Genomic DNA, 72,089 nt, shown 5'->3' on the forward strand with positions numbered 1-72,089 from the left:
ATCGACAGCAGCATCAGCCGCCACCTGGACATCATGAGGAGCATCATCGCCAAGGCCGGCCTGGAGGTCCTGGCTGTTGAGAAGCAAGAAGGCTTCCCTGAGATCATCATGCCCGTCTGGATGATTGCTATGAAATAGAAGTGACATTATTAGTGTAAAAAAGATTCTGATTGTCGTTGCTCCGTTTCACAAAAACTAAAGTAAAATCCAACCTAAAGCTGATTTCACATGTTGTTCCACTTTTGTTTAAGTCTAGATTTGTGATCAAGTCTACAGCAACACAGAAAGAAATCAACGTCATCAGGAGATAAATCCTGAAACGGCGTGATGGCAATTTTATGTTTCTGCTCAACACAGAAATGAAATAAAGCTTTTACGTGGACATCAAACTTCTACAGAAGCACTCTGTATGTCCACAAAGCCAGACGGTAATTTATCAGCCAACCACCTCCGGGCTTTGAATCTTGATGACATCAAAGTTAGAGCCTCAGTTCTCCCGAGTGCCACTGTGGGAGAAGCTTGTTCCTGTCGGAGCCACGAGGATCATTGGAATAACATGTGCATTCAGATTTACTGTTTGGTTTCTCCCCTGAGTGAATGATTTGAGTCAGTTTTTGACTAAATCCAACATGTTCCAGCACAGATGCAACATGTCAACAACAATCACGTATCATGTTAGATTTGTTTTAAAAACTATACTGCTTCATGTTTTTGAATATGATTAACATGCGATCTGTATCTGGACACGCTGTATGAATAATGACAATTACAGTTCAATGCAGCTTTATTTATAAAGTGCCCTGAGATGACAGAGGTTCACCATGAGCAAGCACTTGGCGACAGTAGCAGAGAAAAACTCCCTTCTATTAATAATAATAGGCCTTCTTGTTCAGGTCACGGGGTCACGTGACAGACGAAGACAGCTGGAGACATCCATTAGCTACTTTTCAGCAGCCTTGCTAACTAGGCTAATGCTACTAGCACAACACACCCCAGTCTCTGACTAAACTGTGTGCCTGAGTTGCATTGTAATGTAGGCATCAGGTTTTGACCATGAAGAAGAACGCATGAGTTTGCTTAGACATTGTTCAGCCCACAGAGACTTGAAATCACTTTTCTAGGCCGGGGAAGGTTTTACAAACATAAAACCTCCAAGTCTCTTTTATAATGGGGGTCGATCTAAGATTTGTTTTTGTTGCAATGCTGCGAGTGGCCACTGGGACAAATTGGCTGTAAGGGTAAGTGGCAAGGCTGCATCCAGCTCCCTTAATACATTCGCTGTATGTGCTCGTCTGCAGCTTTTTGACAGGCAGCTCGAGCAGGAAAGAGGGGGGGGGGGTCTGGTGACCTTTCAACTTGTTTCGGCCTCAAATTGCATTTACGCTAGACCGCCTCCAGATGGGGTCTGGCCGAACTGGTCACTGGTCTGACCGTATTCCAACTGCAATGCATACTTTGTGCTTGTCCATCCACATGAACCTGTGCTCGTGGGGAAGATGTCCAGATACAGATCACATGTTGGTGCCAGGTCTTAATGTCACCTTTCAGCACAGCATGCAGTTCACTATGGCACACTTAGTACAGGTTGGTCAGGTGTAAATATTGATTTTGTTTTTATGAAAGTATGTGTTTTATACTTTTGCTTGTAATATTGCAGATGAATAATTATGTCATTTTATATGGATTTCTCCCGTGCTCACGTTTAGACTGTAGTTATTAAAGTTGCTTTACATGCTTAAATATCACTTTCCAGAACGGCATCAATACATTTTAGTGCTTCTTACTGTATATTTGCTTAAAGGCATTGCTTTTCCAAAATAAAAAGCATATGGACGTAGTTTTATGATTTTTGAATGCTCTTTTCATATATAATGTTTTTCATCTCATGTTCCAAACAAAGGCTAATAGGATTAGAGATGGCTAATCACTGTTGGCTATTATAATCAAGGCTGGAACATAAATGCTGAGCAATTTTCTCTAAATATTCCTACAGTGCAGCCCGTCCACACCCCTGACAGTGACCGCGCTGCAATCTTCCAGAGTGGGCTCAAAACACACGAGATAATTGAGATCCTCTCAAATCGTTATGGTAATTCTCCTAAGTATTATTACTATTATTATTTTTTTCAGACTAACAGTAGAAGCAGCACATTGTTTTGGCGTAATGACTTTCAGCTGGGCCCCTGAGGTGGATGGTGGGGTTGATTATTTCCTGGTTTTGACAGACAGTGCCTGCTTTCATATCTGCCCTGGCTTCATTTCAAGCCTGTCAGATGTTGTCTGCATAAAACACATCCAGGAGTCGCCTCAAATATTCAGCATTTGCGTGCGTAAGCGCTCGACGGGAGTGGTGCGGAGTTGTTCCTCCCTGAGCTTTTTATGAAAGGATAGTTTGTCAATGAGTAGACTGGCACTGAGAAAGTACAAAATCATCAAAGCGTTGAAGGCGCGATGGCGTGAGATGATCTCCACGGCATGTTTCTCTCGTCAGAATGGCTCTTTTGAGATGTGAGTATACCAAACACATTTTCCACATCCCGTATGAATTACAGATGAAAATGCCCTAAAGTTAAACTTGTAGGTTTTCTCTCCCCCAGCAAATAGCAGCCAAATGTGCTGTCACCTTTTCAGGAGTGGTTAGCGTCGCTGACAGTCAAGGCTATCATTTCTAATACTTCTCAATGTCTTCTGCAGCCGCTCGGCAGCAGTTCGAATATATTAGCTGCAGTAACACTAATTTGTCCAGTCACGTCAGCAGAGCAGAGCTTTGGGCCTGAATCCAGACAGAATGTAACTCAGACAGCAGAGACAGGAGGAAGACAGAGACCACAACGCGATGGAGGGACCAGCACTGTATTCTGAGCAAGTGTCATCGCAGAAACATGCAAAACACTGCTGGGAACAGTTCAACTTCAACCACAGCTCTAACTATAGAAGATAATGATCAAAATAAATACATAATTTGGCTGCTTGGAATCCCCAGACCCATTTCACACATGCTGTGTACGCCAACAACATCGTCAACTCGTCAGTTTTCACTCAATGTTTCACAACGCAGAACAACTCAAACTTCTGTATTCTTTGAAAGGCCAAGACTGTTGGTACCAATCTGTAACTCTTCCAAAGGTAACTACAAGACACAACTGCTCCCAGTGGACAGACATTTAGCATTCAGCAGGACATGAAATCTGCTGAGTGACGCTGAGAGTTTTTTCAGTATGTTTTCAAATGGAAAATTAGAGGACGACGATGATGCCTGAACCAGAAACATGTGACTTGTGAACAGGCAAGAAAACCACAAACAGACTCCATCTTTAAACGTGCACTTTGCCTACTGATGGCCTGAGGAGGATCATTCTGCAACAAATGTTTGTATAATGTTTTAATCTGTTCACTTTCAGATCCTAGCTTCTCAGTTACGAGGCTCGTGGGTATCCTGGTGTTTAGAGCCTTCCACCATCCCGAACTGACCGTGGAGTCCACCCACTCCGCTGAGTTGACTGCTTCTGGTTCCGGCATCAGGACATGAAATTAAAAAACATTTCTCGTTCGAAAGAACAGATCTTTTGGGTGACGGCAGTGAACTCAGTCACTGATTCCAGTCACTTGTTCTCAGGAGGAATGTGTGTTCAATGTGCTGCAGTGATTCAACAACATTGGTCTTGGAATGCAATCCAGATATATGACATTATCTACTGTAGATTGATATTATATGCAAGGCTAACGTTTAACAGTGTGCACTTCTATATAACAGCTCCTTGTCTTCTTGAGTTAGTTTCATGGTCCTGGACCTGGTCCCGGGACCATTATTAGGGTCCTCAGTTGGCGGGAGTCGGCGGTAAGAGATGAACTTTCTCAGCTGAACAGTTTCATGCAGTTGGATCTTTTGAACAAATCTTTTTAATGAACTGATTCTAATGATTCAGTACACTGAATCACTAACATACAGTGGGGATCACTACAACTTTATACCTGTGCTGTGGTTCAGAACTCATGACCAAGGAGGTACAACAGCCAGGTCCTGAACCCCGGTCTTCGTGGTTGTTGGTGGGACTTTTGCTGCTGCACTATGTGCCACAACCCTTTAAATCAAAACCCTCATTTTAACGTGAAGCCTCATTACTAGTAAAACAACCAACACGTCACGTCATTGTTTTCAGTACTTTCTTCTTGTGGGGTGTAATGAACACTGCAGCCTCTATGGGGTGCTACCAGCGCTTTAGCCTTTCAGTCTTTGCTCTCGTTGTAAAGATGCGATGGTCACACTACAGCTTCCACCCTCATGTGAAGATAGTAAACACCCCCAGGAAGCAGCAGAGCAGAGCCATCAGCTCAGGCTGAGCTTTCATCCTGAACAGAGTCTTTGTGGAGTCTGCAGTTGAGAGAAACCTCAGTCAGTCTCTGGAGCCGGGATGGCTTCATGGAGACAGAGAGGAGTAAGCCTAACCTCCATTCCCTGTGAGAATCCATACCAGAGGAATGTGCTTTCTCTTCATCTCCAGTTCTCATAGTAAATCATGTCACTGAAAAAAAACAACTAGACCTGATGATTTTTGGGCTGCTTTTTCTTTGGCTGCCCATTCGAGGTTTTAACTCTCCCAGCGTGTCGTCGAGGGTCTGAGGGAGGTTTCTTTTTTGCCACACTCAGCTCTCCTCAGCTCAGAGGGCAGGGATTAGTTACACAGACTTTCTATAGGCCCGGCCCTGAACGTGTAATATTTCATCCAGCAATGTGGGTTTGGAGCCGGGATCAGGTGCCGCCGACTGTAAGGGTTTAATCTCTGAGCCAAACAAAGGATGACAAATGACGACATCCACGTACAGTGGGTCCTACTTTCAGCTTCGTATTCGCTAAGATTTCTAAAGCTGTGTTCATTGGAAAAGAAACCAAGAGGAGGAATCATTTCTCTTCCCAAAAATGACCTTCCTGCTGAGCAACGTTTGACGGAAAGCATTGCTCACAACAACAAAAAAAACGAGGAATTTCTTCCCATCTGGAGCTGGCATGAAAGTCCTGGACTGAGTGTGTGTGTGTGTGTGTGTGATTCACCGAGACTATGATGGAGCAATGCAGGGCCAGTGTGTGGGCTATATGTGCAGACACTGAGGCATTCACACTGGTGTAACATCTCTGCAATCTGTGTGTGTGTGTGTGTGTGTGTGCATGTCTGTCTTCTGAATACATTACACAACACAAAACAACAATTCTTTTGTTGGAATATCCTAATGTTTGTTTGTTTGTTTGTTTGTAATATGTTTTATTGAACAGAAGGGCGTATTGTCTTTCCTTTCTGCCTCATTACTTTCCTTCCCAGTACAAATACAGGAAGTTCCTTCCTTCTTCTTCTTCTTCTTCTTCTTCTTCTTCTTCTTCCCTCCTGACTTTTCTTCTTTCCATATTTCTGTCCATCTTTCTTTTCTTCTTCAACTGATCCTAAAGCCAAAGTGAAGAATTTTAACTGAACTGGAGAAGTAAATTCCACCAACAACTCAACACCAAGGCCGACACTGTGCAGACGCTCCTGTCCACGTGCTTATCGTCCTTCTTGCTTTGTTTTCATACGGTGTGGCTAACGTTAGGGAAAGATCGTGTTTAGAGTAAATAATAATAATTCATTAAGGTATAGTAGTAGTAGTATAATAGTTTTGTATTATTAAAAGGAAGAAAAAGGGGTTGCCGGGGTTACACCGTAGGGAACGAGAGACAAAGTAAACAGATGCTGTAGCTACATGTCACGGACAGACAGCAGCATCTTCATGGAACCAAGTGACGTTTCCAGGTGTGTTTCCATGCAGTTTAAGGTGCTGCTCACCCTTAATTTCAACCTTGCTACGTATAATGTATATGTACATTATTTCCTGCATTGTTGGTACTGGTTGTAAATCGCGAGGTGTGTAATCAACATAACAACGGCACAAAGCAGCTCCATAAAGAAATGGTTTTCCCAGTTTGGGATGGAAGAACTTGACTGAGTCCTGACCTCAACCACATCCAACACCTTTGGGATGAACTAGAACCGTCGGTGCCGATCGATCATTAACCTAAACCACCTAATTATTATTGCAACGATGATGATGGAGCTCCCCTTACTTTAAAGATGCATTTATTTTAACCTAAACTATGATCTTTCCCTGAACCTAACCAAACCTTAACACTGTGTTGTCACATGGTAAAACAGATGTGTTTGTCAGCACTGATGTGTAATGGCTGTGGAAGGCACAGACGTCATCCTGCTGATGTGGCGTCAGGTCAGAAAACACTTCTGTGTGTTGTTGCGCGTACAAACGACGAATGTTCTTCTGTAAACAAATACGTACCCTGATGACAAACAACACACAGGTTTGAATAACACACAGCTGGAAACAAACACCACAGATGATGGCATCCGTGTGTGTGTGTGTGTGTGTGGTAAGTGCAAGTGTGTACATTAATTCAGTGTAATTTGGTACAACAAACACCTCATTTCATTGCTCTGAGTGAGGTTTGAGAGCAGAGCCACCCAATTAGATTTACCCACAGTTCAAGCCGCCGCCCCCCTCAGTGTTGCCGTGGTAGCGTGTTTTCTGACAACATGTGGAGCCGCTCTCGGGGCCCGGCGCTCTCGGTGCCCTTGGAAGCTCCGTCCCACGTGCTGGTTTCAATTCCATAACCTTTCAGATCACGGCGTAATGAGTCGAAATGGCTCGCACATGCACATTATGCCCCGACGAATCATTTTTCCACCGAGCCAATTTACTCCAATGATTAAATCTTTTTTTCCTACGTGAGTCAGAGCAGAGGGCCAGGCGAGGCAGAGGTTTGGAGCGTGTTGTGTGTCTTCAGGGAGTCGAGAGTGTGTGCACATGTGACTGAGAGTAACGCAGTACATTTACTCAAGTTCTGTAGGTCTGTGCAGTTTTGAGGTTCTGGTACTTTACTCGAATATTTCCAGAAATTCTACTTTTCTTTCTTTAGATTTTCACTTTCTTCTGCATTACATTTGTCTGATGACCCTTATGTTTCCTTCCTTCCTTCTTTCCTTTCTTCTTTTTCATCTGTCCTCCCGTTTGTCCCGCCTTCCATCCGTCCTTATTTATTTTCTTCTCTTTCCATTTTCCAGTCTTTCCTGGTCTTTTCTTCTTTTCCTCTCTGAAGAAACAGATCTGAGAGAAACTATAGATGTGGTTCTAATCTGACAGTTAACACCATGTTGGCACAGTGGTTAGCACTGTGGCACGGGGGGGGGTTGAGCGGGTTGGGGGTTTGATCCCCTGCTCCAAGTGTCCTTGAGCAAGACACTGAACCCTAAGTAGCTCTGGACACTGCCATCGATGTGTGAGTGAGTGAGTGAATGAGACATTTACCAACTAAAACCAACGTTTTTTATTACATTTTGAATATTTTACATGAATGCAGCACCCTCAGTTATTTCAATCAGACCACAGTGTTGGCAAAGCGGGGGCCACAGAGGGGTCTCACTAAAAAACGCAGGGTCGTCCAGCAAAAAAGTTGAATCTGGCCCAGAAGAAGGCAAACGTAAACTTCCTGGTAGATCACTTTGTGATGTGAACAGCGTATTTCTACTGTTTACTTCAAGATAAAATACTTGCCACCGTGTAGTAAAGTCCATCTCGGAGTATTACAAACTGCCTCGCAGTGTTTTGGCGTCTGATAAACCTTCAAACGCACAGACCTGTTACTCACACTGACTTCCTGGATCAAATTTCATTGGTCATTGGTACCTTAAACAACACGCCCCCACCGGTGCAGCCCCTTGCATATTTATTATGTGCTTTTTGGTCTGAAAGCTGTTAACACTTGTTTACTTTTTGTAGTCATTGTGGTATTGATAATATAAATACCTTGCAAGCATAAAATACCTGTGTGTGTGTGTGTGTGTGTTGGCTTGTGTGTGAGTGTGATGTGATGTATTCATGAGAAGGAGGGCAGAGAAACAGGCCCCCGCTGCTGGAGCCATTAGCTGCTCCAGTAAATCTGCTGGGACCTGAGAGAGTCGGCCCTTCAGCGGCAGGTATTTCCTGTCTCTTGATCTTGGGAGGCAGAGCTCATTTCTGCCGGTGGGGGTTCGGCCTTCATAATAAGTTGCGGTTTGATGCCAACAGTTTATTATTCAATTTCATTTTGTGGAGCCTGGTGTGTGTGTTTGTGTGTGTGCAGTGAGAACACGCAGCCAACTGTTGTAATTGGACAATTCTGTAAAACTCCACTTCACATTCACTGGCAACGTTTTTGAATGTTTACTGCCAATTTTTTAAAAAATCAGTTATTCCCACAATAATTCTGTATTAAATCTGCAGCACGATTCAGGTGTTTTCATCATAAAGCGAAACACTTTATTAAAGCTCCACTAATCAAATGTTTTCTGTTAACAATGAATGAAACGTCCTGCGTGTGATGAAGCCACTGAACTCCAGCTGCAGACAGACTCCGTCAGAGACCAGCTGCTGAAGAGACAGATGTTGTCCTCGGGAGGTGGAGGAGACCAAACACAGAGCTGACTGGACGATCATGCTGGTCATCGTTGGCTCACGCGTTTGTCATAGCTGCTTTATAAGGTGATACCATGTCAGAGGTTTGCGAAGTTTCAATTAAAACGGCTCACAGCAAAGTGTGTGCAACATCCACATGAGTAACTCGGACATGGTGGCGTTTCTGGAAAGACAGATGTCTTAAAACTTGGTCAAGTGTAATTTGGGTGATTTGACCTTTTATGGGTGTAGCTGAGGTCAAGCATGAAAATCCCTTCTTGACTACAACAACGTCATTTCCTCTTTTCCTTGTGAAGCACAAAAGTCAAAATCAATTCGATCACGAGAAGTCGCTCGTCAGATAAACATAAATAAAGGTTGCTTTAGGAATTTGAACAAACAACCAATGTTTTTCTGGTGAGGACAGTCGCCATGTTCCTAATGCATCAATTACACAAACAGCGAGACAGAAGAAGAGACAGTGAACGCCTCTCTCAGTCTGAAATGACTCCTTATGCTCTTCCTCCCTCAACTCCCACACAGGAAAGGGCAGCAGCATCTCCAAGCTTCTTGTGTGTTTTCTTTTCCTCTCCTGGTTTTAAGCCACTCGCAGATCCTCAACCTCAAGCAGGGTGTTTGCATTTGGAGGAAAACAGGATGTGAACTTTTAAGACCACACTAAAGGAGTTTATGATGGAGGGAGACATTGTTCAGTCGTGTTCCTGGGCTTGTATACAAGGGGAACATTGAAACACCCGGTGGTTAAGATGTGAGGGGGGAATTTATTGGGCTCACATGGGCGACATTTTTAGTCAAACCTAATAGTAATTTGTGCCTCATATTGGACGACTGTTTCAAAGGAAGGAGGACAGTTCAAGTCGTCTGGGTAGGACTGAGATGATAAGTGACGCTAATTGTTGAAGTTAATGATCGAGTGAAAACACGCATTAAAGTGTTTCACAGTTGACATCAAATATTTAGATTGATGTGGATAGGAAATACCTTTCTTCCTTTAGAGCATTTTACTGCTGTTTACTCCTTCAAACAGTCACAAAATGTTTATTTGTTTGTTTGTTTAGTCACGCATATGAGAGAGTTAAAGGAAAAATCCAGTGATGCTCAAAAAAAGAATGTGAGGGAGAATCATAAAAACCCACTGGGTTTAGAAAGTAAGTGAAAGTTCGTTCACGTTGCACCTCTGAAGACATGGTGGTGTGCTTCACAACCAAAGTGCATAACAAGTCAAACATTATACAAAACATAGAAACTCTAACCCCGAAACCTATAATTAAAAACATCACAAGACAAAGTCAGACACTGATTTGACTGATAGCACATTTTGTTCTGCAGCTGCAGGCAGTTTAAAGGGCTGTTTCACTGCTGGTGAAGGTGGTCTTAAAACTGATAAAGCTGTCTATGCAGCAGAAAGATGCAAATATTTTTGATACAGGTGCTGCATGACGAGACGTGGTCATCCCATCGGAGTCGTGTTCGTGTCCACATCATGAATGTAAGTCCAATATTCACTCTCCTCTCTCCGGTTTGGTCTCCACCAACTATTTAGCTGCTAGATGTCTTTAACTGTGTCTGTCTGTCACTTTATCACTATTTTCTGTGAGACTTTATCAGATCAACAGCTGTCTGCTGAGTGAACCACAATCCCGGAAGCCATAAAACCAAAACGATTAGCTGAAAGATGCTAAAATAGCTGCAGAGCTAGTGACAGTTCTTTGCGAGTTTGTCACAGCGAGCGACCGCTCATAGCACGAAAGCTTTAAACATATTGTTATGCATATTAAATTGAATGGATTGTCTCTCTTTTCCTCTCAAACTAAACATGGACTTTTTTATGAGTGTTGATGTTATCGTAGCAGATACTCTTTGTACTAATCTAACGAACTCGTCCTCAAACGTTTGTCAGTCTTCTTAATATATTTACTAAAAATGATGAAGTCAACCTCAAGCCTGCAGCAGGTTGGTTAACGCCTCAGCAGTGAGTCTGTATCTGCAGGCAGAGACTCCTACAGCCTCAATCATCACAGTATTTATGGTGTGAGGAAATTTGCTGCCATGTGTACAGGAGCCAAGACTCAAACCTGAACCTGATGTGAGCCCAGTGATCCTGACCTGAGATGGCAGCTCGCAGCTCGACGGCAGAAACTGTGTGGAATCCACCGCTAACCCATCATTCTCTCTGATGCTCTGCAGGGGGAGCCAACAGGGGACGGAGGAGGAGGGGGTGGGGTGGGCGGTTAGAGCAATCCTACTAATTTGAAGCAAGTTGAGTGATTTTATGAACTAAGCTGTGAAATATGACTTTAATAATGGTTGCAAATGGCAGCGCCGGCGTCTGGGAGCATGGGAGGGAGAGGAATATGGCGGGAATAAAAGTGTGGAAAATAAAGAAGTCAGAATTCCAACGCTGGGATCAACACCAGCTCACCGCCGCCTCCCTCTGTGTTCGCCGCCACCCTGGCAAAGCCTGCAGGCTAATGAAATGTGAAAATACTTGTGGGCGCGGCGACTATGGGCTCAGCGAAATCCAGCTCCATAAACTGATGATTAAATCGATGTCCCTGCGGCGGGGGCTTAATTCTGTATAGACGCTCCACTTTGCTTTTGGACTCTGAAGAAGAGGAGCAGACTGAGACAACCGACGTCTGACTGGAGGTTTAACGGGTACCGCGGTACGGTTTAATGGGGCACCGTGGCACCACCCTGGCTTCACCCCTGCCCTGTGGTTGGACTGTTAAAAGCATGATGCTGATGTTTGGATTCTCTTTTTATAGCTTTGAAGTCTATATTTAGAAAGTGTGAAACAAACTGAAATAATAATCCTGCAAAGTTGTACTAACAAGCATTTAATCAACTCAGCCGGTTTTCTTGTTTTGAGCCTAAATGTTGGAGTAATGTGACGCATTTATCAACATTATGAGAGACACCTCCCTCGCAACATAAAAAGCACATGTTGGGAAAGTCCCTCTTTCAGCTGCAGCCTCATGATCCTCCTCTTCCTGTGGACAGGATCCCTGTCTGTGTACACAAACACACGACGCCTGCCACATTTGGTTCTCGATAGAAAACATGCCCGCTGCTCGCATTTCCTCATGAGAAATGAGAATTTAACGGCCGCGCCACCACGGGCTGCTCCAACCGACGGAGCGATCCTCAGAAAGAGTTAAGGGATGTTGTTCATTGTCACATGACATTAGGAGCACCGACAGAAACTCTCCACCTCCTCCTCTGAACCGCCTCCTCCCTCCATCCCCCGAACCCCCAGCCCCGTACGCACATCTTGCCTGCAGATGTGGCGAAACCGCAAACACTTCAAAGTGCCTCCCCTCAGACCAACAGCGTACCCTGACGCCAACTGTAAATGTCCTGGACACAGTGCACGGAAAATATTAAACCCCCCTAGCTCGCAATGAACAGCCGGGCTGAACCGGGCAGGCGGGGAGGCGGGGAGGGAAGCAGACATCTACAAAGGCCTCCTAAAAACACTTAATGACTCATCATTCTGCTGCGCAACAACAAGGGAGAGTCATCTCGCTGTCTGTCTGTGGGCCAGAAACAGGAACGCTGCGGCTTCTGCTGCTGACGGACGCATCTGCAGCCCCCTCAGCGCCGTGTCAGACGCTTACCTGGCATCACGTGGAGGTGTGTCATCACAACAAACCGGCTCTGAGTCACGTGCAAAAGGAAAGACTGCAAAAAAGGATTCGAAAAGAGGCGTAAAGAGGAAAGAAAAGGGCTTTTGCTGTGATGAATGTTGGTCTGATTGTGTTTGGAGAAAAAGGTCTCAAGGCCTCACCTCAGTCAACTTGGTTAAAATAATGATGTAATTGGCCTGGGCCCCTAAAGAGCTCCATCACGTCCACCCAGAGACTTAAAGCTGGGTCTTTTTTTGTAGTTTTAGCCATTATTCCTATTGGTTATGATAACATTTTACACGGCAGCTTAAGGAACAGCCCACAGTCCAATTTAACGCAATTACATAAACCACTGATATTAATAGTTCAAACGAAGGCGGACTTTTAATTAGAAGTCAAACTGTGTAAACGTCTGTTGGATGTCAACGCGAACACTACCCGACCGTGCGTACCAGTTTTGAAATGCAATGCACGACTATAATGGACAGTTATGTTCCCGATAAGAGCTTTGGATCACAGGGTTAACGCTGACTTTAAAAAAGATCATTATTATAGAACACGTTGCCCTGTGGACGTCTATAACTGATGCAAAGCTAAAACGCCCAGTTTGTAAAAACAGAAAGAAACAGTAAGCATTGAGCAACATCTGAGTGACTGTGTGTGTGTGTGTGCGTGAGAAATCATCTGCAGCAGCCCATGTGCTCGCTCGCATGCTTGCCTACGCATCATACGTGGGATTGCGTGCTCGCACGGACCCTCTGCACGCCGTGCGATCACGCAGCTCCGCCGTGCAGCTCACTGCCGTTTCTCATGGAAGATGAAATGTGCTAGTCGCTATCCCAGAGGGACGACTGGGAAGGGTTGAAAAACGAGGGAGGGGAAACATGGCAACGTCTCCTCTGATTCCACATCCCAGGGAACTTTGACCTCCAGCAGAGAAACCAAAATAAAAATCCCCTTCTCGCTGCCAAGCCAGCACAACAGGAAGATGGGGTCGTGGAGGAGAGGTGGAGGGAGGGAGAACAATGAAGCCTCTCTGTTTGGCTCCAGATGGGTGCTTTTTGACAGCTCAAAGCTTTTGTTCTGCTGAAATAAGGGGGCATTGCTGCGCTTTGCGAGGTTGCCAGACATTGTAGGTTTCTCATGATGATGCACTGCGCCGGGGTTTAATATCACAGAGTGGAGGATCCTCCACCACCGAGGAGATGTGGTGAGGAATAAACTCCAACCAGTGTGATGTATTACCGCTTGGCTGGGTTTTTATTCCAGCTAACACGCAATGCACACACTCGACACACACACACACACACACACCATGCCTTCAGTTCAGGTGCACTGTTTCACATCAACTCATCAAGTGTACAAAGAAATGAAAAATGTGAACTCTTGGTTCAAGTGTGTCCTACCATAGTTAGGATTTGGGACCACTATAAGACATCTTAAAACCAATAAATAACAAATTCAAGGTGTGCTATAACAAATCTGGGGATTTGGAGTCCCCCAAAACAAGTTTAGGAGTATTACAGTGATTTCACATGAATGTGGGTTCGCTGTGACAAATGTGGGGATTAGGAAGTATACAAAAATTAAATTTCAATTTGGGAATTGACTAATTTGAAGTGTGCTCTACAATGTTGTGGGTTTTGGGTGTGTTACAACACATTTTGGGATTATAACAAATCATTTTTTTGGGAGCACAGTGACAATTCTTCAGTGACAACTAACAACTTCTGGTGCTAAACCAGATTTAGGGATTTGAGAACGCTGCAACAAATTTTGAGTTAATTGCAAATAACGCATTTGTGGTAGCTGCGCCACATTTTAGGAACTGGTGACCAAGTAGTTGTAATTTCCTATTTTTCTGCTTTTTGTTCATTTGCTCTTTCTATAAGAACTTCACTGATATTTCTGAAGTTTAATTAGATTCTTTGCTTAGGGACTGAGAAAGGCCCCGCGTGAGCGCACACTCCCAGGAGTCAGTGCGTGGATGCGTGTGTGTGGCGGTCGGCCAGCAGCTGGATGGATGAGGTGTGATGCTGGCTTTATTCTCCCGTGACAGAGGAGCAGCCAAGGTGCAGGGCAGCGACTCGCACGTCTCCGTCTCACATGATTCCTCACTCTGACGGACGGAGTGGAGGAGGCAAAGAGTGACTTAACCTTATTACAGCTCCAAGGAAACTACTATGTGGATTTGTTTTCAATTACAGTCTAATTTGGAAACCTCCCCAAACACACACACACACACACACACACACACTAATCTACACTTTCCTCGTGCTGCGTACGAAATGTCTGTGTGTGCACTATTTTATGGCACAAATGGGATTCAGATCTGATTATGGGTTCACAGAGTGTGTGTGTATGCGTGTGTGTATTTTGTGCATGTGCGTGTCACGACCTTGGACACCGTTAAGCCAACAGATCCTCCAGTTATAAAATCAAAGTGGATCCATGTGTTTTTGTTTTCCCTCGTCCTCATAAAGCATATCACACGTTTGACTCATGGAGGATGCTGTAATCTCCGTTGCAAGTCATTCTTCCTGTGATGGCTTAATGTGTGTGTGTCTGTTTTCGTTAAGCTAAATTCTTGTAATAATCTGCCTTCTGCAGGCCAGAGGTTAGTCAACTTGTTTTACAAAGCTCGGCGGCGGCGGTGGGAAATTGTTTCTTTTCACCATAATTCAGGCCACGCTCATGCACAGTAACAGACGTGAATGTTAACAGGTGTCGGAGTTCGGTGCAATCATTACTTCAATCATGGCAGACCTTGTGTGTCCGTGTGTGTGTGTGTGTGTGTGTGTGTGTGTGTGTGTGTGTGTGTGTTAAGGGGAGCAGTGATCAGAGCACTGCTTGTTTGCCATAAGAGACAAATGGGAAAAGCTAAGGTCATGATATGTCTTTGTCCTATTGGACTAAAGTGCCTCTCTGCTCTGCCCGAGTGGCCTTCTCATCATCCCAAGTTTCTGACTGGCCCAAGAGGCCCCTATGTCCCCCTTGATGGCCCGTGTACTCCTTTGCTCGGCTCCTATGCCTTTAGTTGGTCAGTGCCATTTTGGTCTGCCTGAGTGACCCTCTGTTTGGCTCTTGTACCACTCTGGGCGGTTCAAGCGTCCCATCGGACCGTCTGGTTTGTCCATGTGGCCCTTTGATGCCCTCGATGCCCCTCGGTCCCACTATGTTCGCTCCTTTTGACTCTCGGCCCTCTTGATGACCCAAGTGCCTCAGGTGTTCCCCTGATCAGCCCAAGTACCCCTCACAGGTGCCCCTCTGGTGTGACCTTCTGCTTTCATGCACCTCTTATGCAGACAGGGTGCATAAGAGGTGCCCCTTCTCCAATTTTGCCCCTGGCCCTTAGAGAATCCATACACACCTCTGCACACACACACACACACACACACACGCAGTGATTGTCAGCCATATCTATTACCCACATCATGACCATGGATTTGATTTGCAGCAATAAGACAGTACGTGTAATGACAGCATTAAGGCTTGTTCTGCATATATAGAGTTTCAAGGAAAACGAAGACAGATGCTTCTCCCTCGCTGCTCTTACACGTCAACAGAAATAAGGCAAAAACACATTCCTGGTGGCTACGCTGGCTGTGTTTAGCCCTGTCTGTGTGTGTTCTGCCCCGGCTCTTGAAGGGCCCAAATAGCAGGCGATGCTGGATGTCTTGACTCGAAGCCGAGGCTCCTTGCCATCGTCAGCCGGTAACGTGAGTAATGAGCTCTGTCAGATGCTGGCGGCTGACTGATGTCTTCCACCGCAGACGAACCTCCCTGAGAGCTGACGGCCGCATGCTAACGACAGATCCATGCGTGCAATTGGCAGCGTATCTGTCCGGCCCCTATAGAGAAAGGCGATAAGATGATTGGCGGGATACGCACACTAACTTCTCAGCTCAAGGTCGCGACCCGGTGGAGTATTGAGATTTGGTAGTTTGTGTTCTTTGGTTGAGATTACAACACAAGGGAGACAGTACGCCTTCAGGACAAGCAGCGCACACCATAACTTGCCTAACACTTCTTTTCTTTTTTGCCTGCAAGACGTTTGTGTCTTAAATTCTTCAACAATGTTAACTTTCAACTGTCAAACCCTGTTGTAATATCAATACGTGTTAATGTGACTTGAGTGGTTTGGAATGGCAATTTGGGGGAAACAAGGAACAAGTTAAAAGCTCTGAGGAGCATGGAAGTGTTTCTCAAGATCTGAAGTCAAGAAAATGGGACTTGTTTTTGTCAAATTACTTGACAAGAGCAGGGCCTCGCCTCCATTTGCACAACCCGTTGCGCAAAAATACATCAAGTCTTTACGCCAATATGTTCGGCTTTAAGGTTTTGACTGTCACACAGTGCAAGTTGTTGTCTTTTAGCGGCATTCTTGGCTCTAGACTGGAGTCTGTTAAAAGAGGGTTCTTAAACTTTGCGTGGGGTTTAGCGTGAAGAACCACTTAGTCAGCAACTCTTATAGAAAACTAAATAAACCTCATGGTAACATTGGCAAACAGCTCTCCTGAGTTGCTGCATTATTTCACGGCTTGTCATGCAGCTCACATCCTGCTGGAGCGACAATGTTGTGACAGACTTTTTCCCCTTCAGGGATGAAACTTTCAAATTTCATCTCTCAGCCTGCTCTGACCCAAACTAACGACGGCTCATTTTTATTCTCGTCATGTGGGAAGCCTCTGACACAGACTAATGGCCCATTTCGATGCGCAGTTTAAGAAATAATGACACAGTGGAATGAAAAGCAGATCCTCGACGGGTTCAGCATGAAGGCCGGGCATTGTCTCTGAGAGACAGACAGCTTGGGTTTAGAAAATGAAATAGAAAAAATGCTTCCCTATTTGTTTTACGGTGAGTGATTGTTTCCCTCGTCGGGCTGGTGGAAATTTAAAGAGAAGAAACCAAACAAACAAAAAGAGCATTAAAGACCTCTGCTTTACAGGACACACCCTTTGTGTTTCTAACACATTAAGGAAACCTTGAGGCCACTCGTAAAATAAAACAACATCTTTCTCTCTCGGCCATAAAATAAAACAAGGTTTGGCTGCCTCCGCAGAAAAACACACAGGCAGCACTTTTCTCCCTGTTTTCCTCTGAGAAGAATGATTGTAAATGTGTAATTAAATTAATAAAATAGTCCCGGGTAGTAAATCACTGCCCCCGAGGATGCCTGATTGCACAGCTGTGTGTGTGTGTGTGCATGAATGTGTTCCTGCGTTCAAGCAAGATGCATGCAGAAGTAGGTGCGTGCAGGAGTGTGTGGTTAAGGGTTAGCATATTAAAAACAAAACAGCAACACAGGCTTTAAATGTTCCCCAATCCTGAGGGCAAGGCGCTCACACTGTATTACCTCTGGCGGTTAGTTAGCGAGCTGAGGTGGGGGCGGCGTGGCATTAGGCTTCGGTACATGGTGCCAGTTTCTGCCATAATAAAGGCATTAAAAAGCTCCTCATTAAACTATTTTGGGCACAGGGGTTGGCGTGGCAGGGTGCTGCGGGCTGGGAGGGGGCATACACATTAAGGCAGAGGCACTGGTTGCCAGTGATTGTGTGCCAGGGCACCTCTATGTCACTGGTGGCTGGAGGGATGTAATTACAAACACATGCTTGTTAATGGGGCTCCAGGGGACCTGTGTGATGAGAGAAAGGAGGCTGAAAGAGAGAGAGAGTAATGTTCAAGGGTGTAAAAGAGAAAAAGGTGTAACAGTTCGCAAATGAGGCCACGTCCACTCTAATGCAGATAAATGTATGAAGTAGTGTGACATCCTTATACAAAGTGCACAGCGTGGACACCAGAGACTCCCAGACTTCAAACTGAAAACAGCACTGTTAAAAAACACACAAGGCGCTGCGATGTCTTCAGGTACCAGAGACAAGATGAAACCCCAGAAAGTCCAGTTCCACTTCACACCCATGAGTCTGAGTCCTCTGTGCTGTGACGACCTTCTCGGTTCACACCGTAAACATTAGTTCTTTAACGTTTTAACATGCAGATACTGGTGTTGATGATTCTGGACCTGGTATTATTTGGTATTTAGAAAAGCTCACATGGGTTGTTTTTCTATGCATTTGCAAAAAAAACAAACCCAAAACATTTTGTCAATTAGGTACGAGGACTTTGAAAAAGACCACGAGATCAGACTGAGCGTGCCTTCGTGTCGCAGTGTGGATGGAGAAACTGAGCCGTGGCCGACAGACACATCAGACATTATTGACAACACCTGGGACGTGTGATCGGCTGCATTTAAATAGTAAATAAAAGCTCAGAGAGAGAGTCGGAGGAGGCAGAACAAAGCTTCATCCTGCTGAGAGACCAGGAAGAGGAAGGGACCATGTTTGTACCAGATGCTGGTGGAACTAAAGGAGATTTAGCTGTTTTTCAGTGTGGAAACGACTGTGACACATAAAAGACATCTTTAAATGTATCTACATTAGTGTGGACAAGCACTAATGAGTCGAAGCCTGCGATGGAGTCAGCTCAGGTCAGGAACAGCGACTCCGCCTCTGTGGCACTGAAAGGGACACGATGATACGTTGGGAACTTTGGGAACTTTGGGATCCACTGGATTGGAGGGTCGTTGTATCAGGAGCGTTTGAATGACATAAATAATAAGTAAAGGTTGTGTGGCTCTGGCAGGCGCTGTGGTGGAACGTTTAAGGTGCCTGATGATGATGATGATGATGATGATGATAGGAAAGAAAGTGGGCAGGAATGGGCAGCCCTGCCAGCCTCCCCATGGCAACCCCTCCTGTTTACATTAAATGTGGGACATATAACAGCGCTGGGCTGTGATGTGGTGAGGTGGTGATCATGTCACCCAGAGACAGAGACAGACAGAGAGGGCGAGGGAGAAGCTCTTTGAGACACGATCAACACCAACAAACGCACTGATGAAAGAGCTTCAAACGCCTCCTTTCATGAATACATTTAGACGGGCGTTCAGAGAAACTGCTGTGGTGGCGACAGCACATACATTTATGAGGCTTTAACTCCAATTAGATAAACAAACGGCAGAAATGAAATTACTCGGCTGTCTGTTGTGCTGCTTAAAGCTGTTCACACAAAGGGAGCAGAGTCGGTGTTGGCTTCTTTTCTTCTCCAGTGATAAGTGAACAACATCAGTTCACTTTTCATCACACGCAGCATGTTTCAATTAGAGCTTCTTTTGGCCAATAGTGTTTTCACTTTCACAAACATCTCCCCCTCGGGGGTTATGGGAAGTGTCTTCTCGCCTGATAATCAGACTAACCAGACATTATTCAGTCCGACCAGGTGTTCGTGTTAGCTGTTTTTGTTCATTTTCAGTCAACAGAAGCTGTGGGAGGGATTGTAGGAGCAGTTAGCTTTAGCTTAGCTTAACGTGGCAATCAAAATAATAAGAGTTGCTTTTTCTGCAGGTGCAGCTGCAGAACATCTCATCCACACTCTGGAGAACAACGCCCCCATTCTTCATCCTGGCCTGCAGAGCTCTGATTTGGCCGTCAATGAGCACAACACCAGTTTGGATCGCTGACACCATCAGAAGTGATGCTGAGGGCTGGTAGGTTGAGACGTCTGGCAGCAGAAAGCAAACAGCCACGACCGTCTACAACATTATGCTGTAATATACAAATGTTATTATAGGACATATTATATATAAATTCCTTCAGTATGGAGAATTATATTGTTACCTCCAGTGTACTCTTTGATCACTATTTGATCACCTAAATTACATGTGATATAATTCATGAATAGAAAAAAAAAAAACGTCCTGTAAGTAGTAAAACTGGAGAAATGTAAACGGATGACATCTGGAAACAAACTTAGTCACACTTCCCTTTGTTTGTGTTTGCCCTCACAGCTCTGTCTTCTGCAGCATCCAACACCTCCAGTGAAGAAAGTGTGTTTGCACTACAGAAAAGTTATGTTGGATCAATATGTCTGATCACCTGCCTGTAAGTACACCAATCACACATGCTGTATTTTAAAATGTGCTTCGAGCGTGTGTGTTGGCACCAGTTTCTGTGCTGTATATATTCTTTGTATATATCTGCCTGTGTACCAGTACGAATGTGTGTGAGAGTGCTGATCTTTGTAACTGGTTCCCATGGTATCAGACCACCATGTTCCCAGTCCCCCAGTATCAGCTGGCCTGTTGTGGTTTGATGATGCAACTCAGGAATCTGTCACCCAGAGCAAAATGCGTCGTGGTGTTTAGAATCAGGCCCACAAAATATGGAGGTGGTTTCTGAGGGGAATAGCTCGGCGACTCAGACCCTGGATCTGATTAACTGTGTGTTTGTGGGAGGATGTCTTGATCAGTGTGTGTGTGTGTGTGTGTGTGTGTGACTACGACTTACATTGTACCAGTTTACCATCTCCTCAGATACCCTTTACTGGTTTTCGTTCAGTTGCACAGAGGTGGAATATGACAGTGTAAAAGTACTAAAGTAAAGTGTAGCAGTAAAATGTATGAAAATAAAATGAGGTTCAAGTAAAAACAAGGCATGAAAGACTTAAGAATAAATGAAGAAATGTCATTTCTACTGTGTGGATGTGTGTATTCTTGTATTTCTAACTTTGCATCACATTTACATTATATTGTCCAATGTTACTTACATTTGTTCATTTACACACTTCTTTTTTAGGACAAGGATATTTTGGAAACGTGAGGACAAAGTGAAGACATTTCTAAAAGTGTGGACATATTGGAAAGACACTTTTGGAATGTGGGTATTTTTAGAAAATGAGGACAATTAGGGGAAAGTGAGGACATTCTGTCCAGTCGTCATGTTGTAGAGTTAGAGAATGAATTATATGTGTGGTTGTGGTTTTGGTCACGGTGGTGTTGGGGGTTGAGAGTTCATCACCATCAAAACTTTCATTCTTTGGATCCAGTTCATGATGTCTCCTGATGGTTTATTCCACGCCGCTGATTCTCTGAATAAGAAACCAAAACAAGTTAAAACTCTTTGAAATCCCAACAGATGTTTCAAAGACAAAACAGCATCAGAGCTCTTTTACCAACCGGCTGCTACTTTTAATAAAAGCTTGTTTACAGGAATGCTTTCTATTCATCTATTTATTTGGAGGTCTCTTTAAAATGTATGACCTCTTGTTTCAACCCACATTTGTATTGCTTTATATCTCCGATCCAGTGATCCCAATAAAATTTGATTTAGAAAATAATCAAATCAGTTTTATGTAATTGTTTATGAAGAACATAAAAAGGCCTAACAAGGGAAGGTCATAAATTAGCGTCATTATCACAGCTTTTTTTGTTTGGAACAATGAGTCATTATTGCTTTGCATATCCACAAACACGACACATACTTGGATTTAATGTGATTAACTCAGCTGAGGCTCGGCATGTCTGTGCCATAAATCTCTCTACTCTGCTCTCAGCGGGGGCTCCTTACCTCCAGCGCTGCCAGAAGACGCCCAAATCCATGACTCCTGTTCGTTTTGTTCCCCTCGTAAGGAAATCAGGTAATAAGGGCGTGGCGAACGAGCTGAGTGAGAGCTTGTATACAGCACAAGACTACCAGAAACTCCGGGGGAGATGGGGCACTGCTGTTCACGGTGTACCTTTTGCCAGAGACTGCTAATAGCCATTCTCTCCCTCTCCCTTTCCTTGATTGGGACCAGATGTGTGTGTGTTACACTCTGGGAAATGGCTGAGATGAGAGACAGCGAGGCCGCCAGAGCCACAATAAATTCGTGGAACGGCTAATGAATAAAACAACAGCGGATTAAATGTGCCATAGCTAAAAATAATTTGATTAAGAATCTGATTCGGCAGCCAAATTGTTGGAGGCCATGCTGGAGACAGCTGTATCTTTATTTGAGCTCTGGTGTACGAGACCACATTTTCCCTCCTAATGAGCTTCTACGAGACTTCGATCAAGGTCTTTTTATGGGGATTTCTGGGCAAAGCTCGAGGCCTAATGAATCAGTTGTCATCACATGTGATTGCTTGTTTAAAAAGTCCCAAACTTTCTGACTCAGGTTCAGCCAGGGTCAGTCCACGCAAAAACACGCCCCTCTTCAGCCAAAACCTGTCTGAATCAACAAGTGTCTCCAGCTCCTTCACTCTTATTCAGCACATCTCGGGGGAAGGCACAAGCCTTTTGGATGCCCCAGTGCAGGACTGGTGAACTCCCGACCGCACCCCCAAATGTCTCAATGTGCACCATACAGTTCATGAAATTTAGAGGAATATTTTACATTTGAATTATTTTACACGTTGGGGAAGATACGCATATTGGCTTTCCTACTGAGAGTGAGATAAAAACATCACGGTTAGCCTAGCTTAGCATTAAGACTGGAAACAGGGGAAAGTCCAGAGTTAAAAAATGAACCCACCAACAGCTCTAAAACCGGCAGGCACGATGGTACCAAACCTGACAACCTCACTGCGACAACAAGACTTCAGGCAGGAACTAGTCGTCCAGCTAGTCTAAGATGTGCTTAGCCTAGCTTAGCACAAATACTGGAAGTAGGGGGAGATTGCTAGCCTCTGGAAAAACAGGAAAATACGCCTTCCAACAACTTATTGTATACCAAATCACCTTATTGTGTGTCTTGTTTTGCGAGGACACTGGTCAGAAGTTGCACTACCACAAGAGGCTTCTTGACATGGAAAACCTAAACAGTTTGTTTCAGGCACTGGAACAAACTGCCAATTTGTCTGGTGAGAACAGGCACCAGTCAGCTGTGTGCCGGGACCCACAGAGATGAAACTGATGTCCATCTCCTCGTCTGTCTCTCAGTAAGAAACCAAACAAGCATATTTTCTTTAAATACTTCATTTATTTTTTTGCGAGCCTGTGACGGATGAGGGGTCTGTATGTCCTCAGGCCGGCTCTGATGCACGTCCTTATTTCCACTTCTAGTACTTCCCTTGTGTCCTTTTGTTCTAGTGCTGCCCTCCTCTCTCTGCGTCTCAGTGTCTGTCTTATCTAACCGCTCGTATTTTTCATCTCAACACAAACTGACAGCCCGACTTTCACCCATCCACCCTGCTCGAGGCTCAGGCTCCCGGGACGAGCCCGAACGTCTGGATGTCAGACTGTTGAAGGTTCCTGTTGAAACGCGTTGAGAGCCTGAACGCTGTCCAAAGAGGTCAACATTGCATACAAAAGGGCCGCACGCCGAGTGGACTGCCAGGGGAAATAGAGCTGGGAGGCAGGTGAGACAGGGAGGCATTGTTTGGTCCTGTTTCTCCCCCTTACAGGTGGGACTCCTCAGAGTGTGCAGCACAGACCTCCGTTCAGATGGATCAGGGACACTCTCCAAGAACATTACGAGGGCCTGGCGTGAGGTTGGCAAGACACGGACGAAAAGCCAAGTCTGGAGGGAATGGTAATGATGGTAGAGGAGCTTCGGTGCCGCCGTTATTCTGAGGTTTGAATTAAGTGATGATATCTGTAGTTTTGTGTTCGGTTTAAGGACTGTGTGATTTTAAAATGATTCCCAGGATTTCTCACAAAAAAAATTTTGATTTTAAAAGTGAAACTTGAGGGTGAAGAGGATGAGAGATAAAGGGAAACAGCATGCATGATGTCAGGCCACTGGTTAGCGCTACAAACTGACTGCAGATGGCGGGACGAGAGGTCAGGGATGGAAAAGAAAGGACAAATTCAGAACAGCAGCTTAGGGGGACAGGAGGTGCTCTGACCGGGACGAGGGAAGAAGGCTGAGGGGTCAGCGTGGACCCGGCATACAGATTTTTAAACAGCAATTAGAAGTTCCTCCAGCTTCCAGCTCAGAGCCACGGCGACGGCCTGACCCCTAATCATCCTCAATTTGGGTCAGGCTCTGACTCTCTGATGCACGTCTCCTCGGATTGGCTGTTTATTTTTCGCAGCACTTCCTGTTTGATTGAGCTCCACGGGCTGCGTGTCTTTATGGATAACAGGGAGGGCAAAGGTGATGTGCACACTTACTGCACGCGCTAAATGATCCACCACCACGAGCAGCCCATCTTATCTCCCTGATTCCCATTCCTTACACAACAAGGTCTGTGGACGTCAACAGTGGTCTTTAGTGTGACTGTTTAGTTCTTCATGTCATCATTATTTTAACTTTGTTTCTGTGCAGTCATGTATTTGTTTGGTTTGCACTCGGCTACAAATAACATGATACCCATGAGCCTCAGCTGCTGTTGCTATGGAGAAGAAGTCAGTCAGACGCCTGAATCAGAGCACTTTGTCGTTGCAGCTGAGATATTTTCTAACACAGTTGTTCATCTTTTGTACCGATGATGACGAGTTTCATGTCGAAGTCACCTCACGATGTTTACCAGAAAATGAGCTGGACTTGGAACCGTGGAACCCACTTGTGTGTAAAAGAGTGGAAGAACTTTCTCTGGTTCTAAGAAGACGCGTCTCCACTGATCTGACATGTTGAACTTCTGAACTGAGCGCAGTCATCATGGTAACCTCCTTCTGTCGTATCAGTACCACCCATTACTACAGGGGATTTATACACTTCCCCCACCTCTAACCCCGATGTGCCTCCGCAGGTCATCTCAGTAATGAGCCATGTGGTCCCCTCTGGTGTGCACTAATCAGGGATCCAAGGCCGTCCCATCCTCGGCCCGACGCCGCGGCAGCAAAACACGCTCTGAACCCAAAGTGGTTGTCTCTCTGCCATCTGGCCTCCATGCCTGGCCCTGTCTCCACTCTGCCGGCGATTTATGCCCTCCTGAGGTGTTTCGCCTTTTAACTCGCACATAATTGGCCCCCAGATGCAAAAAAGATGTGGAGGCCAGTTTATAATAGTTGCCAAGCAGAGGTCATTGTTTTTGCATCGCTCCGGCTCCTCAGCACTGCCAAGGTTAAAAAGACACTCTTTATGTCTGTACCTTGACCAATTACTGAAGGAAATAAGGAGTCCGTACAAAGTCGTACATAAATGAAGGTAATGATGGAATATAGAGCTGAATGAAGGCAGGATGTGATGCTGTGTGTTGAATGACAGTAAAGCAAGCAATAAAAAACAAATTCATATCCTTTCTTACAAAGTCCTCAAATACCTAATCCACCTCCACGACTGACTCACCAGACATGATACTCCTGCTGTCAACTTCCATGAGCCAATAGGTGATTCACAAGAAAAGCACATGACATGACAGGAATAAGGAACTTTACGGCTTTCTGGGTATCTGGAAAAGTCAAATTAAAAGTCAGACATCATTTTAAAGTGAAACCCCACCGAGTGATAAATGGTGGAACCTGTTTCCATGTTATGACTGACCGTGAGAAAAAAGCGCAGCCCCCTAATTCAGTTTGATGAGACCGCTGCAGTAGTACAGCACGCTACAGAAGCTACAGCAAAAACAGGCAGGCATCAAACACAAGCATCTCAGATGAATGACTCTGTGAGGTCAACGGTGCAATTCTGCTGTTTACCTCACGATCATGAAGATGGAGGATAAAATGATTGTCACTGATACCGTTCCAGAGTTGTAAAATCCTGTCTTATATTTATTATAAACGCCTGTGCTGTGTTTTGGCTCTTGATTAGCCTCAAACTCATAGATCTATTCCTCAAACCGGCCCTCCCGGATCGCATTTCATCTTCTCACCAACGCAAGCGCTACTTTAAGGAACTGAACGTGTGTCTGATATGCTTTAAACCAGGGGCCTCAACTGGCGGCCCCCAACCAGATTGTTCCTCTTTTTACCAAGAAATTTAAACAGCATACACTCCTGAACAAATAGTGTTCTCCTCTCCTCTCCCTCATACTGCTCTCCGTATTTAGTAAAGTAATGCAGCTTGAGATAATTTTCCTGGAGACCAGCAGCTTCTTCTGGATGAGACAGGAAGAAGTCACATTAAACTCAACGAAAAAAATAATAAACTCGCCACCTCTGTTAAAAACTGACTGTGCTCCGAGAAATGAATTATTTTAAGTTAACATAAGAGACGTTTGGTGTGTATGAACTAAAGTGTGTCTGCTGATTTTAAAGGATTACTGTGAAATAAAGGACTAGGGAAAAGTGAAAATGATTAAATATTTAAGGAGGAACCGAAAATGCTGAACTAATTGTCTCGTTAATAGTTAGTTAATTTTATCATGTGTATCATAGAAACCAGCCTGTTCACACATAGGGACCAAATTAAATAAGCCTCTCTCAGACAACAGGGTGTGTCTAGCCCTCCAGTTTGCAGTTCAGCCACTTAAATTTCATGCTGCTTTCACATGAAGCAGGTCTTTAATTAACCTCTGACCCCTCTGACACACAGGCAGTCCCCCTACAGGAAAAGATCTGGACGTGGCAGTGGACGAGAAAGTAGTGGAAATTGGGTGGAAAATTAAATGAACACCCTGAATGATTTGAATAATTGTTGGCGTCAACCAGTGTTTTTTTTTGGAAAGGATCAGAGACGTTATTGTAATCATGCCGAGTGTGAGCTGTGAACAAATGTCTTATTATGAGCAATGGATTTATTTTGAAAATGTTAACTGATCTAATCTGATCAAATACCATGAAACCATAATCTAAATCTAAACCAGAAAGCCATAACAGGCACAGAAATAGTGAGCATTTAGTTCACGGAAACTTTCTGAAGAGATTCATGGAGCGGGTATGTAGCACACCGTAAACATGCCTTCTGTGTTATCACCTACAACGTCACATTTATTCGTAAAGATGCATACAAGAGTCACAATCTTTTTTTTTTATTTGTAATAAAGACATATATGGTGACATAAGACTGAAAATCTGTGTTATTTTATTTAGATTTCACGTTAGTATTTGTTTTTTATTCAGGCAATAACTGCAACTTCAACTTCACCGGTCTGTTGGGGGTCCTTGACGTGGCAGCAACAAACAAAGATGGCGGTGTCGTTCAGAGCTTCATAGAGTTTGTCTGCATTTTGAAACTTTAGAATGATTATCTTAAGTCAGTATTAAGAACATTTCCTTTATGCATCATTTTGCTGTCTTGTTTGCGGTATTTTAGGGGTGAAGTAGTGAAATGAGCGGCTGGGCCGGGTTTTCTGATGAGGAGCTACGGAAGATGCAGCAGAAAGGTAACATCTCTTACTGCTAGTGTTAGCCGGACATGTTAGCACCTGACTCCCTTTGGCTTCCCCAGTGATTCCATTTAGGCTGAATAATGTTCCGTGACAACCTTTGGCAGTGATCATGATCGCATGTGTTTTCAGACTCAGCTATGCCCGCAGCGGCAGCCCGCGGTCGGAAACCGGCTCCAGCCACCCGGAGTCGGCAGCAGATACAGCGGGAGAGGGCCCTTCAGCTAGCCGCTCAGAAAAACGCTGGAGCCGCGTCTCTTAGCCTCCCACTGGAGCAACAACTTACCAAACCGCCGCCGAAGGCAGAGCCTGAGCCTGAGCCTCAGCTCACAGCCCCAACAGGACCTCCGGCAGTCAAACAGGAGGTGCAGCAGAAACCCAGCCAGGTGAAGCCGGCTCCGGAGGAGGAGACCCCGGCCGTCAAAGAGCTGGAGAAACAAGAGGTGGAACTGTTAGTATGTTTTTAATATCGTACTCACTATTGAGGTTTCATTGCTTGAACAATGTGACGATTGCTTTGTACAAAACACAAGACCACTGTTGTGTCTTTGTCCCAGTTGTTCTGTAGACTGTAGACTTCTGTCAGGTCTGATATTCTGAAATACAGACAGATATTATTGACATTGTGTTGATGCTTGAACCTTTTTATGTTCAGTGTATGTGTTGCACCACAGACTTAACACTTCCTCACAATCTGAGGTGCACGTCTCACCCTCCCTTTGCACAGTGAATGAGTTAAGATATGATGTTATGGGTTTTTCATCAAACCGCCGTTCATGTAGACTTTTGTTTCGATGTCTCTTTTAAAGGATATTTGAAGGATGGTGTCAGATACAAAACTCCTCTCGTGGTGTGGATTTAGATTCTAGTTTGTCTTTTTGAATTTGATGAGCGTTTTTGTGTGTAAAATGTTCTGTGTTTGATCACAGACGTGAAAAGACGCGACTGGAGCAACTGCAGCAAGAGCAAAAGATAATCGAAGAGAGGAATAAGCGCAAGAAAGCTCTCCTGACAAAAACTATCGCTGAGAAGTAAGTATGGCTGTCTTGGTCCCGTGGTGAACAACGTGATATCATGACCCATGGGAATAATGGCCAAAATGAGGCCAAAATATGCAATTGACCTTTTACAAGTTTCTTATTGTCCACAGGTCCAAACAGACTCAGGCAGAGGCTGTGAAGCTGAAGAGAATCCAAAAGGAGCTCCAGGCCCTCGATGACATGGTGTCCAATGATATCGGCATCCTGAGAGGCAAGATAGAGCAAGCCAGCTGGGACTACTCCACTGCCAGGTAGAGAGAGAGAAATGACAAAAAGTGCACAGGACAACAGCTTCATACAAGCTCAATCAAAGAGGGATGCACTCAGACAAATCCCACACAGCCGTCTCCCCACGTTGATGGTAAAATGAGAATTTTAAAGTCCTCAAAGGAGTGTGTTTGAGAAACAGGCTCCTCCTGAACTCCTGTAGTGTTACGTTGTGATTTGATAAACAGGCAGCTCAATATAATAACGGCTACACTCAGTGTGATGGTGGAGATCTTGCAAGTTCATTTCATGTCTAATAATACATCATGTAAACGTATCTTCGTCAGACTTTACCGTATCCACACTGCCGGAGGTGAACTTGTGGGTCATATGTCTGGTGAGTTGTAGCTCTACAATGTGAATGGAAACAAATATCAAGCAGGGACTCGTCATCAACTCCCATCATTCATCTGCGCCGCACTCATGTTTGACAATGCATCCACAGAGCCGGCACTTGTGTTTCACGTGATCTCACGATGTGTTCTGATTGGTTGTCTTTGGTCTACAAAGCTCCAGATCAGCTGTTGGTGGACAGTTGGTCCTGTTTGGACCGACAACCAAAGATTTCACCACATTCCTCTCACAATTGTGAACTCTCATCTTGGACAGGCCAAAGTAATGTGTGCGGGGTAGGGGGGGGGGGCGTAAGTAGCTGTAAGTAAAAAGAGTCACAAACCTGCTCACTGAGTTCATGTCAGCATATGTTGAAACCTGAGGTTTGAGTTTACGATCCCTCCCACAGACTCCATTAGCAAGTAGAAGGAGTTTACAGAAGGCGGAACAATTACAATCTGGACTTTTCTCCCGAATGGGGACGAATCACTTCACAATGTGACTCCTGTAAAGTGCTGGTTCGGCCTTCAGTGTTTTGCTCAAGGACACTTTGACATGTGGACATGGAGTTGGATGAGTTGGCCACTAAGATGTCAGGATGGTCTATAATCACGTCAGTATTTGGCATGAATAACCCAGCCAGTGTGATTTATATAAACCGCTTCACCCTCAGTCTCGCAGGAAACTGCACAGTGAGCACTTTTATTTGCAAGGAAGCAGAAAGTGAGCAGGTAACAAGCTGCACCTCCACTGTCAATGCTCTCACTGCCCCCTGCAGCTTGTTTCCAGTATTCATGTAACCTTTTTTATTTTACCCAACTCTCGTAATCCACATGTTCTCAAACCCTTTGAAGCAGTTTCAGCGGACACAGTCAGCTCAGATGTTCAACACGCAGAGGCTAATGAAGCAGCATTTTGACTAAAACCCTGAAGATATAAAAATATAACTTCATAACCTTTTTGTTTTCATTGTCTACATCTTGAATCATGATACTAGTTTTTCTTTGTCTGCAGTTCTTAATCAGGGCTCAGAGGGATAAAGGCTGGGAATAGTCTTCTGGTGGTTTTCCCCAACATTGATCCAGTGAAGCTGTGTTTGAGCTGGTGCTCTCAGCCTCTGGTGTAGAGAGATTAGCTCCACGTCGTGAACACTCCTCATCACAGATGTTTACATAACTGAAGAGGACCTGACCTTCACACACTCCTCACACTGGGTTCTCTTATGATTATGTTGATATAATCAATGGTTGCGTTTTCTCTGAGCTGCAACATAAAACCTTGAGGAGAAATGTTTGACATCATCTGTTTAGTTACAACAGTGTTTCCAAACAGCATGTGATGTTCTTTTCCTCACAATTAAAACAATGTTTCTGCGTTCACACGCTGTGGGAGGACTTGTGTCCATCCTCAGTGCTGGAGGCAATACAGATACAAACATGATGCTTTACATAGAAGTACTTTTTACAGTCAGCAAAAGAAGCTCAATATTGCTGCTAACTTCAGGTACTCGATAATTATTCCATTATGTTCTCGGAGGCAGTGGTAACGTCTTCTTATTGCCTGGTTGTCTCAAAACTCAGAGATTCAATTTAAAAGGATATAAAATAAAAAGCTGAATATTTGGTTGAGTGATTGAAACAATTAATTCTCATTAAAGACAAATTTTCTGTTAATTGACAAATAATTTCAGTGGCGTTATCCAGTATTCTTACTAATATCAGTCAGCCGTGAAGTCTTTAATCTTAATACATTTGCTGGATTATTTCTCTCTTGAGCGAGCAGAACTTCAGTGAAACGACACCCGTTTTGACAGAAAGCAGGTGTGAAAGAGGAATATGTTGCATGAAGTGCGCTCTGCACATTCGGTCATAGTGGATATGATCAACAGTAAAGAATGCTGACGGAGTTGTTGGATTTGTTGCAGCAATTATTCAAAATGAAGTGAAACACTTGTGTCACTGAAGTTATTCATCGTAGCTAAAAGGGAGATATTCCGCACAGTGCAGTCCTGTTATTTAGTGTTACATTTTTTCTCAATATTTCCTCAGAAAGCGTTACGAGAAGGCGGAGGTGGAGTACGTGACGGCCAAGCTGGACCTGCACAAGAAGACGGAGGTGAAGGAGCAGCTGACGGAGCACCTCTGCGCCATCATCCAGCAGAACGAGCTGCGGAAAGCCCACAAGCTGGAGGAGCTGATGCAGCAGCTGCAGCTTCAGGCCACTGAGGAAGAGCTGGAGAGGCAGAAGGAGGCGGAGGAGGAGGAGGAGGAGAGAAGAAGCTGCGTGGAGACGCAGAGAGACGGGAAACAGGGAAACGGTTCAGTGGAGAATCGGGAGGGAACGGCAAAAAACTGCCGACCCTCAGAGGAAGAGACTGTGAAGGAGGAGACGGGAGGTGACGTCCAGCGAGAGCACCACCCGATGACTGAACCACCAAAGACTGAACGAGACTGTAAAACCCTAGAAAACTGCGTCCAGAGCGAAGTTGTTGCCTCCTGATGCTCTGAAAGGAGAGACACTCGTCATCCGTCAGCTGTTATCACCCGTTCCTCACTGTAGGGATTCATATAAAACACAGTAATACTGTCCGCCAGAGGAGACGTCTTTGATTTGCAGAGGTGCTGTAACGTCCAGCGCTGGCTGTCTCACGTCGACACTCTTTAGGTACCAACAAAAACCAGTCCGTACAACCCTGTCTCCTAAAACGATGTTCTTATACTTCTAAATGTTCTGGAGGAAACGTGATTGCTGCCTGGATTATGTTTCCAGTGTTGTTGTACGGCCCAGAAGTCGCAGTGAGGTGGTCGGGGTGGCGGGCCTACAACATGAACCTAACCTTAACTCAGAGCTTAGACGGAACCATAGAACACTAAAGAGGAACAGTGGTACTGGATCAGTATCTGGGCCAGGTTGCAGATTGTTTCATTAAAACATTTTCTATATGTCGATGTAATCTGGGTGGTTTCGGATTAGTTGTATTTATTTAAACGTCACTTTTAGTCGACGGGGTTGGTCTGCATCACTGAGTATCACGTTTACTCATTTGATCAGATACTTCCTGATTTCAATCAAACTTTTGACAGTTTTAAACTGTATGTAGTTCTCGAGAACATCGTCCTCTTTTGTTAAATGAAAAGAAGACTGTAAAAAGGTATCTGACAAAAGTATTTGTATGAAACTTGAGTATTGTATAGTAGCATATATACTATAGTAGTACTGAAAGTTTAAAACGACACCCGGCCCTCGGTCCGTCTGTTCCTGCAGGATCAGACAGAATCATATTTATCAGCCCTTCTCCTCAGTCGGTCGCTTTTTTTTATGCGTTTGCTTCCAAACATGTGGTTTTCCATCACGTGTGAATTATCTCTCTGAGCGAAGGTTGAATTCTAGAGATGATTGTTTCTGACTGTTGTCTCTGTGGCAACGATGGCTCCTGTTTACTTCCTGGAAAGTCTCTGTTTCATGCCGACGGAGCGCAGCATTAATCCATAAAGCCTCCCGTCTCATGTGTTGTAGATGAACATGTTAGCCGGCGCTGGACTCGTGTTTCACAAAGCTAATTCTCGTCTTGTCAGTGCAGCTGAGGAGCAGCGGGCCTCCTGACCGGTAAGACGATATCTGTTAATGTATGTAAGATGCTTTCAGCTGCATGTGTTTCTGCGGAGTTTACTTTCTCTCGCTGCACACGGAACAATGTGTCCAGAATAATATATGACAATAATCTGATATTAAACGTTCTGTATGTGGGCCTGACCAAAGTCTGTGTACTTGTTCAATGATTGTGAAGCAAATGACACTACAGTATGATATTTTACTAAAATAAACTTTAAAAAGAGCATTTTGTGTCCTCGTGTATCATCTCAGCTTTCAGGTAGTGAGTTATCTGCAGGACTGAAGCTTGTGGTCCTGGAAGGAATTTACACGGAGGGGTGGGGGGGTGGGGGGGGGCACTCTGGGACTCGCATCTCTTTTGCAAGTCGTTTTTAAAAGTGCAGTAAGTGTTTCTGTAAAGCGTCGTGAGATTTTACAGCGCTCCGGTCACATCTGGCCGTCTGAAGGGGGGGCCGTAAAAGCAGCTTTTTTAATTAGTTGGGAGGTAGAAGCTCAGAGAGGGAGAGTGACCACCGTCCTGTCTGTCCCTGCAGAACCTCCAAGGTCAACGTTTGAAGTCCCCAGGAGCAGATTTCTGAAGAGTCAAATTAAAGGGACTGAATTATGTCATTTCCACTCATTTGTGACCATCATTGTAAAAATACACTGGTGGAATATAACAAAGTACACTTACTCAGCTACGTTATGAAGTACTTGTATTTCCATGAGTGTTTAAATGTTATGCTACTTTATATTTCTTCTCCACCACATTTAAAGGGAAATATTGTACTCCACTCCATTTATTTAGCAACTATAGTCACTCAGCAGATTCAGATGTACTGATGTAGACGCAGTAATAAATCCAATCAAGTCATTTACTCTTATTTTCTTTAAAAAAGAAAGTGGGGTAAAAATATTCCAGCTGGTTTCCAATGCAGGTCAAACTGTTTATTTTTATTTTCTAAAATCAAGTTTAATTGTTCGTAATTGTCGAGCAGCGACTTTTATTTGAAACTCACTTATCTGTTGATTTAAATATAAAATAAGATGAAATATTTCTTTCACCTTTTGAGAAAATACGTGTTTTAGGACTCAGTTACTGACTTAATCCTGTAAAGCTGTTTACATGTTAAAGCATCAATAAAAACATCCAGAATGTAATTTATCTACATAACAACATGAAAGCGGTCATTTAGCACAATGAGGGCTGCACTCTTACTCAACTAAAATTATATTTTTGGCTTGCTTGTATATTTCACATTATGGTCCATTTTTACTTCCCATTCAGGTGTTTTCATATTTAATAAACCAACCAACCTTTTAAATGAAATATGTAGAAAAGAGGAGTTAAAAAGAGTGCAAGCTGAATTTAAGGGCGTTTATCCTCCTGCACCTTCACATGATCCGCCTCACTGCTTCAGTTTTAAATTGGAATAATGATAATAATTGTCAGGAGAGCTCCTCTCAGGGGTGGGGGGGGTGGGGGGGTCCTGGAGAACAGAAATGTGCTCTGGATTATGACAAAGGAAAATGAGAAGATACAGGCTGCGGAGATTAAGGCATCCAGCCGGGCTCCAAACTGCACAAATCGCTTCTACATTGGAAATACATTTCCATTAGAGTGTGTGTGTGTGTGTGTGTGTGTGTGTGTGTGTGTGTGTGTGTGTGTGTGTGTGTGTGTTGGGCGCTGGGCCGGACTTCAGAGAGCGGAGGGTTTATAAAGTAAAGTGTGATTTATGTGGCGCTGGCGTCCCTCGACAGGTCGAGAAAGACCCTGAAACCCGAGAAGTCCGAGAGCCACAGAGAAAAAACAAAAAGGCCAAATCAAGTTTTGCTGAAGCTGTCAAACATCTGGAGGAGCCGGACTTCGCCTCCGTATCGGCTGAACTTTGAACTCGCTGTCGGTGCAACTGCGGACCGACAGAAAGTGGATTCAGAGTCCCATTTGATCTGTGATAAAATGATGAATATTATATTAATATTAATATTGCGTCAGCGGCCAGCCGCCTCTGGTATTTGGGCCTAATTTACTTTGGCAATTAACTAAATCTCGTCCAGATTAATTTGCTGCTGGATATTTAACCAGATCTCATGTGATTTAAAGCTTCACTGTTGAGCCGAAGAAATGTTATTTTCCTTAAGAACCAACTGACTCCAAATAGAATCAGTCTGGACGACAAATAGAGAAAATTACACTCTTTCAACGAAAAATGTTAAGAAACCTTAATTGAATTTGGCTTCATGACACGGCTGGTTAAATATTTGATGGGAAAGAAATTCAGTGAGTGTAGATTTTGTTCTTGGGAGTAAAATAAATACAAAAATATAAGAATGTAAATTTAAATGAGTTTGACTTGTTTCAAAATGTGTAACTTTAAATATAAAAAGCAACAAAGCTTGTACTCTGAACCGAAACCCAGAGACGTCAAACCGCCAATGAATCGATTGATTGATCTCCGTCCGCTGGTGATCAGTTTTCTGGCTGTCGGTCGCCGTTTCTGTGCGGTTTTGGCGGTTGTAATAATGAGAATCAGTGCGGCTGAATTCATTTCACACGGCCACTTGCTCTGTAAACTCTCCGTGTTGTTTTAATCAGGAGCAGATTTGCTGTTTTATGTCGGAGCGCCACAGACCGTTTACAGTTGCAGCGGTGCAGCAGCAGAACACAGCGAGTCGTAAAACCCAGAGACGTACTTCACATGATGCACTGAATACTGCAGCGCTGCACTGGTGCCGGTTGCGTGACAGCTGCACGGCGGTTGCACGTCGCAGACATCAGATCAGAAAACATTTCGTGGCAAAATCTCGTATCTCCAAAAAGTCAACGTGTCGGGCAGTTTGAGCTGGATGACAGTGACACGCTGGACACCCCATCTGTGGAGACACGTGACCATCCGACTCCTCCAGGCGTGGGGGGGGGGGGGGGGGGGGGGACTCTTATCTCCAATTTATGAGGATTGAATTGTTTGATTATTGTGCTTCATACAAAGCTGCGGGTTCACTGATACATTCACAAGCATCAGTAATTTAACAATTTCACCATCCACGAAGTATGTTCGTTTCTTATTATTTTATTAAGAGCTTTCGGCTTTAATTGAATAATTATTTCGTTGTAACAGACCCGGAGTCAGAACCCGAACCCGCTTTAGAGGGAGTTTAGACACCGGATGAATTTCTTAAACCTATTTCAGACAAGATACGATATGAGGCAAAAGAGCTGTCAGTGTTATTATAATATATTATTGGATTGTGTTACCCACCTTTAAATACTGTGTATGCTGCTTTAGTTTAATTATATATCATTAACTGATCATATGTTTTGTGTGTAAAATCTGCAAATTATAGTGGAATAAAAGGTCAAATATTTTCCCTCTAAAATGTAGTGAAACACAAGAATAAAGTGTATATATATATATATATATATATATATATATATATATATATATATATATGTACACATATATATTCTGATAACCTTGTACTGGTGTGTATGAAATATTTCCTGTATGTATAAGAGGCAGAAACCTCCTTCTAAGGTCAGATGACATCTGAAGGCCGTGGCGTCGTGAACCAGCTCCGGTCCCGACTCTTCCGCCTCTGGAAGCTGTAATCAGCTCAGAGTCTGTGTGAGAGATTTGCAGCTCAGCAACAGTCGGGACGAGGAGAAATCCCGGTGCTGCAATCAGGCGCAGCTCAGGGGGGAGCGTGTCTGCAGCATGTGGTCCCTGCACAGGATGTAAAGAGTCAACAACGAGGCCATTCACTCCCAATTAGGGAAATAAAACAGGACAGGGGCCAAAGCGCTACCCCAATCAGCACCAGGGGTCACTGGACAGCGGCGGCGGCGGGGCGGCGGCCCGGGACCGTCATCATCCTCAGCCCGGGGCCAGGACTGCACAGAGGGACTGAGCTAATACAGAACCAGCAGAGAAAGGAAACCCATTAGGACCAAAGGGAGGTGTTATCTAAATGCACTATTTTGACTGAGAGGTCTGGTGAGAGAAACACAACAGAGACTTCTGCATTTAAAACTTAGTGAGAATCATAATGTTATGTATAATATAAAATATAATATAATATTACAGGAGCATTTTAATGTCTGCAGAGAGGTGGAGCGAAGTTATACAGTGCTGGTAGATTCATCTCATAATCACATGTAAAAACTGAGATGTACTGGAGACACTGAAATACTCTGGACATCAGTACATGAACTCTTTTACTTTCCTCCGCTGCTCTACTCTCTACCAGGGTGATATCTTATTATTATTATCAAACAACTGACCAGTTGATATGGAGACATTTCCACCAGAAGAGATGTGGACATGAAAATAAAGGATCTTTTATGATTTGAGTTCTGTGAGATGTTATGTGCTATAAGCAGCTCTTGGTTGTAGCTTTACTCTTTGAAGGCCAAGCCGGCGTGCTGGTCTTCAGAGTCACCTGCTTTAATGTAAAACCATCATTCTGTCTGCTCTCACCTGCTCTTTAAGATGTCCTCCGGTCTCAGAGGGTCAGCAGGTTTCTGTGGGTTCAGCGTTCAGTTACCACCCACCGGCTCCTCGAGCTGGACCAGACTACAGACCGGTACAGACCCTGATTATCCCCCTTCAGGCTTTCAGCCCTGACATGAGTCAAAGTGTGACTCAACGTTTCAAACTCACAAAACCAATTTAGTGAAGTTCTGCATTAATTTATGATCAGTCCTGTTTCTGCTGCGCGCAGTTTAATACAGCATCAGAGTGAAAAAGATCCGTTTTTAGGATTTATGGGATGCACTTTATCTGAGCCCAGAACCTGCCCGTCAAACGGCTGTAACACTGATGAAACACTTGGAGCCTTTAATGAACTGTTGGTTCGGCTTCAGGGATTAAAAACAGTGAGATACTTTGTGTGGGTTTGCTTTATAGGCTTTGTGTTTACAGATCAAAAAATAACAGTGGTGTGGTTGGCATACAGCGCGCCTGCAGACACACATTCACATGACACTCAGATAAATGCTTCCACTGAGCTCTTTTTCCACATATAAGCAGCTAATATGCTGTTGTTAGACTCTAACATGGGCTCATAGTTTCACTCCTTACATTATTCTCCTCATTATAAAAATATAACTTGGTCTTGGTACACAAGCTGTCCCATCTGTCTGTGACACGTTTGATAAATGACACTGAACTCAGATAATCTCTGACGTTTTATAATAACCAGATTATTAAAGAGAGATCAGCAGTGCTGGAAGAAGTATTGAGATCTTTTACTTCAGTAAAAGTAACACTCGCACAGTGAAAAAATACTATAAAAATCAAAATCTTAAAAGTAAAAGTATTAGCAACAACATGCCAAACAGAATATAACAGTATTATATTCATCATATATGGGAATATTAATACTGATTAATGAACATGTTGTCAGGATGCAGCTATTTCTTTCTGTTTAATCTGTAACAATTCATATTTTATCATCAGGCTCTGTGTTTTATTTATACAACCTTCATCTGAAATCATCATATGATGCAAATACTCACGTAAGGTACAAGTACAAACATAAACATTTGTGTTTTAGTTCTTTTTAAGAATGAAAGAGATTCAGAATTGAAGCAGAAGTTATCGTGAAGTGCTGACGTTCCTGTAATCTTTGTTTTGTACATATTATATGACATTTTTGAATTTTCTGTTTAACAGAAGACTGTGTTGAAGATCTAATGACTAATTAAAATAATGACAGATAATGAAGAGATGCAGGAGTCGTAGTGAGGAGAGTGGACGACATTCAGGTCCGAGTTCATGGTTTACTTTTGCTTTAACTGTTGAAATGACGTTTTAATAAGTGCTGCTGCGTTTATTATCCTCTGCTGTCGTTACTGGGCCGTTATCGATTCTTAAGCTATTACTGATTTTTATTTATTAATTAATATAATCATGTTTGGTCAACATTTGTTGTTTTTAAATGTGCTTTATACGTAAACTGACTTAGATTCTGAGTTAATGTTTAATAAATGAAATTAATTAAAATTGTTTATATATTTAAAATATCTTAATGACTTTTTACATCAAGTAAAAGTTTACATGCTTTTATTTGGACGAATTAAAATCAACACAGAGGAACTCCAAATTAAAAATACATTTAAATAAAATGACAAACTACTTTCTAAATTAGCATAAAAATATTCATCCAGATTTTTTAGCACCAAAGTCCATTCAGCCTCCTCCACAGACTCTTCCTGCTCACGTCAGCTCTGCAGGATGGCATTTTCCTCTCCGAGATGTTTGGACGTTTCCATTCGCCACAGACAAACTGTAGCAGCCGGAGCAAACAGGCCACTTTCACATCGAGCTCTGAACAAAGAATAGGGGCCCTGGAGGAGAAGACTGGGAGTCTGAGACACGGGGAGGCCTTTTTTTCTTCCTTTTTTTTTGCCCTAGCTGGCACCGGAATGGACTTGTAGGCAGGAAAAGAGAATCTGGAGGGAAAACTAATGATGAAAAAGTCTACTCTATCCCTGTGCCTTCATTAAATACATGGAAAGAACGAGAGAGGCACATCTGGATTCAATCCGCGTCCCTTTGATGGCATCAAGTGTTCTTTTCCCAGATCGGGGGCTGGAAGCTACGGGATGTCTATGGCAGCTTGGAGCCTGGAGTCGACTCCTGCCATCTGAACACATGACCCCCCCCCCCCAAGCCCCCACATCACCTCCACCATTCCTTCGTCCCGTCACCCCCCCCACCTCTCCAACCCAACTAACCTACAGTTCAGCACCAACACTGAGGTGGGAAGTCGCTCAGTATCTGTTTAAAAGTACTTCACTTACATTTACTTTCTACTCTTTCTGCACTTGAGTCCAGAAGGAAATACTATATACATATATATAAGTAAAGGTTTATATATATATATATATATATATATATATATATATATATATATATATATATATACATATATAGCAACGCATTTTTATAATCAAACTGCAGTTTATCAAGTAAGTTTACAGAGACTTGAGTCAAATATATATATATATTATTTAGTATTTCACAAAACTCTGAACTAAATAATACAAAATAATATAATATATATATATATTATATTATTTTGTATTACTCTGAACAAATATACATTATTTTGAAGGTGACCCCTCAAATGTGACTTGGGACTCCTGGAGGGGTCCCAACCCCCGGGTTGGGAAACACTCTTTTTTTCCTCTTCCTCCTTTTCTTCCTTTTTCAACTGAAGAAAATTCCCCCAAAGTCTCCAGTTTGGGGGACTTTGACTCCACGTAGTGTCTCATTTTCACAGCGGTGACAGACGGCTGTGGACGCTCGACAACATTCACTCTCTGAATAAAAGATATTATTCTCTTTAGGATCTTTAGGTGCTCAGATCGAAGTACAAGAGACTGTTCAAAGTAGAAACTGGAGAAATCCAGACTCTCCTGCAGCTCTGATTGGCTGAGCCTCTGTAGACCACCTGAATCCAGGTAGATCCACTTCAGTGCAGCGGGCAGTTTTATGAAAGTAACCAAATATCAGAGCAACGTTTAACAGAACCCCTTCAGACCAGCAGGTGTGACAGTTCATCAGCCTCAGGTATAAACCCACCTGTGTGCTCAATATGTCTAAAGGCTCAGTCCACCCAATATGCTGTAATTGATTTTAAAGAAGTATTCGTTGATTTTTGGCCACTTGGGGGCAGCAATACAAACTGTGAATACAACACAACTTAAAGATGTTATGATGAATGTGTTAGCCAGCAGTTGCATATTTACAGATTAGCAACGTTAGCTTTCCTTTTTGGTTTCAGTCCAACTGAATGTACATTAGCCTTTAGCTCTGAGAAAACTCTCTGGCTCTTCAGCTCGTCTCTAACTGCTGTTAGAGGAACTTCCTTTAGCTACAACACAGTGCAGAAATACAAAAGTATTAGCAAGTAAAAGTACTCATTGTGTACATAATTCATTTATTATCAATAAAGTCTTAATATGTAATAATACATGATTATATTTTGTGTTATTAATCTGCGTCTGCAAAGTAGCTATTAAGTAAAGTTGTCGATTGAGTGTAGTGGAGTACAAGTATGAAGTAGCAGAACACCTCAAGTAAAATACAAAAATTGTACTTAGTATACGTGAGTATAAGTACTTTCAGAGGTTACATTTAAGTCCCTCTGTGGGCGGAGACAATTTAACCCCCTCCTGCTCATTAAAACAATTTGTATGAAGACACCAAAAATATTTTCAAGAAACTGACACGTTTAACTTGCAAGTCTGGTGGCCCCCTGGTGGCCCCTGCTGGCCCCTGCTGGCCCCTGGTGGCCCCCTGCTGGCCCCTGGTGGCCCCCTGCTGGCCCCTGGTGGCTCCTGCTGGCCCCTGCTGGCCCCTGGTGGCCCCTGCTGGCCCCCTGGTGGCTCCTGCTGGCCCCTGGTGGTCCCTGGTGGCCCCTGCTGGCCCCCTGCTGGCCCCTGGCAGCTGCTCAGTTCACATAAAGTTATTTTGTCTAAATAATGGATTCATTTGGATCCAGAACTTGTTGATATGTTTGTTTGTGACAGCTCAGCCTGGGCTCATGTGGACAGATCTGAGGACAGATCTGAGGACAGACTGACTGGCACGAGTTATGGTTGATTTAATTGGCGGCAGACCGCAGGACAGTCGGAGTGGGTTTATCAACACACAAGCAGTGATAACAGCAGACTCTGGTGCTGCTGCTGCTCCCTCACTCGCTCTCATTAGGCGGTGAGGTTTGCCAGCCAGGGGGACAAAAACAGGCCAAACCAGGGTGTTGATGGTGCTGATGGTGATGTTTCTGCTAAAGGAGGGGGTGGGGAGGGGGGAGGAGGAGGGGAGGCTACTCGTGGTGGGGGCCTGTGAAACGTCAGACACAACATAAAGGCATTGCCACGTAATTACGGGGCTCTCTTTCATTTAGTCAAGAGAGAGAGAGGGAGAGAGAGAGAGAGAGAGACTATAGGGGTCTATAGCCTGGAGGTGCGGCGCTAACGTCCTGCCTCCCCGCGCCTCGCTGCCGCTGAGCAAGCTTTGCGCACACACGGAGCTTTGCGCATCTGGTCGTCATCATCAGCAGCAGCAGCAGCAGCTCTTCCTGCTCAGATGTGACTCCACCAGACTGGGAAGAGAGCTCCTTCTCAGAGGACTTCTTTGAAAGCCGTCTTTGAAAGTCGCTCTCAGGCAGCAGCCGCTCCGCCGGATGGATTGTCTGTAGGAGTTTGATCCGGAAGAGCAGCCGAGGAGAAAACTTTGCTGACGTTTGTTTGAGCCCTCCGCGGCTGATCTGGATGTGAACAGATCCGCTTTCTGCTCGGAAGAACCGAGTCCCTCTCTGGCTGGTTTCTGGAGGCGCCAGCTTGTGCGCTCTGCACGCCCGGATCTTCTTGTCGGCTCGCTTGTGATTCTCCTCTTTCTTCTTATTGCCGCTCCGTTTTTTCCGCTGTTCCCCTCTTGCGTCATGACTTCTAGCTATGCACATGTAATGGACAGGCAAGCCTCGATATCAAACCGCCTGGAGAGTCCGATCACGTCTAACCTGGACAACCTGCAAGCCAAAAAGAACTTCTCGGTCAGCCACCTGTTGGATCTGGAGGAGGCCGGGGAAATGGTCGGCACCCAGGCGGACGAGAGCGTCGGGGAGGCGGGGAGGAGTATGCTGGAGTCCCCGGGGCTGACCAGCGGGAGCGACACGACCCAGCAGGAGAGTAAGTGAAAAGCAGACCGACAAGAGCCAGAACACAGACCGGGACTGAGCACGAGAGACCACAAGCAACTTTTAAATCTTCGAAATGTTAAAATTCCTCGCTGGCGTGTTTTAGTGCAGGTTCAGCTTTGATCTGTGGAAAAAAAGTGTTAACTTCCTCCAAATGTAGATCTAATGACGAGCTGAGAACTACAGTCATTTGTTTTCATTCTCTTCTGGCGTGTGTCCGCGTGCAGAGCGCATGAATGGAGCTCTGCAGAGAGCCGCGCGCATGGAAGGAATCCTTTAGTGAGCTTTGGCAATGCATCATCCCTGACGGCCCCCCCCTCAAAACGGCCATTAATTTACCATTAACACTTTGATGTCAGTGAGGTATGGTGATGTTGGTGGACATGGTCAGTGGAGTCAATAATAAATCTGCTGACCTGCACGAGGCCCGCCTTCATCTTTTTATTTAAGAGAAGAAAAAAAATAAAATAGACTAAAGATTTATATTTATTTTGGAAATACCTCAGAGTGAGTCACGCGATGACTTGACGCGTGTGTGACAGATTGGTGATCAACATCTGTAATAATTGATCACTAAATAATGATGAAAGATGTCCTTTAAACCAGCCCTCATTCCTCCGTGTGTGCGCACAGACACGGCCGTTGTAGGCCGAGTTTGGTGAACCGAGAGGCGGGTACTGCCCGCTGAGCTGCCGCTGACGGCCCAGCCGAAAAACCAGGTCCACTATTTCCAACTCTGTTGTTAGAATGTGCCGCTGTGTGCGTGAAGTTGAGTAAAACTCGGATAAAACGGGGCAGAAACCCGCCGCTCGCCCTCTCCGGCGCACCGTGGAGAGAGTAAATAAACGCTCCCTCCTTCCTCCTCCTCCTCCTCCTCCTCTTCTTCTGCTCAAAGGGCCATTTGCGGAGGTTGACAGAAACGTTATAGGCTTTAATGACTGTTATTGTTATTTTTTTTAAAGGCTAAAAATCGCAGCGGAGTGTGAGAAATATGCGGGAGGAAGTGGCCGGGTCACGCCGTTAATTCACGCTCATTCTCGGCCTGTCAAACACTCGGAGTGTCGGAGACCAATCATCTGTCATCATTAGCGCGCGTGTCTTCACTCCAGCAATTAAGGACTGAAAGAACAACATCGGATCTTATTGTGTCGAGAGATGACTTTAATAAACACCAGCCTGAAACATTAGTGCTGTTATTATAACGGGACGCGTCCGTTATTAACAGGTTTACCGACAGAACCGTGGAAGCAACAGTTGCTCCTTTAAAAAACACACATCACCCAAATACACGCCGGAAATACTCCATCAATAAAGCAGCATTTGACAGTAAGACAGGCAGAAAGTGTCTCTCTGACGGACTTCCGGCAGCAGCACTCATTGACTTTCACTGGTCGCTGTTAATGAGATCTAATCACACGTGCTGGCCACACTCACAGCTGCAGGATGATGAGGAGGAGGATGATGATGGTGGTGGTGGTGGTGACGGGAATGGCTTTGATTTGCTGTTTTCAGCGTCACCCTGCAGGCCTAATTAAAAGCTCTCCGAGGCCAAACCGCCGCTCAGACTCTGAGCCACCATCCGGGGAAACACCGAGGTCTGAACTCCCTCTTCGGGAAAATCTGCCTTTTACATTTTAGGGTTTTTTTGTCCTCTTGAAATGAAAACACACCGTCATCCAGGAGAGAATCTCATCTCTTCTGAAGCTCGTTCAGTTTTATAAAACAGTCCTTCAGACCTGCCGTGACTCGTTTTACCTGTTAGATAATAAAAAGCCTGAAACCAGCTCATGTGGAATATTTCACTCCTGCAGGAAAAATATCCAACATGTTGACATCTAATTAGTTTCCTGAAGTGGATCAAATCTCAAACCGTCAGATTCATATTTAATAACTGACTTCACGCCGTTTTCACGTGTATTTTCCAGCTCACAGCAGACAAACCTCACGTTGTTGTTCTCTCCGGTTGAAACGTCACCAAACGGGCGGACTAACGACGTGCGTCACGGTCTCCGTCTGAACCTGCAGCCTGTAAAACGGCTGTTTTTCTGGGGGAAACTATGCGCGGTCGCAGCTCAGCCATGTGTCGGCTGCCGTCAGCGTTTACAGCCGCAGTTTACTGCGTCCGAGTCCCGCCGCCCCCCCCCCCCACAAAGTCCCAGTCAAACCGGGAGGAAACACGATGGAAGACCAGTCCGACGACAGACTGTAGTTTTTAAAATGTTTCCTCAGTTTTTACTGGAGTCATTTTACATTTCAGGCAAGACAGTTTTCTATATTTAACACATTTAAAATAGACTGAAATAAAGAAGGAAACATGTTCAGAAGAATACACTAAATTAAATAAGATTTAAAACTGTAACCTGAAAACATTCACCAATCTGAGGAAATAAAATACTTTCATAAAGTAGTTCATATTTTATATATATATTTATATATATTTGATTTTCAACCGGGGGGTCAGGACCCCCACGAAGGGTCAGCAAGATAAATCTGAAAGATCACACAATGATTTAAAAAATTCAGCTTCACAAAATTCTGTTTATTTTTATTTCTTTTCAGATTTTTTTCAACTGGTCTTTAAATCTGAATCTATTTTTTGATTTTCAAAATAATAACAAAATAAAACATGAAGAAAGCAAAATATAAAAAGTGAAATCATTGAGACTGCTCTCAGAGTTTCATTTTAATAAAAGTTCAAAGGTCAAAATAATTTTTTAAGCCTCCTCTGAATCATCACATCGATCATTTATCAGTGTAGAAATACAAATGAGCACTTTTTACTGTCAACACTATTCAATACAATTATATTGTATTTTAAAAAGTTAGGATTGTAGTTCACATCAGCTGTAAAAGGTGGATAAACTCTGGATCTGATAAATGTGGAAGGTCACAAGAGGATTCATAGAAGAACGAGAAAATGTTTTTCTTTCACTCAAAATTAAGTTCATTTCTTTCTGACTTTTCTCTATTTTTTGCTTTTTATTTCTGGTGAGATTCTGAATGTGTCGAACCGATCAGGTTGTAAAAATCCTTCAAATGAAACGATGTGAGATGTGAACTGCTGTGTTTCAACAGAAACCAATACATATAATATGTGATGTGATATATGAGTCGCAAGCAGATGCTGCTTTAACCAGCGCTCTGCTTGGTCTCTTAAACCAGCAGAGTTTAGGGTTAGTTTACGCTCAGCTGTCTCCTGATTGGCTGACACTGCAGGGGTGAAGTCTTTCTCTAATTAGACGACACGATGAAAACAAAACAAACAGGCTCAGCTGACAGAGTGTGTGACAGCGAGCGAAGTGTGTGTGGACGCAGAAACAAACATAATAATAATGTGTTATTAGTGGCCTTTTGTTCCTCGTCTTGTTTCTGAAAATAAAATGTTCTTTAGTCAGCATTAAAATGTTCTTTAATCAGTATTAAAATGTTCTTTAATCAGCATTAAAATGTTCTTTAATCAGCATTAAAATGTTCTTTAATCAGCATTAAAATGTTCTTTAATCAGCATTAAAATGTACTTGAAAAGTTAAATCACCCGTTGAACAGATTTAGAGTCTTTTTGGAAATAATGAAAAACAACAAAAAAGTTTCCACTTGAATATAACCTTGTGCGTCCAGATTTGGGGGGTTTGTTGTTTCGCCCAGTTGTCCAGCTTTTAAACCAAATACCCTCTAAAACCTTTTATATTTACTGAGCAAACTCCATCCGCTGAGGAAGACCATGAGATGCGGTTGAAAGCTCAGAAAAAGATTTTTTTTGTTGGACTACAGAACTCTCGTCATTTTCAAATATTCCTGAAGAGTTGACATGAACACAGCGAAGCTTCCTGACGGTGAAAGTCTCGACACCACAGCGGAAAAATCAAAAAGTAAAAATCTAAATGATGCAGGAGTCAAACAGTAAAGGAGGAATCAACTAAAATGTAACGCTGCAGAGCTCCAGTCCTTTCAAACTAACATGTTTCATATCAAATGATTCACTTTTCCTTATAAAATACAAAAATCAGGTTTATAAACAAGGAAAAAATAAAACATTCATCATCATCTTGTGTCTATGTGAAATAGAACGAAGCCAAACTGCGAATGAATTCAGGTGGCTGACATTTATATAAAAAGGATCATAAAAGACGTTAAAACATTTGAGCTTTTTAACAACAGCTAATTTCAGGTTGACTCGAATATTCGTCATTTAATTTCATTTAAAAGAAATAAAACTTTTGTCAAACTCTCAAATTAAAAAACTTCAGACTACAAGAACAAATGAATGATTTCAGATTGTTGGGATTACAAAGCGTACCCTGAATGAAAGACGCCATTTTTATACTATTTTCAGTGTCTGAAAGTCAGTGTGTCAAGCAGCCGCGGAGATCTTTACGGGACAACAGGCATCTTTCTTTATGAAAGTTTATAAAGTCTGAATGTGGAAGGGACTCGTGAGTCCAGCTGCCAGATAAAGGAAACGGTGAAATGTAGAAAGTCTCTCAGCGCTGAAACACTCTGATGAAGCAGAAGCTTTTTACTGTAATGCAGAACATGAGTGTGTGTGTGTGTGTGTGTGTGTAATTAGGCAGGAACATGGAGGATCACAGTGTTTCTTTCGATGTGAAAGTGTTATTTTGTGGTCTTGCTGTGGAGCCACAAGGCACCAGCACTGATTCCACCCTGCAGGAGCATTTAGACTGAACATGTCCACATGGAGCCGGACGCGGCTCGGGATCCAACGCGGATCATATGTTCATCCGTGCCAAGAAGGTTTTGTTTTCAGTCCAGTTTTGTTTGTTTGCTTGTACATTTGTCTGTCTGTCTGTTTGCTAGCTGCGGGCCAAAGAACCAGTGATTTCTTCTTGGTGCAGGTTCAGGGATTAAATTATTTTCTTCATTATTTTCTTACAAACCTTTAGTGGTGTCTTGGTTTTATTGGTCCGGGTTTAGAGAAATCTGTCTCTCACATTTCTGCCTCCACAACAAAACAAAGAGATGAATAATTAAGTTTCAAAGAATGATCATGTCCCTGTTACTGTTGGTCACTATTGAATTATTATAACGTCGTGTTTTTCAAAGCTTTGAGCACCACATGTGTGTCTTTTTTACATTTGGGTGAATGGACCCTTTAACACAGACAGACATTTTCACCGTAAATCACAAGATTATTTTGGGCATGTTTGCCTTTAATTGGCAGTATAGAGCTGAGACGCAGACAGGAAGTGTGGGGAGAGAGAACTGAAATGCAGTGAAGATTTGAAATAGGGACCAAGAATACAGTCGCAGTTTACGTGGAGCGCGTTTTAGATTCACATCACACATTTTCTACTAATTTAGAGGATTGTGACTGAATTCAACTTTTCAGATCTTACATGAATGCAGGGAGCTCTATTTAATATTAAAAATATTAAAATTCGATGTGGTCTGACACGAGGACTTAAACGTCCTCCGGGAGATCTGCGTCTTCTAAAGGGTTATATTACATCTTCTTCTTCTTCTGTAGATGAACAGATGAACACGGAGGAGAAGAAGAAGAGGAAGCAGCGCAGGAACAGGACCACCTTCAACAGCAGCCAGCTCCAGGCTCTGGAGAGAGTGTTCGAGAGGACACACTACCCCGACGCCTTCGTCAGAGAGGACCTGGCCCGCCGGGTCAACCTCACCGAGGCCAGAGTCCAGGTATGAACGGGGTCAGGACATCGTCGCAGACTAATCCCATGTGATGTGTCCTTCAGACCTGTGATTCTATAAACCTCATTCAGACACAGAATCAAAGGTCGAAGGTTTCCGTCCAGCAGCAGTGATTTATCAGACGGGTGCAGCCTGTGATCACAGAGAAGAAGACATAAAACTCACCAGATTGTGAACCTCTGTTACTGTGGGGGCACAAAAACAAACCGATTGTTATAAACACACAGAAACTAAATCGTCTCGAAGTTGTGGTGGAACCCTGTGGGACCCTGTGGGACCCTGTGGGACCCGTTAAGGAATCTTTAGGGTTCTCATGATTCAAAACAGGATTTACGAAATGATTCATGAACTGTTTTGTTTGAGCAGCAGCTTCATCATCTGTTAGCTCTCACACTAATAGATTTAGTTAATAATCCTACTTAGTGGCTTGTAGTTATCAGGGCCTATTAACATGTTTAGATTTTGCATTATGGGGTTTCAAAGGATCTGATAAGAACTTGTCAGAACCTTCCATCGTCCTAAATGATTGCTGATAGTTTGGAGTCTGCGAGCGGTTTGTAAAGTCCCCTAAGGACTGGATGGGATCAGAAAAGTGGATGTAATGATGTCTAATTTCCTCAGAGGTTTGCAGATCAATGATAAACGGCAAATGTGTTCAACACATGAGGGCTGCAGCAGAACAGGAGCTAAATATGATGCTGTAATTGGCCAAATGAGTGATTTAACACTTCCAAATGTAGTCAATCAAAGAACCTGGAATATGGATTTAATATCTTCAATGCACCTCGAACTTTTACCGAAAGTTGTCTTTGAGAGAAAAGCATTGTGGCGACGGGTGAATGCTTCCGTCTGTATTTACATACAGTTGTGTTTACCTAACAAATTACATATCATCGTGTGATCGTAGTGCCTTCAACAAGTCTAACAAAATAATCAGAACTGCTGCATTAGTGTCTGTATTATGAATCTTTTAGTTCCACTGAGAGCTGAGACTGAGATGAGGCTGTGTTTACATCTTTAACCACAAAAATAAATACAGTTAAAGAATGAAATAAATCATTGGCTCTTGAGCACTGCCCTTTGCTGCCTTAGCTTTGATTCATATTTTATGTGCAATATTAAAATGGCTAATTGACGTCCGGAGGTCACAAGTCACTATATAACTACAGCTATATAATCGCAACGTCCCCAGTTTGATTTTGCTGCATGTTCCCCTGCTGCTGCTCCACCAGCCAACCTGGTGCTCATGAAGCCTGAACATGATGAAGACCCTGCGGCGAAACAAAGAAGATTCTTCCAGTTAGTCAGCGAGAAGCGACAAAAAGATGGGACAAAAAAGTCCAGTGCTACTTGATGCTGGTCTTGAAGCTGTGAACACAGAGTCAGAAGGTGTCATCTGGATCACAGCAGCTAAAGAGAGGACAGTGTTCAACAGTGATATGATGAATTATGCACCTACCACTTATATATAATAGTATATCCGGTGCATTTTCTGCAGATAGATATGCGTCTATAATGCTTTTTGTGTATATTGTAGCTCTGAGCACAACAGGGAGAGCGTTTGTTCTGTGGGCAGAGTGAGAGGGAAAGAGGAAATAGTGATGTTGGAGGGAGAGAAGCAGCACATCTGTGATTAATGTGTAGCAGAGAGCCATGCAGAAATCCTTTGATAAAAGAGACTTCGGGCTCATTCCTGAGGCTGTGCGTCAGCGGACAGCGAGCCCCTGTGAGCGCCCACGGCTTCTAATAATGGATTTGATTTCACAGCGAGGAACAACATTAGCACCCCCGAGTCACATCATCATCTGTTTAGCAAAGGAGGGGGGGGGGTTCTTAAGAAGGGGAGGGGGGCTGATGAGGGGAAGATGGTGACTCGGAGATGAAGGACAGTTTGAGAACAGAGAAAAAGATTTCGATTTTAGATTTTTTATGTCCTCTGTTGACACATCGTCGATTCAACCGGCCAACGATTCTCAGCTTTTACACCAAATACACAACAACTGAAAACAGCCAAGGAGCACCAGGGCCACCATCACCAAAGCCTACAACCAAACCTTTTATCACTTTGTGTAATATTACATGGGGGAGCCACGTGTTAGTGTTAGTTAACAGGCTGCTTGTGAATCCATTTTCACTATCAACAAATCAGTAAGAATTTCTTGATTCTCTGTCAGTTGCATAACTAACCAACTGTAAGAGTACTTCATGGACTTTAGGACAAAATAATCTCAACTCAAGGTCCACGAACTAGCTTTGAGGAGCTTTCAACTGTCTCTCGCAGTCTTCATCTGCGAGTGGAACTCGGCGGAGATTCAACGTGTGGAGCTCCACATCTGAAAACGTCTCGTGATCGATGTGTCACACTTTGGTGACGCCTGAGTCCGGTCACTGATGAAGGCTATGAGGTGCGGTTGAAAGCTAAAAAACAAGCTAGTTGGTGGAGCAAAACAACATTTCACTTTAGACTCTAGACCATCAAATGGAAATATATATATACATACATACATATAAGTCTTGTGCATCACGTTCGACCTAAACATTTGGTCTCTTTGGAACTTTGTAAAGAGTTTGTGATGATGGTGGCGTCCACAGTCCTGCAGGGGTTAAAGACAAGAACAGCCGCTTTAAACTGAGACGTCATTCATCCCGCTGATTTCTCTTTGGTTCCAGGTCTGGTTCCAGAACAGGAGAGCTAAGTTCCGCAGGAACGAGCGCGCCATGCTGGCCAGCAAAAACGCCTCGCTCCTCAAGTCTTACTCAGGAGATGTGACGGCGGTGGAGCAGCCAATCGTACCGCGTCCTGCGCCACGCCCGAACGACTACCTGTCCTGGGGCAGTGCTGCCCCCTACAGGTAGAGCCCACTCTGTTTTCTCACCCAATAACCTGACATTCACATTACAACAACACACGCCGTCTACACGCTGCACTGCTTCTGTACCAACAAGTGGAGGCTCTGCTGATCTGCAGCACAGAGAAGGCAGGAAAAAAGAAAACGTGACGAAGAGGAGAGTTTAGTTTCACTGCTGGGTGAAAACATCATATCTCCAGTTTGGGGGATTTTTATGCTTTTACTTTAGTTGAAGAAGGAAGAAAGGAAAGAATTAAAGAAACAAAGGACAGAAGAAAAGAATGGACTGAAGGAAGGAAGAAAGGAAGGGGGAAAGAAACAAAGGACAGAAAGAAGAAAGGGAGGAAGTAAGAAAGGGAAACAGGGAAAGAGTCAAGGGCAGCAGAAAAGTGAAAAAGAAAGAAGGAAAGAAATCAGCAAATAAACAGCAGACAGAAAGACAGAAAGACAGAAAGAAAGACAGAAAGACAGAAAGAAAGACAGAAAGACAGACAGACAGACAGAAAGACAGAAAGGACAAGTTAAAATGGGCAGGAAAGAAAGGACACAAATAAATAAAGAAGTAATAAATATATGAGTTTATCTCATGTTGGATGTATAATCTCTCAGTCAAAAGAATAAAATAAAATACTCAAGTCAAGTACTTCTGCAGTACTCAAAGTACTTCAGTACTGACTCACTTCACTGTTCTGCTGCAGAACATCAAATCAAAGTGTCTCCAGTTGAAAAAGCACAAGCTGATGCCACAATAACCACATGTTAACACCACCGTAACACACACACACACACACACACACACACACACACACACACACACACACTGACCCTGGCACTGCTGTCTGTTATTGTTTCATTTCCTCCTCCTCCTCCACCTGCACATACTCCTCATAGTTCCTCTGACCACCTTCATCTCTTCTGATCCACCTGGACTCTCAGCTGCAGGTTTTATTCATTCAACCTTTATTTATACTCGATTCTGCGACGAGAACAAACAACTCAGCAGTAAATAAACTGAAATACAACAACATGGGATAAAAGCAAAAAAGACTCAGTAACTTCTCAAAACAGCTGCTCGCTGTAGTTTTTATCAAACAGCAGGAAATAGGGCATCTGTTGGGGACTATTTTCAGCGGCGGATGAATCCACATGTGGAGCTCTAGTGAGTGTTTGTGGCAGCAGGACGGTGTGTGTGGGAGTTAAGATAAACTGCAGTGTGTGTGTTCATGGTGATGAAGGAAACAACAGTGAGGCTCACTGATTGTCTTAATAATAATAATAATAATAATAATAATAATAATAAGATACATCAGGCTGTGATACACACAATACATTCCCTGCTGGTTTTTGTCTTTTTGTTTGAGTAAAAATATAAAATAACTCCAGACTTCCTCTAAACTGGTGTGATGAGCTGAATCGCTGGTGCTTTTTCTTCCAGTACACATCTGACAGTTGGAGTAACTGGTTACTTCGCAGATTTAGATTTTACTTTCAACGTCAGATAAACAGCTGATTCCCTGTAAAAATTAAAAAGCAGAACTTTTACTTGTGAAGGAGTATTTTTCCGCTGTGATATTACAGTATTTTGTGGTTGCTTTGGCCTAACTTTTAAAACAACAAAAGTCTGCCAAACTGCCATTCTGAATTTAACGATTAAGCACAAACTGCTGTGCTGACATATAAAGTGCAAAACACTAAATCAGATGCTCAGTCCTCAGTGTAAATTGCAGTTTCTGGTTTTATGATTTGCAGCATTGTAGTTTCACAGTATTGGCTTACAATTTCAATGATTATGTAAACTGAGAAGTGATTAAAATATCTTATAATGCTTGATGTCTTGAATAAAAAGACAGACGTTGTGATGTAGAACAGAAAAAGTACAGTCACAATCTCACTTTCTGTGCGTTATGAATGTAAAATCAGGCCTCCTTGTCTACATGTTACAGAATATTACAGTATATTCAATGTATAATTAGTTAGTTAGATAGCAAGTTTTTATAATCTTTCAGAAAATGATGCAAACCCCGCCGTGATGAGGATTATTCAACAGAATTATTTTATTCTAAAATGCATCAATGATTGATGTTGTGCTGCTCTGTTAGACTCAGTACTTATTTTGACCCGGCTGTGTTACTGCAGTTTTTGCCTTCTATATGAGATGTCAGGAATACCGTCTTTATTTTCTTCTCTTCAATATAGGTTTTGTACATTGAGTAATCATAAAATGCTGTCAGACGTCCTGCATCGCTGACTTTTCCCTCTCTGTCTCTTCACTCTGCTGCCGTCTTCCCTGCAGCCATGTTTCCACACTGCATATACAACAGTCCTGTCTTGCACGTATCTAATGTTGAATCAAAACACCCTTTTCCTCGCCCTCAGTCCCATCGCTCCCTTCTGTCAGCGTGAGCGGGGCGGGGCCAGATCCTGTGACCCTCCTGACGAGGTGATAATGTGAAAACAAACCGTATTAAATCCACTGTTGACCCCTGTGACCCCTCTCTGCTACACTACACCAGATAATGAACGCTACACAGAGAGACAGAGCTCTACTGGGCAACATTTTTTGTGACTCTGGTTACATTGGTCATGATTTACTGTAATCCTCCGTTATGAAACTCGGTATAAAATGTCAAACCCTGCGGCCGCGGCTCCAACTCACTGAGAGCTTTTTGGCCGGATGCAGCGCAGCGAGGGAAATCTTTTGTGAAGCAGGAATAATGCTATGTGGAACACGCTAATGTGGTGCTAACACTTCACTGTATATTATCCTAAAGCTGGTATCCGATGCCGGAGGGGGGGCCAGTGCGAGTGCCACAGAAAATGCTGCCCTCAGAGAACAAGTACGCTTTCACTTTACTACATTTAGTTCTTTTCTTGTTAAAGAAAACTAGCGGTATTCTCTTTTAAAGAAGAATACTGCCGGTGTTTCGTGTTTTAGTACGTTTACTGTTTTTAAAAAATTATTTTTAAAGGTGTTTTCTGATTGAACTTGTTGAATTTTATTGTGCCTTTTGAATGTTTTTGTTTTACGCTTTTACTCATACAATTTTTTGTCTTCAAAGGATCATACCAGTGTTTTTGCACATTTCAACCCATTTTCATTAATTGAGTGCTTGAGAATTTCTGCCTTTCCTCTGGCAGCCATTGGTTTCCACTCATTTATGATTTCTATAGAGTAAAAGAAACTAGTGCTTAAAACTTGTTAAAGTCATGTTGTGGTTGTGTGGTAATGTAGTGCAGACTTTTTAAATCCATCTGCACTCACAGCTGAATTATCACACAGTGATAATCGCACAGTATATCGTGCTTTAAACAAAGTGGTTCAGAAACAAGACAAAACAACAGGAAAAAAGAAATCACAATTTTAAGACAAAATATACAACATACAGTATGTCGCCTCAGAGAAATACTGGAACGGTTTAAAGCCGGCGGCTACAAACGTCTTTTAAGTTAAATCACAAATAGATGAAAAGAATGTAGTGAATACAAATGTGCTAAAACACGGGTTAAGTTCCTGCGAGTGTCTTAGTGTCAGATTTAGTGTAAATCATTTCACATGATCAGCGACACATTTCTTTTGCTCCTTTTCATATTTCAGAAGTGCGGCTGATGCTGAGCTTTAGCTCACTGTCAGCAGCAGGTGATGTAACCTCTCCCCCTCTTTCCCCTCCTCTTGTCTCTCAGCGCCATGGCCACCTACCCGCCCACCTGCTCCAATACCAACACGTCCCAGGGAATGAACATGGCCAACAGCATCGCCAACCTGCGGCTCAAAGCCAAGGAGTACAGCTTGAACCAGGTGCCCACGGTCAACTGAGAGGAGGAGAGGCCGGGGGCTCGCGCAGGAGGGGAGGGGACCCTCTCTGCCGCTGGACCCCTGCAGACGGACACCGTCTCTGGGATGAGCATCATCTCACATAGCCTGGATCATGAAGTCTCCTCTGCCTTCTGGAGCAGCCTCGATTGCATACTATTACACCTATATGCAAAATGTTGGACACCGAGTGATGGCAGGATTTTCCCTAAGCCGCCTTTTTTATTCTCCTGAGCATCACCGAACTCTTGTTTGTACAAAGACATCTAGACTGGATGCTGTAGCCGAATATCTGCGTAGTTTTACATTTGTGGTTGTGACTGAGATGGAGGGTGAGTTTTTTTAAACATCATCTTGTTTCCAATCAGAGAACTCGTTCTCGACGGATGACGGATCTCGACATGTGTGGACTACGTGGAATTCCCTTCGTCCCTTTGGCTTGTGTGTTGGATAAAATGACACACCAAATTTGGGATCAACAACACTTTTTTTTTTTCTTTTTAAAATCAACGACAAACCGACAAGGACTTCCTCTGACATTTACGCATTTAAAAAAAAAAGATTTTTCGTTTTGTTTTTCCACATTTCTGTCCATGTTATACCACTGACGAGCAAACATTTTCAACGCATTTTGATTTTCATGTAATAGTCCAATATAAAGGAGAGGCTAATGTATTTCTGAATCCAAAACCAGTAGATTCTCTTAATTTCCTATGATATCCTTTATTTGTAACAGAATAAAAACTTGTATATTAATAAAAATGCATTTCAAGCAATGCAATGGCACAGTGTCCAATTCAACAGATCGTACAAAGGAGGGAAAAATACCAATTTTCCCCTTTTTGGAGAACTTTTTTTGGAGAAGTGAATCTTTATGGTTGAAAGGTTTTTAAATCATCATAACAAAAATATATGATAGCTACAATGCAGTCAGACTTAAATTATGCTTCAGAAACTTTAAGAAATAAGTATATTTATAGTTTGGAAAGCAAAATGATCTTGGACCTGGTGCATGTCCCATAAAAGAGAGATTTACAACTTGAGAACAGATTCTCCTTCACAGAAACCTCAAGCTGTTCCTGCTTTGTGTGTTTTCTTTTTTCCTGATTACCGCAAACTGAAATTTCCATCTTAAAAACAGGATATTTATGAGCAGGGAAATCCTCTCCTTAATATGGAGGGCCCCTGGGTCTCCTTTAACTCTGCGGCTGTCGTACAAGGTGTTTCTTCTCCTTGGCCCCTCATAACCTTCGCCGGCAACAAACACATGTCGACACTCGTCCTCGTACGGCGCACACCGGCAATAAAAGTGGGGTCGAATGAAATTGCAGCTGATGTGGCAATGTTTCGATTTTTGTCAGACTTCGAGGAAAAAGTGCTCAAAAGGTGCGGCCACATGAGCACACAGCCGGTGGAAATGTCTTGTGCAGAGGTTTATTGTTTACAATTCACAAATACCCCAAAAAGTGTAAGAAACTGCTGGCTTCTGTCATAGACCAAACTCCCATCAAAAAGTTTAAAGTTTAAATTTGCTTTGACATTGCAAACACTAAATATATTGTGAAACTTCATCTACAACATTTTCTAAATTTTTCTTGTCTTCTGCTAAATTCGGCGTAAAAACTAACACATTGCTTTTCAGTTATTTCAGGAAACATCTTTAAAATTAGCTGTTTGCTGTCGTCTCACCGCCGTTTCTTCCTTCCTAAAGTTAAACTCCATGTTGTTCTTTGGCATCCGCCATCAGTTATTCAGTGTTGCAGCCTCCTGTTTCGATTTATACTTTAAGTACTCTTACTTCACAACAGCTTTAACTGGTTGGTACCTTTTTTGAAGACTTTTTATTGTTATTTTTACTTTACTACAGTTGGAGCTACTTTACAGATTCAGACTTCAACATGTGATAAGCTTACAAAATATCAGTGTCACTTTTCTTATAGAAACTCTTGTTGTTGCTTCATGAAAGTGTGTTTTAAAGAAGGAATGAGATTTTTTTCGGCTTTGGCACGTGATCCTTGATCTGATCTGAAAGCACGGACATTTGGGGAGCTTTTCATCATCAGTTTGGGAGGATTTACTGCTATGAACTTGTTTATTTTGAATGTAGGACTTTTACTTGTAAAGGAGCATTTCTTCGATTGCAGTTTTGAATTTAGTAAAAGATTTAAGGACTTCCTCCACTTGTTGAAGTTCTTCAGTTGTGCGCTCGAGCTGAGTGAGTCTTAGTCGTAATAAAGAGCTGGTTCATTGATGTGACCTGAGGGTTTTTCCTGACTTGTATGCCACATTAAAAAGGGATATTTCTGTTTTCTTTTCAGCCGTTTTAGTTTCTGCTGTTGGTTGTTTTCCTGATCACTGATCCCTGACTGTGGTATGTCCAGTGTCAGACCCCTGTCCCCCTCTCCCCTGCCAGGCGCCCGGTCTCACCTTTCACGGCCAGGGCCTGGGCTGACCTGAAGTGATTCCAGATGTGGAGATCTTTTTGACCCCCCCCCACCCTTCACCCTCCTCCTCCTTCTCCCTCTCCTCCCCCCTCTTCACCCCCAGGCCCTGGCCAGCCACTCCATCAGGGCTGACAGCGTCCCCTCGGACAGCGTCTCTCCACGCCTGAGCACATGACATACAAGGCAGCTCCCCCACCACTCCTTCTCCTCCTCCCTCGCCCTCACCCACCCACCCCCATCCTCAGCAGCACATCTGGAGCTCATTACAGAGGAGACAGTAAGAGCGAGGGAGGGGCGGGGAGTCTGCGTGCAGAGTGTGTATGTGCAAGAGAGCGGGAAAGAGAGCGTTTCTTAACCCTTCTCCCTTAAAACATCCACCTTTTTTTCCTCTTTGTCCCTTTTCTCTTTGGGTTTTCTTCTGCTTAACTTTGGCTTTCCACCCCTCCCTCTCTGCATGCAGTGATCTTTGTCCTGCTGTCAGTGCCACATGATCACAAATACTTTATTAATGAGTGGTTTTGGAAAAGAGCTCGGCACAAAAAAAAATCTCGGAGCAGTCTGAGTGAAATACTGCACAGCTGTTAACAGTGTGTGGTTTGGGTGAACAACCAAAAGAATGTCCCGAGATGTGGAGTTTCCACGCAAAGTCAAGTTGACTGAGAGGTTGCACTGTTTGTGTGATTAAGTCACTATTATTACACACTTTTCATAAACACAGATGCAGCCTGGAATACACCCTCTGTTGGATTGTAAAGGAAACATAATTAACTTCAAACTGCCATCTCAAGGCTAATGTTGATGACCATATGTACTGCACTCCCATCGCCAACGAGCGCTTGTTTCTTTTCTTCAGGAACTGAGAAAATCTGGCTGCTTTTTCCCCTTAAAAAAAAAGATAGTTCCTTTTTCTGATTAACACAGACTATTTCTGAAGGTATACACAGGATTTCACAATAGTTTAATGGCCTCAAAAGTCATTAAATTCTCATAGAACCTGGAAACCATTATTGTTTTCATTATAACACCGCAACGGCGCTGTCCGACAGGGCAAGAAAGCAGCCCAGAATCCCTCAGAACCACATTCATATTAGACGTTGCCGTTGTTTCCTCCAGTGCCAGAGCAGGAATAGTGTGTGCTTCACGTGGCAAGACAGAGACTAAAGGCCTCTGTATGCTTCAAACGCAGCGCTGTCCGATTGTCTGACTGCGTCTGAAACCCAGTCCGACTTCAGCATTGGGGGGCAATTTCTGTTACCGAAAACTGACAATCTGACAGTCACGCCCACTTCAGTGTGCGAGCAGGCGGGCTTTGAACTTCTCTCTCAGGCTATTTCATTGTGTTCTTCACGCAGCGATTCGTGGGGAAAGACTGAGTGCAGCACCATGAAAGTCTTTGAGGAGAAAGTGTATGAAAGTGTACGGCAGGCAGGCTTGTCACTGACTTTAGACGTGGTTGGACGACGTGTCGCGTAAAGTTCGTCATATCGTTTGTTTCAGGCATGCTGAACCCTTGAGAGTGTGAAGGTCGTGGTGGATGGATATGTAGCGAACTGCCTTCGAATCTTTCCCCGACTTTAACCATCACGAAGTTGTCATGTGAAGATATCGTAATAATGAACTTTTAGGTCTACGCTTTAGCCAACTGACACTCCTTAGTAAAAGGAGGATTCAGTTTTATTAGAACTGGGGTCTTATTTTCGTAGTTTGGTCCACCATTTGTATCAGTTATGGTGAAATTGTTAATTTCTGAGATCTGGGAACATGGTGAACTCACTAAAAAGGAGTTCAGTTTATCTAAACCACTTAAACGGAAAGTGAGTGCACCTGAAATGTTGCTAATAAGCTCTCATTGCACAGGAAACGTGTTCACGCAACTACAGTAAGTACAGCAGGTCAAAGTTGGAGCAGGAAGTGAGTCTGTAAACTGGGTCATAATTTCATTTCACTTAATCTCCTTCCAAATAAGTTTGTCAAACCTGGAGGTTTGTTTCTGTCAGACTTTAGTGATGCTGTCAGGTTTCACTGTTTCAGCTGTTTCTGCACTTTATGTCAGATGACAGAAAGTACAAACCTAAATGTCACATGCTGTATTTTCCCATGCTGCATGTAATACAGTGACAAAGATAGTTTTTGTCTCGTCCTGGAAGTAACTTAATTATGGTGTGATAAATGCTTCTGGCTTGACTTCAATGGCTGCTGTGACCGTTCTGGTCCTGGATGAATTAGCATTTTAATTCTCTCGGTCCTGCTGAGGTCCTGCTGAGGTTCAGCTGAGGTCCAGCTGAGGTCCAGCAGGGCAACAACCAAAACAACAATTATGGTGAGTGACATGACGTGAGCTCCGGACATCGTCACTATGTAATCATCGCCAGGGTTCATATTCCCTCATGGCACATGAACTATTTTAAGTATTTGGAGAACTTTGTCGATCTCTTACAGGAAGTTCGGCCTCGAGCAGCGGAACACGTGTATGACCTGGGAAATATGTACGAAGTCTCAGGAGCTCAGACATTTACTGACCACAGGGAATATTACATTATTCCTCCAACAGACTTATAGTCCATTTGGGTTTTGCACTCACTCTTGCTTTAAAACTGTCTCTTTCACGACCGACACGAAGCAGTAAAACCGTATGTACCTGTCAGCTGGTGTTAAGTGTGTGATGCACTGTCCAAACCTCCGGCTCTCTCAGTGAGGATCAAAGCTGAAAATCCCTCCAGTCCAACAGCTCAAACAGCTCAGAGACAACTGTGACTTTCACTCACCCGGGACAGTAACTGTGTTCATGTATGACCTTCAAAGGGAGTCTTCCTCAGATTACCAGCAGTCTTACTCCCCCTGCTGGACACTGACTGTCCACACAGCTGCTGACCACCAGGAAGAGGAAAGTGTCATAAAAACTGATCAAGTATTCCAATCAAACCAGTGACTAATCTTGTCAAGTCATTCCTGTCCATAAATGCTTCCTATATGTTCTCAAAATAAGAATAATAACACATTTAGATTTGTTTTAACGGGAAATCTTAACCTGTGTCTCTACAAATGCATCTTGAAAGAAGAACGTAGAATCAAATAAAATGACATCTTCTGGAGCTTTCTGTCATGACACACAATCTTCCTCTTTCAGCTGTCATGGAACTGATTTGAAGTGAAACAAACTGAATGAATCTCGCTGACTTTATAGACAAAATGGAGGTGACTTTTTGTAATGATTGAATATAACTTTAGAGCAGATGCTCGTTCCATGAGAACATTTTCAAACCTTTTTCTGACTTTAAGAGAAATGTTTTGACTCCCATGACAGTTTAAAAAACTCTTAGGGTTGGGTATCCTACCTTTCTTTGAGGAATATGAACATGTTTTTCTACAAAATCCCTTTTTTATTTCATAGAAGAAGTCAAAATTGTAAATTGTAAATACCAGATTAAACAAAAAGTGAACTACGAGTCTGAGGAAGGACTTCAGACTTTCTATGCTTCAAATTCTCGTCACTTGGCGCTACAGACGCATCTCAGCCTGTTAACAAAGACCAGACACACAAACACAAAAGGATTCAAATGCAAATATTGAAAGCCAGTTGAGTCGAGTCTTGCTGCTCTACGATCGAGAGAAATTTGTATTGTTCAATGTAATTGTTTCCTGTGATGAAATGATGCTTGTGTGTCTTCATCTCTGGCATGTTTCTCTCCACGCAGGCCGCGATCCTCTGCTGCAGACCGAGTTTGAGTTTTCTCTAATGGGCTCCATACTGACCAGTTGGAGATGATTATTTGTAGAAACGTGACACCGGGCTTGGATCAATTCAGCCGAATGTGGGCACGTTACAGGTCTGGGCATGCATGTGGACGTCCGAACAAGGGATACAGAGATGTGTGGGGGTGTGTGAAACACAGTATAAGAGGAGGGATGCAGCTTATGCATGTGCCTTTTGATCAGTGCCTGAACTTGAGGCTATGAGGAATGTTTCTTTTTCTCCTTTGAAGGCAGTTTGAGTTTTCTGTAATAGTTTTGGTTCAGCTGGGGCCTGTGTGTGTGTGTGTGTGTGTTCAGCTTGGTATAAATGGGGGCGAGCTCTGAAATGAATATCATTGTCACATCTCGTGCCAGAGCAAATTCCCCGTCCAAAACGAGCAATTTGGAGCCAACGCCTGCCGTGGAAAATCTGCCTTCAATTTTCCTCCACTGGTGGCTGCGCATGTGCTCGCCCCTCCAACTCTTTTTCACTCATTCACACACACACTGAGCAAGCCAAAGGCACACACACACACACACACACACACACACACACACACACCAGCTTGCAGATCTAGTTGGCCTGCAGCAAGTGGACCCCACAGTTTATTTTTTTCTCAATTATCCATTTAGTGTAAGTGGCAGGCGTCTGATGGGCTCCACGCCGAGAGGAAATGTTTGTATTGTCCTCATTTAACAATGGCATTTAAACTAATACCTGATTAGCGAGAGTGACTCACCACTAAGAAATAGATTTTCGAGACAGCTGGCTCTGATGCGGCTCTGTTTCTTTGTTTTTCTAGTTCCAGTAATCGCCTCCTACCATCACAACTTCCACAGAGACTGTTCTCACTTTGATTAGCTGTTGGAGGGATTTTTTAGAGACACAACTTCTGTATCTGAGCTCATAAATTCTGAGAAATGAGCCTGGGCTGGATTTTCTGTATCTGTACTCGATGGAGAGCCAGGTTGGAATATGTTGACTGAGAGTGTGTGTGGACGTGATCAGTGTTAGAGACTCGTGTAGTGGGATTAATGAGGATCTGTGATTAACATACACAAATAAACCTTCCTCACATTGTTTTATATGTACATGTTTTTTGATGCTTATGTTCTTCCACAGGGTTAGAGTTGAGTCTAAATTCACAGTGTATAAGCGTCACTCTGATCTCTTGCATGAGCTGTCACCGTCTTCGTAAACTAGATTATTGTCCTCCAAAGAAGAAGAAAGTTCCCCCCAAAACGGCAGATATTTACGTTCAAGTGACGGAGCCCTCTAGTGGCAGTAGCAATTATGACGGGCTCGAAGGAGGAAGTCAGGTGACGTTACCATAGCAACAAAACATCTGCCTGTCAACCTTGCTTTTTTTTAAGCATGACCACGTGCTTATTGTCGTCACCATGACGACGAAGGTTCCCTAACCATAACAAAGTACCAATCAATTTTTACCCAAAACACGATCTTTCCCTAAATCTAACCAAACCTGACACACAAGCTGTCAAATCTGAAGGACAAAGAAAGTCACAAGACAAGTCCACCTTTGCTTCCAGAGCTTTCAACCACATCCCATGGCCTTCCTGAGTGGATGTTGCCAAATTGTGACGTGAGGCAGCAGACGCACGGCGAGAATTTCACAGTGTAATGTTAGTTCAGGATTAGTGGTTATGTGGTTTGGGTTTGAATTAATTTGAACAAATGACATGTTAGTTCTGGTACTTTATCTATTGATTCATTCTAAAAGCAGTCAGATTTAAATGTATTTAGTCTTAAAATATTTGTATCAACCAATAACCCACCATTTGTTGATAGTTGTAAACTCCTCCCAGGTTGCGAAAATCCCCGAATTCCCAGAAAAATGGCGAAAACATCACCTCAGTTACACCCTGTTCTTCCTGAACCGCCTATCTGGACTTCTAGAACGGGCCCTTCATGTGATCCAGCCTCCGTCCACGCTCCGCTGCACAAGCACAGATGACACAAACAGCATGACAAACTAAACCGAGCCTCAAGTTCAGCCAAGCAGCCGTAAAAAGCTCTGATGCAGCAGTTTGTCTGTTCTGATCTGCTGTAATTACAAGTTTCCATGACAGAGACAAACTTGGCAGAGTGGAAAGTTGAATCTGAATTGAAAAAATGATAATACATTATGACCAGCGACTTATCATTAAACGTCGTCCAAGTGTTTTCAGTTGAGGAGCCGCTCCTCAGCTCTGCAGTTTGAAATCTGAGGAGTTTTTCTTTTGACTCATCATCAGTCTGAATGGGCCTCATGAAATCCTGCTGACGCCTCACTTCCCCCGAGGAATGACTCTTCTTCATCTTTATTTTCCCCTCCGCGCTCATTATGCGTGTTGTTGGACTATTGTGCTGTGGAGGATCTTTTCCTGCTCTCATATGAAATCCACTGAGACAGCAGGAATGATGAGAGTGGGAGAAAATGAAGGTGGGGACGAAAGGGAGCGCAAGAATTAGAGAAAAGCTCAACTCTGACCTACAGCCTACGGAGCATTTTAGAAGTTTGTGTCCGCTCATGGCTGTTACTGTAGCTCATGTGTTCTGTGAGCTGAAGGTGATGTCCTCATTTCTGCCCACAAACACTGCTAACAAACATATAAACAGTCAGATGAGAAGATCTGAATCATCTATATGCATCCAGCACAAAGAACAAGTCAGGGCGGCATTAGCTTAGCTTAGAACAGAAACACACGGAGGCTACTAGCCTAGCTCCATCTAAAGTTAAACAAAACCAGGCAAACTTGCTAACATGGCTACGGTTAGCATATTAAGGACTACCAGACGTTTACACTGCACCTGTGTAGCAAAGATTTCGTATAGAGCAATTAGCATTAACATGCTAACGTCTAGAATGTAGAGTTTATGCTGCATTCATGGTCGTGGCTTTGCAGCTTTGATAGCATCCCGATATCTTGAAATTAAAAATAGGAGGTTGATTTATGCACTTGATTGCTCATGAAAGGTAAATAAAACTTGCACGTAAAACACCTTCAAATTCTCAATTATTAGCATGTGATGCAAAATATTTATAATGTCGGTGAACATTTAGTATGTAACATTTAACATGCTAACATTTAGCATGTGGTTTATATTGCAATGACAAACCCTGCATGACACCAGAAACATGGAAATGGAGCCTGAATTAGCTGTTTTTATAGTTTTATAGTTTTATATAGCAATTATAAAGAAGCAGGTACTATAGCTATACATCATATTAGTTTTCAGATTATATTCTATATCCAATAAACTGCTGATGATCAAACCCCCCTTTCTTCCTCCCCCATAATCCCTGTATACCTTGGGGACCCTGTCATGCACCATCTCTCCACCAGATGCCCCGTGAGTTTCCCGGTCATGGTCAGTCACCATGATCCAGCTCCTGAGGCCTTCATTCCCTGATTAAACCCCACAATAAATACAACGATGGTCAGTGTTGCTGCACTGCCCTTGTGTCTCTTCCTCTTCTCTCCTCTCGTCCTGTCTGCTGTAAAATCAGAACCCATCAGGTGGCCACACAGCTGGTTTTTCCTTTACACTAATTGATGCAGGTGGGCAACGTCAACCGAACGCAGAGGTTGTTATGTTTCAAGTGATTGTCTTTGTTTCTTTGGAAAGTTTGAGTCATAAGTTAGAAAAGTCCTTTCATTTCAGCATTTTACTTTTTAGGAGAACTTTGTATAATTTCCAGTTCGTCATCATTGAACCTTCGTCGCCATCACCATCATCAAGAACAACAACGTCAGTCGCCCTCCATCATTCAACAGTAGGTCAGAGCGAACGCGTTGAATATGCTCGGCATCAGTGTGACTTAATGAACGGGATTTAGTTTTTAGACATGTGTAACCCACCTGTGGGCCGGCGGGGGTCGAGGTCGTGATAGATATCAGCGCCAGGCCGGGACAGGCGGTGTGTGTCCTCCAGCGATGAAGGTTTTGATCACTACATCGGCTCGCGGTGCAGGAATGAGATAATATTAACAGTCGGCTGAAATGTCCTGACTTCGGCCGGCACGTCACACACAATTATGACAAATTCAAACAAACACCGCAAGAAACTGAAGAGAGGTTTGAGTGAGAACAGTGCAGATATTCATAAACGTAACATCACTCATCAGAACATCTACACACCCTCAGGCAATACACACTTTTAATTCACGCTAGGACACACACATTTATATGGGGCAGTGCTCACACACACACCCATTGATTTCCTCTTAAATAGCTTTAAAGTTGAACTAATTTCACATTATGACAACCTCGCTTATATCATCTGTAGCTGCCTGTGCGATTATTACAGCTTTGTGATGTTTATACCTGCCAAGAAATAGTTCCAACGCATAACTCCCCTTAAATTTACAGATTGTTGTTTTAGCATTTCTGTTTATGTGCAGATTAGATAAAGATATACATTTGTGTTAATTAGTGAGCTGTGGAGCTGTTGCTAGGTGTGTTTTTTAACTGTGGACAGAGCCAGGCTCACTGATTCCCCCCTACTTCCAGTGTTTATGCTACGCTAGGCTAACCACATCCTGACTCCACCTCCGTACTTCACACACAGACATGAGACTGATATCCATGTGAACATCTCACTCTCACAAAAACAGAAAGTGACAGTGGGATGTAGTTCAGCATTTGACCACCAGGTGACACAGAAGCAATGGCTGGCACAGGCTCGTGTGGAGGAAGTAGCTCTGCGGTGTGGAGGAGTGATGTAAAGGAACCTCGAAATGAAAATACAGTATAGAGTAGTCAACAAGTACAAGAACCTCTACACTGTAAGCATTACGTGTTCAGAAGCTAAATATTTTCACATTGTGTGAAGTTTTCCAGCTATTTATCTTTTATAGTTCTGTTGGTTTGAGAAAACCTGTTTTCAGGGATCACATCCATGTTGAGGTCAGGATATCAAGAAATAGCCTATATTTACTTACGTGGTACTTTATGTCATTTCTCTCTTCGTGGTCTGAATGCAGTTTCAAACAGACCTTGGTGGACAAACTTCATCAGCCTTTCACCTTTAAAGACCCCCACCATGTGCACGTTTTGTGTAATTGTACACTGTAAGTCATTAAACGCACCACATTCCCACAAACATGACATGACCTCAGAGTCCTAAATGATAACTTGCGTGTGACGCAGTGACCTGATCATGGGGGGGTCCCCATCTGTTTACATGTGCACGGTGTCACCCCTCAGGGCACTGATGTCCCGCCCTGCCCCTCCTCTTGAACACGTTTTATTCTGATGAGCCTCTCACATGGTTGTGCGCCAAAATGAGTGCGCGGGCCTCCCCGCCGCATCACGAGGCTTTTCGTTTGATGTTTGGGTACACCGCACCGCGGGGAGGGGGGAGGGAGGCGGGGGGGAGCATCTGACTCGTGAAAATCCAGTCTGCCGTTTATTGGGTCGCGGCGGGGGGGGGGTCCTCTCTGCTACCGACCAATGAGCTGAAACGGGAACATCGGCGGCGGAGGCTGAGCAGCAGCATCCCTCTGACTCCAGATTGAGGTAATAATCTGGGATGCTGGCGGATGGATCCGGATTCTAAGCGGAGCTGGATGACTGATGGCTAAGTGAAGGATGCCGGTGATGTGCGCGGAGGATCCCGTCAACGTGATTAGAAGAAGATGGAGAGGGGACCGCTGCTGTCAGCGCGACACACCACACTAGTCAGGAAGTGAGAGGTGAGCGTCGGGTTCACTGCTGCACTGTGGTGTGGGATGGAAGTGGTGGTACATACTGGTATTAATAATTAAGAGTGTGATAACAGCGCTGCATGAGAGCCAGCAACTTGAACTAGAAGAATAATAACATGTGAAGAATGTGTTGCTTTTATTGCAGCAGACCTGCACTGTGTTGTGGTGGTTCACTGTAAACCAGGATCCAGAGTGTTGATGTTGTCGGTGTCTGCGGAAGGTGTCTGACTGCTCTGAGCCAATAACTGTTTCCTGTTCAGTATTGACTTATTGATTTCCCTTTGTGTTTAAAGGAAGGAACTGCTGGCTGTTGTTTATGGATTAGTTATCTCAAAGCAAGTTTCAAGTCTCTTTAAGTTGATTATCAAACTGTAGTGAATGAATGGAGGCCGGTGGCTCCCTGGAAAACACATTCACGAGTTTAAAACGCCGTGTTTTGGGGATATGACGGCAGTGAATAGGTTAAATCATGAAGAAACACTGACATGGTCCTTTAAATCCACATGTTTGCATCCTTCTAAGAGATTTAAAGTATGAAAATAAGATTGTGGTTGTACGCAAATCCCATTACAGTACGTTGGTCAGCCGGATGTGTCCCTCTGCATCCCATAATCAATTATGCACATGTCAATTGTTTCATGGTGCATGCAGGCGAACCTCATCGTGCGACCTTGATGGAATAATTAGGTATTTGGCCAATGAAAGAGGCTGTGCGGGGCATTGACTTGCTATGAACTCTGTTGTTCACTCTGTCTGAGCTTCACTTTGTTCATCTCACGTAGGACTCCGTCATCTCTGAGCTAACCAGACTGGAAATATGTAACCAGGCTTCGCACTGGCATCTACTTTTATTATTTATATTTATATATTTTCTGTCATCATAGACGAGCAGATGTGATTCTAAATCACAGGTGATGACCAAATAACCGCCTCTTTCTTCATGAGAGACAGTCTTTAGTCAAAGCACTCTGAACAGCTTTTCTCACTTTAACTCCTCTGTTGTAAGAGACAGAAGTAATGAAGCGAGTATATTTACTTCAGCACAGTTTAGAGGTTCTGTCCCTTTCTCGTTCTTCTTTATTAACTGATCGGAAAATCCACGAAGCTGAAGAAAGAAAGGTTTTTACTTTAGCTTGACTGCTAATTGACTGTTAGTCCTTTACTTTAGCATTGTTGTGCTTGTGTTTGTGTGCCGCAATGAAACTTGAAAAGAAGCAGCAGCTTCCTGATAACACATTGTTTTTAAGATAAGATGAGAAACTTGGACTTGTATTTTTCCTCAGTGGTGTTTCTGCTTTTACTGCAGTGAAGCATTTGAACACGCTGCCGCTGCTAAGAGGTTATTGGTGTTATTTGAGCCCAAACATCACACTGACTTATTGATTATTTGTAAAAGTGGTGTTTAGTAATATGAGCCTTGGGTGGGGGTTGGCATGGCGCTTATTAATAATGAATGCTTTTGACTGCTGACTAGATTTGAGTGAAAACAGCTGCAGGACAGTAATAACGGCCACATGCTCACATTGAACCAAACGAAGCTCTGAAAATCAGCGTGTTTGTGTTTTGCTGCAGATTTTCAAACTGAAATCACCGCGTTTCTGTTCGATTAGCACGACACCAGCGTGATGTTCCCTGGATGTTTTTGGCTTCACCGTTGAAACACCAATCACCCTTCCAGCCCTCTCTGACAGGCTCTTGGCCGTTAAACACACTGATACTCATTGACGGCTTGTACAGAAACAATGAGTTGATTAGACAGAGGGAAGGTACACAGACCCTGGATCAGATCTGCGAGAATGAGGAGGTCTGTGCTTCCTTCTCTGCAGATGGTGTTGGAGAAAATACCTGGTGTTGAATACTGAATAACCTGAAGTGGCTCCAGGCGAGATTATGTAAGAAAGCACCTGTCTTTATCGGCCTGAACCACAGAATGTTTTTCCTGCATCACATGTACGTCAGATGTCGTAGATTTACTCCAGTTACTCAAATGAGTTTCTGATGTCGGGCGCGGTTACTCAAATCTTCTCCACCACCGGGATCAAAACTTCACCAACAATAGACTCATCCCCTCTTATCCTTTGGTATTAACTGATCAGAGAACAGCTGGGTTGGTAATCATGAGAGTTTGGAAGTTTGAAAAATTCAAACATTTATGATGCAGTGGGTTTGAATTCACCTCCCACGGATGATCAGGAACACTGAGATTTGAATTCCTAAATAAAAAGAAGTGATGATTATGGAGTTCAGCAGGTGTCAGGGGCATGAAAATCACTCGTTACTTTACTCATTACTTATCACATTACCGTTGTTCCTCAGCCCAGCTTGTAAAACAGCAGCAGAAATACAAAACGAGACATTGGGTTTAACGAGCAGCCATGTTTTGGAGGTTATTACACTCCTTGTTTCTGAAATACTGGTTAACTTTAACTGCTATTGGTCAGGTGCACATGTACCACAGTGTGGCTGAATGCTACAGTACAAACAGTTTATAGGATCTGAGTGAAAGCCAGGACGCAGATACATGGATATTACAATGTGCTGTCTTTGACACCTTCAAACGAATGATAATCAATCAATTTATCACTGACTGTGTTAGATATCAGTGTATGTGCATGATGGTTACTCCTATCAGTTAAGCAGCTGAAGTTGATGTGATTTATTGACACTAGCTTGGCCGGCCAGCTGACGTCTGTGTGCTCACAAAGTGTGTTTTATCGGTTTGTTTGCTGAGACCAGCTAGTGGAAGCAAAGTCGATAGATTTACCTGTGAGTTAAAGGACTTTAAGTGCACCTTTATAGTAGTTAGTCTGAAGGCAGCAGGTTTAGGTGATGGAGGTGTCACAGCTGCCTAAACAGGGAAGGAAAAGGGGGGAGTCAGTGAGGGAGGTGACATGAGAGGAAGAGGAAAGGTGTGATCCGGATAATTACAGGGGGTAAGAGACTGTCAGCAGACTCCCTGTCTTCTCCCTCATTTCACATCTGTCTCCTCACTGTTTTCTTCCTGTCTTACTGTAACCCCCCCCCACTCTGTCAGGGGACTGAGAAGACGGCCTGTCACCACCTCAAACTGAAATAACTACCTTCTAAGGTCACTCATCTTGGTTAACTTTGTGATGAACTCAGTTTGTCAGCTCTCTCCCAGCTTGAACAAACTGACCTGGTCTCATTGTTTGTCTCTGACACCGTTCAGATCTTTAGAATCACAATATGGTAACTCGTCCCCGAGGATTTTATTACAGCGAATCTAATCAAATACTAAAATACTGCACACCAACAACATAGTCATAAATGCGACAAAAACTGAGAAAAGTTGAATAATAATCATGTGAGTGAGCAGGTGGAAGCCATGAAGGACACCAGTGACGGATAAGATGCAAGTAAAGTAAAGTGAAATGACATAAGACAACCATTAATGTGCTGTTAAAGTGGTAATAAATAACTCAAACTGTAGCAAATGTAATAAAATAAGAGAAGCGGAAATGAATCAAGCAAAGAGGACAAGTCACCTCGTCTCATTTAAACTGTGAGCTGAAACTGTGCAGAAACAGTATGAACATGTTGAGAGGAGAAACAAAACCAGATCGCAAGTGGAGACGGATTATGAGACACTTACTGACATCTGGACATATCTGCATTCAAAAGAACACAAATAGGAAAAGCCTGTTCAAGTCATCTTAAAAGGTAAAAAGACAAAAAGTAAAAAGTAGGTCAAACAAAGCTTTTTAGTCTTTGTGCTTATTTATCTCCACAGCCTCAGACTGTATGTGACAACTCTTCATTAGTTTGGCTCGTGGCCCTTTCGAAAAGGTTGCGACCTCTTGTCACAGGTTGCAGAAGTCTCTGAGTTGAAAGCAGCTCAACCGAAAACTGAGGTTCCCTTCTCAGTTTGTTGGGAGGAAGAGGGAAAACTTTCATGTTCTGTGAGCGAACATAGAAATCTGTTTCGTTCTGTTTTGTTAAACACGATCCCTCACTTTTACCTTGCGATCCCTTTGGGGGATCCTGTCCCCCAGGTTGTGAACCACAGTCTTAAACTGCAGGTCCAACATACAGAAAGTTGAAAACCAGGATAATAAACCTCCAAGACTCCAAGTGAACCGAGCAGTAAATCACGGAGAGTGAAGGGTTGTTGTTTTGGCCGATTGCATAACGTGTTTGGCTCGGCGCATGGGAAACCTCCCAGTCCAACCTCTGATGGTCGGTCCCCTCCCCGGCTCAGACCTGCAGGGCTGCGGCCCCTCAGCGCTCCTGAGTGAACCGGCTGCATGTGTGGAATGTGAGGCGGAGGATACCTCTGCTTGGGTCGACAGAGAGAAAGGATAGAGAGGGGGGGGGTGACAGAGAGAGATTCCTTCAATTTTAAGCCAACGGTACATGCATGTGTTTGTGCAGACTCCAAGTTACACAAAGTCCTGAATCTGGAATGTATTTTGCAGAAGCTTAAGTCCTAAATGTTGCCGGTGTTCAGAAACATCCAAAAGCATCCAGTTCTATTTAAAGTGCCGTACCTCATTCACAGATTCAAACGTAGCTGGGTGTCTCTTGTCTGCATCCTCCAGGCGTGTTTAAGTGAATTTAAAAAAAAAAAAGAAAATAAATGTTCATTGTGATGGATTCCCTATCTAAAACAAGTGTGGACTAATTTCATAGCACACTGAAGTTAACTAGAGGCTTCCTGCTAAGTATGAGTCAGTCCAAAAAAATGATTCACGTACAAGTTGTAGTCACTATGAACTACAAACGACTTTAAAGCCGTTCAAGTTGTAGTAAAGTCAATGTTATGAATCAGAATAAATGTAATATTGTGACATGATGAAGTGAATAGTAAATCACAAATAAATAATGGCACATCATTTCCATCCAATCATACTTTTTGTGTTAAGCTGCTGTTAAGGAAACTCCTGTAGATGTTTCACAATAAAAGCCCTCCAGGAAATTGAAGGGAATAGTGTACCCTGAACAGCTGGAAGTGTTTTAATTTGAAATGATGGCAAATTGTCGAAGGTAAGAAATCAGACTTCAGAAACATATTAGAAGAGGCCTGTCTCTCGTTTGTCTCAAATAAAGGCCTGTTTCTCTGTTCAGTCGATGTAAATAAAGACACTATTTAATACTTTATGGTAATGACTTAACACACACACACAAAAAACTATTCAAATGAGGATTTCTTTCCAGAACGTGCACATGACACACACACTCCAGTAGGCCACACCCTCCTGTTTGGAGAAGCACTGAGGAGGAATTTCATGGACGTTGATCCAGACCTCTGCTGCTGACTCTGTCTTTGATCCTGACCTCCCTCCACCAGCCTGAATGCGCCGCTTGTCTGTTTGAATCGTGTCAGTTGCAGCTCCACTGTTGGTCCTTTGAACTGCTTTTCTAAGAGAGCGATAATAAGCTAATGTGGTCTAATAAGAAAGATCCTCACATCTGTCATCTGTGTGTGTGTGACCTGCAGGCAGAAATGTAAAGCAGGTCGATGTGTGTTTTGTGTTGGAGGAGATTAGCGTCTGGATTCATACCTTGTTTTACCTGCTGGAGCCTGCTCCAACATGTCATGCACACCTGCAGGGGGAGGAGGGGATGCATAAACACACACATATGGGTGCCCTTTCGTGCTCCACCCTGCCTTCAAAAAATACCAGAGGCAAATAGTCAATTGACAGTTTAGTGACTGTTTTACAAGCAATGGCAGGAAGACGTTGGTGTGGTTTGTGCACATGCTGACACACACACACACACACACCTAGTGAAGCGTCTGTCTTGGAGCATGCTGA

General features: G+C 43.4%; 3 protein-coding genes across 4 annotated transcripts in view; all 3 read left to right on the forward strand.

Moving 5' to 3' along the window:
- The window catches only part of ntmt2 (N-terminal Xaa-Pro-Lys N-methyltransferase), a 7,518-nt gene extending 7,380 nt beyond the window's left edge, over nucleotides 1-138 (forward strand). The window contains exon 4 of the mRNA XM_070909576.1: nucleotides 1-138. This exon is cut by the window's left edge and continues 119 nt beyond it. Within this exon, the coding sequence (XP_070765677.1) occupies nucleotides 1-138 (138 nt within the window).
- Nucleotides 139-27,016: 26,878 nt separating this feature from the next.
- On the forward strand, nucleotides 27,017-31,793 carry gorab (golgin, rab6-interacting). The gene is made up of 5 exons (XM_070909224.1): nucleotides 27,017-27,150; nucleotides 27,286-27,604; nucleotides 28,083-28,184; nucleotides 28,304-28,444; nucleotides 30,842-31,793. Exons 1-5 carry the CDS (start codon nucleotides 27,096-27,098, stop codon nucleotides 31,290-31,292), a joined length of 1,068 nt encoding a protein of 355 aa, XP_070765325.1. The 5' UTR covers nucleotides 27,017-27,095; the 3' UTR covers nucleotides 31,293-31,793.
- A 10,044-nt stretch (nucleotides 31,794-41,837) lies between these two features.
- On the forward strand, nucleotides 41,838-54,428 carry prrx1b (paired related homeobox 1b). 2 transcript variants are annotated; one of them, XM_070909274.1, is made up of 5 exons: nucleotides 41,838-42,084; nucleotides 47,578-47,753; nucleotides 50,436-50,617; nucleotides 53,386-53,451; nucleotides 54,296-54,428. In XM_070909274.1, exons 1-5 carry the CDS (start codon nucleotides 41,838-41,840, stop codon nucleotides 54,426-54,428), a joined length of 804 nt encoding a protein of 267 aa, XP_070765375.1. The 2 variants fall into 2 exon arrangements, with proteins under 2 accessions (XP_070765375.1, XP_070765376.1); XM_070909275.1 differs by lacking the exon at nucleotides 53,386-53,451.
- Nucleotides 54,429-72,089: the final 17,661 nt, after the last annotated feature.

The sequence above is a fragment of the Enoplosus armatus genome, chromosome 7 (assembly GCF_043641665.1).
Source record: "Enoplosus armatus isolate fEnoArm2 chromosome 7, fEnoArm2.hap1, whole genome shotgun sequence".
Taxonomy (NCBI): Eukaryota; Metazoa; Chordata; class Actinopteri; order Centrarchiformes; family Enoplosidae; genus Enoplosus; species Enoplosus armatus.

Bases quoted from the DNA above. Each gene is read 5' to 3' on its own strand.
- gorab (XM_070909224.1), top strand. From the start codon at position 27,096: ATGAGCGGCTGGGCCGGGTTTTCTGATGAGGAGCTACGGAAGATGCAG. The intron at 27,151-27,285 runs GTAACATCTCTT...ATGTGTTTTCAG, and splicing joins ACGGAAGATGCAGCAGAAAG to ACTCAGCTATGCCCGCAGCG. The intron at 27,605-28,082 runs GTTAGTATGTTT...GTTTGATCACAG, and splicing joins GAGAAACAAGAGGTGGAACT to ACGTGAAAAGACGCGACTGG.
- prrx1b (XM_070909274.1), top strand. From the start codon at position 41,838: ATGACTTCTAGCTATGCACATGTAATGGACAGGCAAGCCTCGATATCA. The intron at 47,754-50,435 runs GTATGAACGGGG...CTTTGGTTCCAG, and splicing joins TCACCGAGGCCAGAGTCCAG to GTCTGGTTCCAGAACAGGAG. The intron at 50,618-53,385 runs GTAGAGCCCACT...ATTATCCTAAAG, and splicing joins GGCAGTGCTGCCCCCTACAG to CTGGTATCCGATGCCGGAGG.